The following is a 72,089-nucleotide window of genomic DNA, read 5'->3' on the forward strand; positions in this document are numbered from 1 at the left end:
TGCATGAATCATTCTATGTTTTTAATTCATACCAATTTTATACTTCATAAGGAATATTTAAAGATAGCTATTATTGGTTACGTCAGCTTGCATATGTATGCTATTTAATTGCATTTTTCTTTTCCACATTTTTGTTGTTGTTGTTGCCAGAAAAACAAAGCAAAAAAATCTGTGGACATGTTCACACATTTTCATTACCACAAAAGTACTGATGAAAACTGATCAAAGCTAGGAAATTCATTACAGTAGCTGCAACCCCATCTCAAGCCAGTCCCTTATTACCCAGGTATTGCCATAAATGTGATTCAGCAAATAAAGCCCCTGGCTGCCTGGCCCCCTCTGCAATCAGAAAGCAGCAAAGTGGATCCACAGTGGGGTTTTCACAATGACTCATAATTTTCCTACATTTGTTTGCATCACATCTGGGTTACTGGTGAAAACATACATATGTCTCTGTGTATACACATAGTACGTATATTTTTTATCTTGGTTAGCCATTGTATGTGCGAGGGATGTTTTAAAAACAGAGACTCCAGGTTCTCCTTTGTAAAGCATTAAGCTGTGACCCTCCCCTCCTCTCTTCCCTCCCCCTGTAGCCCTGGACTTCATGATGCCTTCTTGACTGCTAGCTGAACATGGAGATGTCTTTTTATTTTTTTTATAAACCCAGTCACAACACAGAAAGAGGAGGAGGAGGAGGAGGAGGAAGAGAGAGAGAGTGAGAGAGAAAGAAAGAGGGAGAGAGTGAAGTAAAAACCCTGAAGGATGGTTCTCAAAAATTCTAAAGGAACCACAGGGAATTCCTTTTAAGAGCAACAGAAAGCAAGCTAGCTGAGGTAAGGCAGATGTGGACAGCCTTTCTTGTCTTCTCTTTTCTTCCCTTTCCTCTCTCTGTATCTTTCTGTGTACATCTCTCCCCGTCTCCTTCCCTCCTCATATTCTCTCTCTCTCTTTCTTGTTCTTTACATTCAGATGTTCTCCCTCTCTCTCTCCCTCTTTCTCTCTCTCTCTTTCTCCCTCCCTCCCTTCCTCTCTCCCTCCCTGCGTGTCTGCCTCCCTCTTTTTCTCCCTCTCTCCCTCTCCTCTTCCTCTTCTCTAAGGCTGTTTCTCTTTGGTTCTGGGAGGGTATGTGGGTGGGGGAGCTACCTAACTTCTTTCCTGCTTAAGCAATCTGAGAATGGAACTCATGTGAATATGCAAATAGGACTGCCTGGGCCGCGTTGCTGACACGTGTATGTGTTGTATCCTTCTCCCCACCTCCCTGTCTTAGCGTCTGATCTTCAACAGATTGCTGTTGTTTCTTGTGATCACCAGCACAGCGTGCTGGAAAGAGAGATGGGTGGGGGGAGAGGTGGGGATTGGAGGGAGTGTTGTGGGGCTGGAAGGCAGGAAATCAGACATGATTGCTGTGACTTTTTTTATATTAATGTGTGGCTTTTTTTTCTAGCTCATTTGCATGTCAAAGTGGCGGAGGTGTGAGGGCAGAGATTAGTATGGAGATGACAGAATGATGCAATGAATTAAATGTGATCACTTCTCAAGGGGGGGGTGGGGGGGGTGGGGGAAGCAGCGCGGTGGGGAGGGGGGAGCCAGCAAGACAGACGGAGTGAGGGAACAAGAGGGGAGCGCTGCTTCTGATCTTCACCACACAGTTGATTGATGTCACCAGCGAACAGAATGCATCTTTTTATTGTGATGACGGTGATGACGGTGGTGGTGGTGATGCTGATTGCCATGATTACACTTATCGTTAGTGTGAAATTTGAATTTTAAGTGGTCAGTGTTGGAGCTCTAGTGCACGTGATTGTTTGGTCCCTCAGTGCAAACCCTTTGCTGTCAAAATTTAACACTGTCCCACATTTTGCTTTTATTTAAAAAAAAACGAGGATGCAACATACAGAAAAGAGAGAACTAATTTGTGATATTACACCATGGGCTGGGATATCAAGATTTTTCATGTAGCTTCAGTTTTATTTTGTGTATGTAAGAGAGAGAGAGAGAGAGAGAGAGAAGGGGGTAAGATTAAAAACATTTTTATTATTACAAAAAAACTCTTTCACTGGATCAGTGGTGTGGCAAGTGTTTCAACCCTTGACAATAAAGAAAACGCAATTTCATCTCTGGCATTCGGCGTTATCTCCCTTTAATAACAAAACCTAGCCAGACTGATTACTGAACAAAGCAAATTCTCAGGCGGCCAGTTGCAGGTCTGAATGCTGGAGTATAAAAACCGAACATTTCCCTTCCTCCTTTTGGTTGTTTTGTATGCAACACCTGCAAATGTGCATGGAATAGTTGTAAAAGATTTGTTGGGGGAGTCCAGGGGAGGTGTTTTTTTAAACTCTCCAATAATTAAAAGAAGAAAATGAATATAAACATAAAGTACAAAGGTTTAGACTTCATTGATTTATTTGTTTTAGAAGTCAAATTCATTCTGCCTGCCAGTAAGTTTTCCTCTGATTAGTCTCGTCTGCTGCTTCTTCGGGAGGACAGACTGCCTACAAGTATAGACAAATCAGTATAGAAATTTAGGACTAATTGTTATGTGTGCAATAACCCTGATGATATAAATGAGCACTTAAGAATCCACAGAACATCACTAACATTAATTTATTGAAAAAGAAAATCCAAAGCAACTCCATTAGTTTTTCCCTGTTATTGTTAAGGACTTTAAATGGATTTCCTAATTGGATAATTTTATTCGCAAGAATAATACACAAATGGAAAGCAAGCCCTAACTCTGGGGGTGGAGAGGGTTGGTCTGCCAGAGAGCAAAGTGCAGTCAACTTCTGAAAAACCTGCTTAGTGCACTAAAGAGAAAGGCAAAAGGCTCAGACAATAACACCCATGTGTGAGAACTAGCTGACCAGCCGCGGGGGGTGGGGGGTGCAGAAGGTGCTTTCAGCGTGTGGAAGCTCTACGGTGGGTGAATTCACTTGCCTCCTTTTTATGAGATTTAAAACAATGTCCATCATTGTTGCCTGTCTTTGATCATAGGCACTGCGAATTCGTTCTGTCCGAACTTTTCCTAAGATGGAACATCACATCTTCTCCCTGTTTCACTTGTTCTCACCCACGTCTCGGGCATTATCTGTCCACCAGGTTCATCTTCTTGGAGTGGCACTTGGCCTTGCATTGTTTCTCTTCCCCTTCCCGGATGAAGGTAGCCGCGCTTACTGTCAGCTGGGTCTCACTGAATGTTGTGCAATGCTACTATTAATAGAAAAGTGGCTTGTGTGCATTTCTGACACCCTTTGCCTGCCAAACACGCAGAATGAATCCAGACAGCCAGAGAAAAGTTCTTTGCGTGCTGGCCTTGAGTGGCTTTCCTTCCACACATCAACACCTGTATCCTTATTCTCCATCTGTCCCCAGGTAGCACTACGGCCTCCTCCACCTCCTGCTTTCTCCTTGCCTAGTCTTCTAGGCCAATAAAGAAGAAAGGCAGGGATGAGGATTGTTCCTATTGATCTGCCCAAGGGGATCATTAGGCATCCGTATCAATCTACAAATCAGTGGCCTGTGTTACTAGCTTGGGCAGTCATTGCCAATTTGTTCCTATTAGATGGCGGAGCCTGGAGGTGTTTGATGAGCAGATTGGGTCTTTATCTCAGCACTAGAGAGTATGCAGGCTTGGTACCAGACAGAAGAGGTTTACAGGATTTGTTCTTTGATAGGGGGACAGGGATCTTTATGGGTATTGTTTTTCGGCCTGAAATCTGCCTGCACTATAACCAGACCTCCAAGGAGGACCCCACCCACCCTGGCCGAATTGTCTCGTCACAATTAGCCCCCATGTTGCCTCCTCCAGTCCCGACATCTCAGAAAACTGCCCACAGAAATACCTTGGAGTGTTCTTTTGTAATGCTTTTCAGGACAGCCTCTGAACAGTTGAAATGTAAACACTTTTTCTTTCCTTCCTCCTCCTCCTTTGCTAGCAGGAGGAGCAGTGTATTTACTATTGAGCAGGTGACATTTTTAGCTGATATTTTCTCTGCCGTTCAATTAGATAAAGTAAAAGTTAAAGCTCCCGGTGATTTTGCTTGGGGAATCCTATTTACCTTTTCTCTTTGAATTGAAATCGCAAAGGATCTGCATTCTCTTTGCCATCCTTTTATTATTATTTTTTTCCCCCCTCCCAAAAATCTTCAAAATCATCCTTGTCTCTAGTCTTGGGTTTGAAAGAGCAACAACTGTGGCAAAAGCCAAGTTCTCTCCTGTGTATGTAGATCTGAAAAATAAAAATTATGTTTCCAGGGGGGAAGGGGAGGGGAAAAGGATAATGAGTGAATAAGCACAATTTATGCTGTTACCGCTGCTAGCATGACATTTCCTCTTCATTATTTTGTGAAAACCTCAATTTTGAACCTGGTTTTACTCATTCCTGACATGAGCATTATTCAGTATAAATATCTGTCCGTGACCAGACCATGGTGATGCTCTCAGTGACATTTCTGCTTTATGGCTTTTGGTGGGGGGAGGAAGTGAGGTGAGGGAAGGTGGGCTGATGCAGGATGGGGACGGAGGGAACCAGGCAGGGACCACTTCTTAGGAGCTCTGTGTCTATCCTGCCCTGGAGTTTGTTATTTGTGAATAATAAACTGTTATTCTGAGCTGGGGCCAGGGGAGGTGAGTCAAGTAGCCCAACCTGAGTTGTGTACTTAACACTCTGTCTTCTTTAGAAATTTGTTCATCATTCCAAAGAGGCCAAAAAAAAAAAATTTTTTTTTTTAAAGTCTTTCATATTTGAGTGTTGAAAGTCAGATGGAAGTCTGTTTATACTAGACACCAATTTCCAAGTAGTTTGATCTGTTTGTAGTTATCTAATCCAATTCAGGCAACTAATTAACTATGTTTTGCTTTAGAAAACTTTAAATTTAGTGATGATTACTGTTCCTTAGTTTGTACCTACGTTTTCTCACCTGTGAATTTTTTTTTCCTCTTTCTTGGCCCCGTTCCACTCTAAGAAGCACTCATTTCATTTCATTTGACAAGAGCCTGCTTTATTTGGTTGTTGAATAGATCACAGAACTTCACAGCAATACATCTGTGTGGGGTATATGGTTGCTAGGAGTTAAACCATCTTAATTTATCATAAACCAGACACGCAGTCAGCTTTCATCTCTACAGTGCATGTATAGAAATCGATTTGGGGTGGACTCAGAGGAATGTTTTAAGAGCTTGGTTTGCAAATATTTAGAAAGCTTTCTTCTTTGGAGCAGTCTATTCTAGAATGGTCATCATACTATTAAGAACAGAGCTTATTTTAAGGAAGATTCTGCCAAACGCTGTTGTTTGTTTTATCGGGAGGGTTGGGAGTTCAGATTTGTTTTGCCACTGACGTACTGTCCAGGCTAGATATATTTGTGAATAAGCTGGTTACTTTATTCATCCTCAGGATCTCCCCCTCCGCATTTATTGAACCCCCTCAAGAACTTCAAATGAGTGGAACAAACAAGCCAGGTGCTCACTTTGATTTTCTGCCTGAAGGACAGAGAGTGGACCTTTTTGCGTTTCTCTTTAGTAGAGAAAGGAAACCAGTCATTGTCTCATCACATAAGGGCTTATTACTTAAGGATGTTGACAGTATGTTGCAACTTTATAGAAACTTTTAATCAGTGAGAGTCTGGCTCTTCAGCCAGGACATTTATAGTTTCCAATTCACCTAGCCCATGCAACTAGGGACATTACTTTGATTTCTTTCTCTTGCAGTGATAAAAGAACATTTTCATTCTTTAACACACTGTTTATCCATATATCTCCCTGGTTTTTCTTGTTTTATTTAGTGTGGCTTCATATATGCCATTTCTCTGGGAAACAATTGATACATTCTTAGCACGCTGTTGCGAGTAGAAAAAACTCCTAGATTAATGGTCAGTGTCTCACACACGTACGTTTGTGTTGTGATACTTCGGAGGAGCTGCGAATTACTGACAAGATCTAGAATAATTCCTAATGCTGTCGGAGGCTTCAGTTTCTCCTCGGCATGATGGATGAGGCAGAAGGAATGCTTTCTAAGATCAGTATGTGCATCTTTCTGTTAAGTGTTATTAAAGTCCGTCTGTCTTAGGCAGCAGAAACAATATCTTCACTCTTATTTTGTTTGTGTTTTTAAAAACAGTAACTGCAGATCCCTTTCTTGCTAATGTGAGCTTTCTTGGGCGATCGTCTGATTACTAATTTGTGCCATAAAATTAATAATTGTATTTTTCTTTCTAGTTAAAATTTGATCATTATTAGTCTGTAACTGAATTCTGGTTTATTTCTGAATTAATTCACAATAAATGTTTTAGAAATGCATTTTATTAAAAAAAAAAGAAAAGAAAAGATGTGGAAAGTACCAGAATTTGGGGTGTGGGTTTTAGTCCACAACTTCAAAGAGATTGAATATCAGGGTCCCTTATTTTCCGGGCTCCAACTCTTTTAAGTATCATTGCTATTTGTGATTGTGTAAGAAACAGGATGAGTTTGAATTTTCAAGACTATTTCATGGAAGGAATATGTTCAGAGCTGACAATGCAAAGATATGTAAATGGGAATGAAACTTTCCTCTAACACTGGGTCAGGGAAAGTTTGTTTTTATAAACTGTGAATTCGGAGGGCAAATTTCCCTCAGCACACTGGGGACACTGGCAGGGTTTGGATGGTGGGGGTGGGGAATGACGGTCTGGGAGTGAAAGTAGCATGCATGCCCTGCTTAACAGGGCAGTGCAGGTAAATGACAGATGGCTCTTCTTATATCTCAGGCAATTTCACCCAAACAGAAAAATTTCCTATAAAGGTCTGTAAACTTCCTTTAAGTCACGGTTTGTTCTGCCCATAATAAAATACAATCTGCTTTACTCAGCATTTTCATTATTACCCAGTAGCCCTCCGCATCACCTTGTTGGTGGTGGTGCTTTTTAACAGTATGGTAGAACGTCCTTAGACCCCTGGCAGGCTTACCGAAAGAAAACGAAACAGACCCAAAGAAAGCAGATCGTCACACTTTCTCTTAAAACACGACTTCCCCTTTTTAGAGATTCAGTGAGATCTAGAAAGGCTCACTTTTATAGTTTTAATAGAATTATACAAGTTTGAGGCACAGCTGGGATAAACTCAGCCATCCACAGCACAGCGCAGTTTTGAACATTTAATTTTATATTTGAATAATTCTCCAGATCAGGCTATAATCATGAATGTCATATAAAAAGCATTTTTTTAAAAAAAAAAATTACATTATTTCACAGATGTGCAAATACCTCTGAGAAAAAAATTACATTGATCAGTTTTTAATACCCCCCTGTCTCACCCTTCAGTCAAAGGAAAAAATAGCTTTTTTTTCCCATCTTTGTCTTCAGAAAGGTGCTAGATTGTAAACATCTGAAGGAAATGAAAGGGGGTTGGCCAGTCCACCCCAAACTCTTTCCAGATTTTCAATCCTTTCAGCAGCAGCCTTCAGTTTTCAGAAAAGAGGGAGGGTCTAGGTGGGAGAAAAAAAAAGAAAGGAGATGTCTCTGTTTATTATTAAAATTTAAAGTGAAAAGCATTGCTGTAACTGGCTAATTTTGACTCTACTAATTTAGAGAGGTTGAACAACAAGAAGTGAAATTTAGACAATGTGTGTAATGGGAGGGTTGGGAGAAGATAAAGCATTGGCAGATAATTAAGATCTAATTCTGTGAAAAGGACAATAAGCAACAGATGGTTATTTCTTTTATGGTTTCAGAAACAATAGCACGTGGATATTTAATTCAAACATCGTTAGACAAACCATTATTTTTACTTAGGTAGAAAGATGATTGTTCTTTGTATAGGTTTCCGAATCATAGTCCATTTGTTCCTGTTTAAATATAGGCATTTCAGAATTTCTGTGTTTTGCAAGTATTGGAATATTTCTGGAAGCAACAAAATCATGAATCGTGGTCATTTTGGGAACAGTCCACCTGTGGTTGGAAACACACTGTTCACTCAGGGCTAAATGGACAAGTGTTTTTGAATCTGAAACAAACAAATAATGAGAAGTTCTGACTGTGTTTTTTTCCATGTTTCTTTTGTTAATGTCTCTGATGGAGTAATATGGCATGACCTCTGTACCCATATAATATTTGGATATTTGATATGTCATCATAAAGATATTCTGAAAGTGGAAAAAAATTGCATTAGCGTTTGCCCCGTGGATAATGATTTGGTTGAGCTGTAGCTTTTTAGGATTTCCTTACTGACCCCACGCACATTTTATTTTTAGCCAAAACATTCAGAATAATATACAAAAATAAAACAAGGTGTTGTATTCAGATCAGTAGGTATGAATCACAATTGCCTCTTTGTCTTTCAGAAACCATACATGCCAGATGCACTATGAGAAAAATAATCTAAAATCTTGGGTTTATTTTCAATATGCAAGTAGTATAAAAATATGCAAGCTCCGATCACAGGGTGCTGGAAACCACTCCACAAAAATGTGTAACGAAAGCTGTTACTATAAGTGTGGCTCAGGCGTCGGAGCAGCTGTGACAGCCCGAGACTGCTGAACACTTGTTCAATTATAAGGAGAAAAAATTCAGAGGGGAACTTCATTTAGATCAGAATTTTAAATAATCTTTGAAATTTTCAAAGGAACTTCCCCTTCTAGTCAAAATCATGCTTTTCCCCCTACTTCATCCTCTTCCCTTTCCCTATATTTAGAGCTCCCTAATAAAGACCTTGGAAGTAACAGCTGCCCTTGACTGGACCACCTTCCCCTTCTCAACTCTCTTCATTTTTTTCTCTTTCTTTCTTTCTTTCTTTCTTTCTTTCTTTCTTTCTTTCTTTCTTTCTTTCTTTCTTTCTTTCTTTCTTTCTGCCTGAACTACAGTGATTTGTAAATTATTTTGGGTACCTGCTTTTTTATAACGTAGGAAATTGCAAAGAAATCCTCTAGTAGCTGGCCACACTTTTCATTATATCCATTCCTCTTTTTCGTTTTCAAGTGATTTTATTGTGCTTTTATGACAGAGATATTTTAGTGCATATAAGGAAGGCTGATGCTGATGCTGATATTAAACCTTTTAGTTCTGGGAATTTGAATACATCACTACTTTTTGTTTGTCAAGCAAATACTTTACTGATGTAGGTGCAGTGTGTGATTTGTGTATATATCATACATATGTTTTATATATGTGTATATATGTAATGTATATATACATATGTGTGTCTAATGTGCTATAGACTTTTTGCTCTATCTAAACTCAACCCTGGAGTAACTGAATACATAAAGAACACATGTTCCCATGTATAACATTTCTTCTCTTTAGCTTAACTTTTTATTTTCTAAGCTGAGTTTTCTCTATGGTTTAGGTGCATAAATTTTAATTTGTTAATACTGTGTATTTTGAGAGTGATATATGTATTGACAGAATTGGCTGGATATCTTCAATAATCAACATCTTCATGTCATTTTAAAATTGCCATTAACCCCCCCCCCCACTAAACAAAACAGCCTGTAAGCGAACAGAAAGTATTTAGTATTTTTAATCTGAAAGACTATTCCTATCTTGACTAGAAACAATCATCTCAGGCATTTTCACAAAAACCTTCAAATCCCCAGTGTTCATAACTGAGGCCTGCTGGTTGGTGACAGCGAGAGGTGTGTAATCATACCGAGGGGACAAAGGGCCCTCAAAACTCCATCTACAGAGATGCCTGTTTCAGTTTCATAATGTCCAGTAACTTTTCCTCATTCAGGTCTTTGAGAGTGGACAAGAGAAACAAAATACTGAACTTTTCTGAGTGGTTTTTCCGTATACTTAGCATACAGAAAGCTTTCCAAAGGGTCTGTGCAGGAAGAGTCAGGCTGAAAAGGAGAGAAATGGTGAAAGCTATCTTTTTATAGTGGTGGGCACGGGCAATTTAAAGAGGGATCCTGGAATTTCCAGACCTGGACTCTATCTTCTAAGTCATTTCTGTACCTGGAATAAAATGTTGCTGTAGAAATTATTGACATAATAGTCCCCATGAGGACTCATAGCCATCAAAGTGAAATCTCACAATAAACTCAGAGGCCACCTGGAGAACCACCGTTAAAGAGCTTTTTTAGAGGAGAAAAAAAAAAAACTTTAAAAGCTTAATTCTTCTTAAATATAAGTTCACTGATCATGTTTCTGTACCACTTTCCTAGAGTTTAGTTCTTTACTTTTAGCTTTGTTAAATAATCCTTTAAAGCTTTTTTTTTTTTTTTTTTGCCGGCAAAAATGCTGTGTTTTGTATAGATGACATCACTTAGCCCAGCTCCAGCCACGTTGAAAGCCAAGGGTTACTAAGCAATAAACCCCGGTCAGGATTTCTGCGTGTCTCGGGGCATAAAAGCCTTAAAACGTGAGGTGGGTCTTAGTGATCGGCAGGACAAACATTCCTACTATAATACCAGAAGCATTATTGATCAGTTTGGATGGGGGGGCATTTTTTAAAAAGCTAATTAGTCTTTGCAGAGTCGAATAACTAATGCTGTTTTACACTTAGCACTTAGGCAGTGCTTTTCACCTTCAAAGTGCTTTGAAAACATTAACTAATTAATCATTAGCTAATTTAGCAACTGACGATAAAAGTTAAGAGACTAAAAGAGGCTAGATTTCCACTAGCGTTCAGTGCGGAGGAACCCCTGGACAGAGTCAAAGGAGTGTCTCTCTCTTGAGCGGAATCGTGGGCAGGCTGCCAGGTGTGGGCGACTTTAAGGGATGCCGCTCAGGTAATATCTATAGAGAACTTAAAGAAAATCCTTTAGATCCATCTTTCTGGGCAATCTTAACAGGTCATGATCAGCTTTTTAAAAATATATTTATTTTTATAACCATTATAAAGAAAGCCACCTTTGTAGCAGGAACCCTAGAAAATAGTCAGGATATATAAGGATGCTGAAATTTACAAGTGTGGTTATCAATGGGCAGAGTAGGAAGTGCATGCGTGAATGATCTTGACCAGTAAACCTTCCTGGGTCCAGGGCAAAGTAATCCGTGAATACTGCCCTGGAAATCTAGTTTAGTTTGGGAAACTCAATGCAGAAACATAAGAGAATTTTCTTGCATGTTGTGAAAAACGGAAGGCTTTCCAGGGGGCTTTCTCTGCTCGGCACTGTAGCACCATCCATTATGTGAATGAGATGTGAAAATAGTTCCTTGTTTCTCTGAGATATCTGCAGACCGCACAAGCTGAGTTTCTTTAAAAATACTGAGACAGTTCATCTATAGACTTACTCTGAATGAGTGAGTATGTGTGGTCCAGCCCATTTAAAGAAAGAAGCACTCCACAAAAGCCACCGGTATTATAGAATGTGGCACCATTGACTACAGTTTTGAAGAGTGAATATATTTGCTTTGCATTCAATCGCTTCTCAACCCCACATACCCTTTTCCTGCAATGAGGAAAAGCAAGATTTCAGTGTATTAAAAATGTCAGATGTTAAATATGTGTTCTCTTTGCTCTTGCTTATTATCACCAAAGGTTGGTAAACAAGGGGAGCAGAGACAGGTATTGTTTACATTTTTTCAGTGTGAGGACGATAGAAAGATTACTGTCTGATTGAAAACTTCCCACCAACCACACTTCAATATCCCTGGTAAAAGGCAAGGAAAATAGACAATGCACATTTAATATAGTCCATTGGTTACTGCAGAATTCTTCGGAGTTCTGGTGAAGAAATTTAAATGGAGACATTGCACGCATGTCCTCGGATAGTACTGAAAAGGTTTTATTTGTAGTTATAAGCATTTCAGGTTCAAGCAGATCTACACTGTCCTAATCCTGAACTTGGCTGCAATTTTATCTTCATTAGTTCTTTTGAATATAGATCTGTGTCTCCTCTTACTCTGCTTTCTCCTCTTACCTTTATTTCAAGCTTATCTTTTCTTACTGAAGGTATAGTTTTTTAAAAAAATCCACAATGAAATTTCAAATTCCTAATTTGGAAATTAAAGTTTTACACCTTCCCTGTTAAAATGGTCTATTTTTTTGGTGGAGTGGGGGGGAGGAAAGACTTCATATTCAAAGATGACCTATTTTTCAGTTTACTTTTTGCCTTTGGATGGTAAAGCCCTTTAATTTAAACAATTTGAATAAAACAACTCCCCATCATCCATCTAAACCCCTCCTGCTCACCCAAAGATCTTTTCATGATGGCATTTTTTTCCCTTGCTTTTGAGTCATATCCTTTTGACAGCTACTGTCCCTGAGCCAACTCTCCCCTTTGGCTCTCTCCCTAGAACTTTCCAGGGAGTCTTTTGGAAAGGTCAGGAGCCCTGATTAGCTCTGAGATTAAAGAAGTGATTGCATGGAGGTCGCTCCTCTCCCACTCACACCTATTCCACCACATTATTATAGCTTTTAAGAAAATATTATGTCATGCATCAACATGAGTCAACCAGATAGAGAATCATATGAGAACTAATTTATATAAAATTGAAGTTCATATGCTACAACAGTTGTTGTCGATATCAGTGGGGGCAGGGGGAGGATGATCTTGTTCCCCGGGGACATCTGTCAATGTTTGGAGACCTCGATTATCACAGCTGTGCGTGGAGGTGCCAGTGACATCTATGGAGTAGAGGCTGAGGATGCTTGTTCACCACCCTACACAGCACAGGGCAGCCACCCATAACAAAGAACCCCATCCCCCCAATGTGCATAGCACGGATGTCGAGAATCTCTGCTGTTTACTTACGCCTATACCTGTACTTGGAATATGTGGGCAGCAGATTTTAGCCAGGAGCTTCTTTTCTTTTTGATAGTGTTTGTAAAATAAATTCTTATTTACCTGCGGCCCTTTCTTCTGAATTGTGCTTTCCTCAACTTGAATAGTTTTGTGTAGGGAGTGGGAAATGGTAGCCCTGAACCTTTTCCGTTTCCCACTTAAAAAAAAATCATACAAGTCAGCCAAAAAAAAAAAAAAAAAAAGAAAGAAAGAAAAAAGTGTACAAATGAGTGAAGGATGCATTGGTGGAGATGTGAGACTGGCTTGCAAAACTTGGCAGAGTTTTATTTCTTAAAAGCTGCCTTAGCCTCTGCATCCCATCCAGCATGAGGAGATAGAAAAAGAGACTGTGCTTATGATGTCAGGGGCTCTCTCTGTGGCTTCACTCTTGTTCACCCCCTCCTGACCAGGACCCTTGCCTTTCCCATTGTGATTTTAGGGATTAAAAAAAAATCCTGTGCGGAGAGGATTCTAACACAAACTGCCTGTGAAAATCACAAGCTAGAGATCGCAGGAAAGGACCCCAAGGTCGCTCACTGCTGGTGATTATTTTTCTGGGTGTTGTTAACTTGTTACTCAAGAGTACTTGGAAGGAGCTGAAAAAGAGAGGCTTTAGCTAGAAATTAAGAAGCAAAATGCTGGGAGGAGATCTCAGAGGAAGAACATAATGATCTATAATAAGAACTGATGTTTCAATGACAATATATATATTTTTCTTCTCTTTTTGAACAGTGAAGGGTGTAGGACTGGCTGTCTCTGCAGTTACATCTATCTGCCTTTTAAACTAGCCTTTGCTGTTTCAAGTGAAGTTAACTTCACTTTCCCAGTAGATGGCATTGTAGTCTGTTCAGTAAGAAAAAAGAGCTGCCCTTAACCAGTAGGACTTTTAATTTTTTTCCCTGAGCTCCTTCCTTGATAATGTACCCCTCCCCCTTGCATTAAATACTAGCTTGAGGTTATAAATAAGAATCTTGTTTTCACTAGTTACCTATAACTCTCAAAAGATTTGATTTAGAAAGAGATACAGTAGATTATTTAATATCCTTATATCAAATGAAAAAAAATAGACTAGATCTGGGAGTGTGGCGTATGGAAAAAATATGCAAGCATGGAATATTTTCAGACTACACTGTTTAAAATAAGAGCTGTCTCTGGTCTTCCTAAGTCATTTTTTGGTATTAATCCCTTATACTTATAGAATTTTAGTATCAGTGTGAAAGGAGGCTTGAAAAAGTTGTTCTGTGTCAAAAATTTTTAGACATGATGTGTTGCTCTTCTTGTCTGAACCCCTAGCTAAATTTAGTTCCTCTTTATTTATTAATTATTTTAAAACTCTTTTTAAAAATACCATCTTGTCTAGCTTCCATGTGTACTACATGTGGGACAAACAATTGCATTTTTTGGTTAATTATAAATATTATTTTCATGGTGTTCTGTTTCTTTCTTTTAAATCATTAGACCTAAAAATAATAGCAGTAATTGATTGAGCTAGGGAAAGTTGTCATTGCTTGGTGTTAGAAAAAAGTGCCTGTAATATGTATTATTATTTTGTTTATAATCAGTAGAATAGTCAGTACATTAAACTGAATTTCAACCAAACAGAGAAATGATGATATGAAGAATAGATACATTTTTTTCTTTAAAAATTCATAATGAGGACTTATCTGGGTAAATACCTTATAAAATAGGGGTTTAATGAAATGACAATTACAATCAAATAGGTTTTCTTTTCATTTAATTTTGAGGATAAAAATATCATGTGTGTGTCTGTGTTTTAACAGAATCTGGGTTATCTCTTAAGAGGAGTTTTATTGTTGTTGTTGTTGTTTTTTTAATATAAGGCTACCATGTTTTCTTTTAAAAAATAGTTTGCTGAACTGTAAACCACTCCCCCACCCCTAACAAAATCCTCTTTCCACTGAATATAATCTATATTTCTCTGATAGTCATTAGGTAATAATATTTGACTTCCATTTATCAATACCATTTCTTTCCATTATTTTTAATCACAAGATTATGAGCTGTGTATTTAGTTATTATTTAAGCTAAATGGTGTCTTTGGCTGTTAGCTTGAAAAGATAATGTCCCAATATCAGGATTAAGTTTTCATCTGTATCAACTGGCTTAAAAATACCCAACTTGATTCCTTTTGAATTAACTGAGTCTTATTTTATTTTTTTTTTCAATATCACCTATCACCATAGTAACCACTAGCTGTCAGTTCAGCTTCTGACATTTTTCTCATTTGGTAAGATTTCAGAATTGCCATCCTCCCTGCCAACATGTCATGAACAAGAAAAAAAAATTGCATGAAAAATCTAATGGGTGTCTGGTCTGATTGTCCTCATTCGTGGCAGGAAAGACAAAAACTGATGAATTGTGAAATGTATTCAGAGGGATTCAAGGAAGCAAGTGCCTGGGACCCCCTCCCCCAGCCCCGTTTTCATTTTGTTATGCTTGATGCACCGTACATGCTTACCCTGACACTTGGGTTTGTAGAAATTTCAGATGAACAATTTTTACATTCAACCTGCTGATCTCTCTCCCTACCTTGTGTGTGTGTGTGTGTGTGTGTGTGTTTTGTAAAAAGTCATCATTAAAAATAAAGTTACCAGCGCCCATATTTAGCATGATTTCTCACTCGAATCATAGATTTTTAGTCAGTCCAAATTGGCTTCCAATGTTTAAGATGTTGTGCTTGCAAATTTACAGCTCTGTTTTGGCATCACATGTGGACCATGGGTGCACACAGTGGTTTTTATGTGTGTGTGCAGGTAGTTGAGAAATGATATTAGGCCCATTTGGAAAAAAAGAAACAGGGTTGATTCCGAACCTTTCCTAAGGGCTTGTTTTTCATGGCAAAGAAAAGTAAGAGAAACGCTGTATTTCTGAATTCTTTCCAGCATTCTGGTTTAACAAATGAGTGGAGGAAAAACATGCTAATAAATTTCTACCCCAAATACCAGGCTGGGTAATTGATGAAAGGAACTATTTCTATATTTATTTCCTTCCTTTTGCTTGCCAGACTTGTTATAGTAAGAGAAAAAAAAAGGAAGAGAAGTGATAATGTACTTCAGCTGATGTAAGCATGCAAATTACTGAATAAATGTTACTGATATGATACAAACATATCCCCGGTGTATGGATCTTATCACTGACACCCAGACAAGACATGCAATATGTGTATATGTTATGAATACCAGTAAACATATGAAATATATTGGCATGTGTTTGTATGCACACAGATGTTCATACTGTTAATATTTCCTTAAGCAATCTAGGTGTACATGGGTTTGATAAAACTTACGTGCCTTTTCCAGAGGTTTTGTTCTGAGCCAGATCAATCTTATAGGATATTTTTTTTTCATGACTGTCTACAAATTCAGACTCAGCAGCACGAACTCATTCCAGAAACATAAAGCTGATTTGATAAGCAGCTGCAGAATCCAATGCCTTTTTACTAACGGGTGGACAAGCCCAGAATCATGCATGTAGACGTCAGGATGTTTCCATTTCACATTTCACATGCTGTGGCGTTAGCTCCTTCTAAAAAATTCACACACCGGATGGCTTAGGGGTGTGTCGTAGAATTTATTGCAGATTTTTATTCGCAACTGTATTTTAACATTACCTATAGCTAAGAAAGAGAATGGAAAGGCCCAGTGAAAAAATATCTCCATTAAGGACCTAAGTCTTTAATTTAAAAAGCAGAATCACATTTGTATTTTTGATGCAATTTATATGAATATTAAAACATTTAATGTTCTGTGTAGGTGGATTGATAACACGATTTTGGCATTGATGATTAATGGTGTGTTGGAAATATACATGCATAAGTGTATACATATGTATATGGCTGTAATGTATGTGTGAAATAAGCAATTTGGTTCATCACGTTTTTGTTATTTGATTCTTTTTAAATTTAAACACTTTGGAGAAACCAAACGAATAATGCCTGGATGTTTGCTGCTATTATTATGAACAAATATAACCCTTGAGAAATAACTAGAAAATTGATATTGAATCTCAGTGTATATTTCAAACACATATTTGGAAGTGGAAAAATAGAAAGTATTTTTGAATACTGGCAAATAAATTTACTTCATAAAAGAAAAAATCCAGAAAAATATAAATCTTTTAATAAGAAATAATAATATTTTCATAAGCTGTATTTTAAAATAAATGGTGTCAACAGAATATACTTTAATGCCTTTATGCTTTATAAGATTTATAACAATAATCAGCAAAACCTTGTAACTGTGTTTGCACCTATGTGCCTTCAAGCCATTGGACCTTGCAGTTAATTGTATAAATTCCATACACTATGGGAAATCACGATGTATCATTTATATTCAGCATGTGTCATGTGTATAAATATTAAAATATATTAGCCCAAAATGGCTGATTATTCCTCAAACATTTTGTGATAAATCTTATCTTTTATGGGTTGGGTGGGGGAAACTAAATATTTTATGTTATTTGGAAATATTCTTTAAACAACCTAGATTTATTATTAACATTTTAAACATTTATAACTACATTAAAATATTCGGAGACTTAGCTCACTGAACAGCCATATAGCCAAGTCAAGTTATTTTTGCATGCAGCATATACAAGCAGCTCCGACTCCACTGTTTTTCCGTGTGGTGCCTGTATGACTGACTCCACTGGTGCCAAACTCATGTATATAAAACACACATTTGTGGATATGTTCAGAGTTACATGGGCTCACTGATATAGATCCAGAGAGGAATAATATATTGTCTTAGGTGCAGGGATGTTTGGAAATCTATGTAATTGCAATTCTCATCTTTTAAAAAAATCTTTTAATCTCTCCCAGACAGTCAGGCAGCATATAGGTGAATTTTTGTATGCGAACATTTTATTTTCAGTATGCATTTGAGGAGATATTTTCAAAATGTGGGTTGAATATATTCAAAGATAAACACGTAAGTCAAATGTATGAAGGTCTGATGTAATAGCAAATGTAAAAAATTAGAGTGGTACATATTTATTGAGACTGATAGAGATGCCTAATGAATAAACAAACACAGGGCTGAACTGTTTTACAAATGTATTTGGCAACTGCCCGTAGCAGTGAGTGTGTACATTTTGAGGGGAGGAAATGTCAGAACAGAGTCTTGTAAATACATGCAGCTGGAAAGAATAAAATAAAAAATGATGACTAGCGCTGACAGGCAGACTTGGGGTGTATGATATACTTTGTTCATTTGATTCTTAGAACTCAGTCGGGGGTTAAATTGGAATCCAGACATCAAAGAATTCTTTCACCAGACCCAAATTTTGCCCGTATAATTTTTTTTCTTACAGTTGTCATAATTTTAGCTAATTTCACAGTGCAATAAATTTTTACCGTTTGAAGTCTTTTTTTTTTCTTCTTAAATATGCACACAGTATGTATATAATATATCTCATGTGAACTACCCACACACTTGATGTTGGGTGCACACACACTTAAAAATGATAGACACACACATGTGTATATCACACACATGCCTGTACACGCACACGCACACACACAGATGGAGAAAGAAATAGCGCAGGCAGCCCCTGCATTCATCTGACCCTAATCTTGAAATATTAAAGAGAAAAAGCTGTTTTCAGTAGTAATGCGTTTGTTTCTTTTTTCTTTTATCCCCCTCCCCCCAACTGTTGTGTCTGAAAATGTTGGAAGCATGTGGTGCTGCATATTTGGAGGTTTTGCAGATTTCTGTACGATTTCTATCTGAAGGTCAGGGCTGAGGAAATACACCAGGTTGGGATGTTTGCCGTTTGCCATTTAGCCTTGCTCCTCTTATCAGATATTTTGTCATGTGGGCCACAAACAGGGAACTCCTCTACAGAGAGTAAAACTAAACATTATTTTATTCGTATGTATGCAATTTCTTTTTTTTTTCTTTTTAAAGGGTCTGAACACCATTTTCTATGTATACTTCACTTCCAGAATTCCTTAGCTTCATTGGTTTATGATTAAAATCCCACTTACCATTTGCATGTTTCAAATAAAAATGTTAAAGATAAATGTGTTTTTTTTTTTTCCTGAAAAAGTAACAACAGTGATAAATCATATTTGTAAGGTAATGTGTCATTTCTGAGTCACTGGTGTGGGTTCACTACACTTGGTTTTACCTGACTACGCCATTTATGATAAAGACACATATAAATTGAGTAAGAGGATTCTCCTAACTTGTACGTTTCATGGATCTAAGAATCTTGTTTTGTAGCTGATGAAGTTGTCTGTTTTCACATGAGCTAGGCTGATGCAGACCTGGATAATCTGGTCGCCGCTACCACCAGAGTAGGTCAGCAAACTGTGGTTCCCATTCCCTGAAACTGATGCTGTTTATGGAAACTCTTCAGGGAGAGTTTCATACCATGAACGCTGTGAATAAATTTATTCAAGGTAGTTGTCCAATCTTCATCACTTCATGTACTAGTCAAAGAGTGTGCTGAACCTAGGAAAATAGACTTCTGGTCTGCTGCTATTAAGAAAGGATCTCTTCCCATTTACAAGGAAGGTGATTAGACAGGAGGAATATTGGAGAATGAAAGTTATTATGAATAACTATCCGTCATGGCTTTGGGGAACCAGGTTAGGAAATGCTATTGACTTTTGGGATTAGCGGGTAACTAGTTATGGTTCTAATTCCAACCACTCATTCATCTACAATTAAACATTGAGAATATGGTTCTCGTCTACGGCCATACTACCCTGAACACGCCCGATCTCGTCTGATCTTGGAAGCTAAGCAGGGTCAGGCCTGGTTAGTACCTGGATGGGAGAATATGGTTCTCAAAGTTGGCTGTAAACTCTTGCAGTTGGACTTTTGGAGAATCCTAGACGACCATTATTATGGTAGACCTGCCATTTTTCATCAGTTCAATTACTCTTTGAAATAATTTCAAGGGAGTAGATCTCATTGGCAGTTCTTAGAGGAAGCCAAGTGTCATTTTCCTAAGCATCTAGATAACTCAGAAGCTGCTTGTTAATTTGCAAAGTGGTTATTTATTTTGTTAGCCAGGTTACGGTCTCACTATGAAACAACTATCGTCAGTAGCATCCAATAAGGTCTTGATTTTTTATTTTTATTTTTTGAGAAAGTTTGGTGAGAGTCTATCCTAAGCTTTGTTATGTTGTCCTTTGCAAAATATAAATATTTGCCTTCCATCTCTCGGTGTCATCTTTTCAGGTTATTATTTGGTCACTAATTTATCTCACCATTAGCAAATTATGGTAGATTATTGCCTGGATGCATTAAAAACACCAAGGAGCTGATGGTCCTGTGGCTATTTCGGGCAAAGTCATAAGCACACTCTTTTTTTTTTTTTTTTATTGTCCTCCCAGGGAGCAGAATTTGAACTTAATATTCCATGAAATAAGCCATTGTAATCACGTTGGGTTAATAGAAGAAGTAAAATTGCCTCTCCTCTCACAAGACATTAGAGCAGGGCTGCGTTATTAAAGTTTTCTTGCGGACAGGCAGTTTAAAATATACCCTCAGTGGCTGATGCAAGTCTTTTCAGAGTGGGTGACAGCTTTTCAGATCTTAATAGGCTGCTCATTCCTGGCCCATGAGTTTCCGGCAATTCTTCCTTTTTAAGCCAGGCTATGGCATGTGGCTAAAAGCTGACATAACAGTACCGTGGACTGTGCAAACCCTTACTCGTTCAGTGGCTTTATGTAAATCCGTGTCAATACGTAAACAATTAGAACTTATAAACACTGTTGATTTAGTTGAGACCACTTATTCTTACCTACGTGACCCACAAAAGTCTCGGTGGATGGCACCCTTGGAATCCATAACCCGCTGGTGCCTGTAGAACAGTAACGGGGGTCCAGCAAGGATGAGATTCTCTGTTCGATTGGCCCAGGAATTGCGGAATCAAGGGAGACATTATTCAAAGCTTTTTTTAAAAAAATAGCTCACCAGTGAGTGGTACTTTAGGTGGAGCTAAATTTAAGTAAAGGTTATAAGAAAGAAGCCTCTCCTCTGTTCACACCCATTGCTGCCCAGCACCTGCTGATGCGCATGGTCGGGTTCGGCTCCTATTGGGGGGGCAGATGCTGTCCCCCCCCCCCAGTCTGTGTAACAGACTCCATCCAGCTCTTCTAGGGGCCTGGCCTGACTTTGAACTTCATTTGAGTTGGGGACTGTATCTCAGAAAGTATTTTCCTCTTCGTGACTTTCTGAGCAAAGAAAAGGAAAAGGAGTTTGCTCTCAAATGCTTCATAAAGGCCACGTTCTAAGTCCCGTCTTCTCTGAGAAAATACAGAGAATAATGGGCACTCGTCTGGGTATTTCTCAGCTCCTGAGGAAAAAGACTTGTTTTGAGGGTTGGGGTGGACTCATTTCAAGATTGCTTTGGCTTCTTCCTCTTTCTGTCCTTGTTTAGGTTTTTCTTGCCTCACTCATCTCCACTTCATAGGCCTGAACAGATGAATGACCTGCTACACTAGTGGCGATGCTTTGTGGCTCCAAGGATTGGCTGGAGGCGATTCTTTGTTACTGGCATTGCCTTCAGCCTGCTAGTTAAGAGGGAATATACCTATCTCGCGCGGTGTGTCCAAGGCCCAGTATTTTGAGGAGATTCTCTCAAGGCTCCTGGCATTAAGTGAAATGTGAGTCACAAACCTCTATCAGATATGGAGTGATCATCAGGGAGCTATCCTTACCCTTGACTATGACATATCAATAGGTACAGTGAGGGAAACAAAAAAGATGAGATTTTGACCTTCCTACACATAGTTAGTATTTGGAAATAGCTCGAGAAGGAGTCAAATGGTTTGTTTTCCAGCAAATCATGAAGCTTTATGGAGCTACTTTATGCCCACTTGGATGCTGGAGAGAGGATATAGGAGAATTTGATGTGATTAAATCAGAATCTTTATTGAATGTCTGTTTTGTTTCAGGGATTGTCCTAGGCCCCTTACGTTCCAGATGTAAAGGCTGTAGTCCCTTGCTGCAAGAAGCTTGATGGTGCACAAGACGACCCCCTCCCTCTGAACAAACAGGAAACAGGGTTAGAAGTTCTGAGATGTCTTGGCTTCTTTCTAAGCCCCATAACGAACACAGCTACCTGCACAGACCCCTGCCTTATGTCAGGGTAGCGGGCTTCAATCCATCATGAGCCAGCATTTATAGATGGGAACATGTTAACAGCTGCCTGTTTTGTCTTTTTTTTTTTTTTTTGTCCCAGCCAATGTGTATGCGCCTATTTCTTCCCCATGATAATCCTTAAGTACAGTTATGCAAATACACAAATAAGTTATGTATGTATATCCCGCGTATTCTAAAGCATTTCTCCAGTTATCTGTTGCACGGGCGAGCCCTTTGTAGTAGAGCGTATTTTATCTGTGGTGCATAAACAGCTAGCCCTTTGCCTGTGTAACTTTTACTTGAAGACAGTTCTCTGCAGATGCTTAGCTTTATGTCGGTATTGACATAATTCATTCTCAGCTGATAAGTTTTAGCCCTTTCCCTTAGTCAAATGGCATCTAAAATTTAACTAAACATTCCCTCCGTGTTTACTCTTCAAGTTGATTTGGGTAGTTGGGGCTGTTTGCTTATTCATGAGTTATATTTAAAATGCTGTCTTTTCTAAAAACACCCTGTAGGTTGCTACACTATGAATTTGCAGCTCTGCTACCAACTGTGTTTCCAAAGTTGTACAATTTATGTGTGCCTTGACCATGATAAGATTAAAAAAAACACCCCAGCGTTGTAAACATTACTAGCTACTGGGGAGGTTAACGTGACATATTCTTAAAGAATAGTGACTTGGATGAATCCATCCAGGGCTTTCAGAGAGCACTGGGCACTTTCATCCTAATTTAAATTTAATAGGACAACATTCACCATTTTCAAAGGGGAGAACTTCCAAGGAAGGGAAATGGTATAAAGAAGATTATGAAATTGTGAGAAAGAATAAAACTGTTCTTTAAAAAGCAGATCAATAGCTGGCTTAAAGCCCTTAGATTATATAAACTGATAATGCAGAGTATTGAAATAAAAATATGGAGCCTGGGCATGTGATGGAAGAAGAGGAAAAAGCCAGCTCATTAAAAAAGAAAAAAAAAAAAAACATTTAAAGAAACCCTTCAGAGTGCACTGAGTAACATTTGCGCTGAGATATCCTCAGCATTCAAATGAAGGGGGAAGAAGGGCTTCAGTTAACGTGCTAATTGTTCAAGTGTCCGAGGAGTCCGCCGTACAGGTAAACTTTGCACTTACATCATGGAACGAGGACCCGCATACACTTTCCGGGGGGGGGAGGGAGAGGAACTTCTACAGATGCACCTGCACGACTGTTACATATGTATAAATTTCAACTTCACTGGGTGACCTGGGCATGACAGATTCCTCTAGCAGATGGTCTAATGTCTGTATCAGTTTTGATTCTTGGATACAAACACTGACATTTAAACTCTGGGCAAATTAAGCAAAAGGGGGACTTGTCAGGAGGAAAAGAGGAAGGGGAATAATAAGCACCTGCCAGAGAAATGGGGGACCAGGTATAGGGAGGCGTGGGAACAAGGGAGCTCAGGGGCGTGGACGTACGCCAAGCAGCGTGGCGCCTCAGTCGAGTGAGAACGGGCTGGCTGCAGGCCCGCTGTGGCTGCTTCCGTGAAGGACTCACCATCGTCTCTGTTCTTGTACCACTTGCTCAAGATGCAAAGTGCAACGAGAGGGTGTCGTCTTGGTCAAGCTCAGACCACAGGTCCATGCCTGGGAAGCCTCTAGCCTCTGGACTTACCTTCTCGGCAAGACTACTCTGCTGGAGGAGAGGCAGTCTGTCTACGGAAATCAGGTTGCTCTGGGGAAGGGGAATGGATACTGGGTGCCCAGAGGAAGATAGGTGTCCACTATACCTTTGTATTCAGTAGTGCTTATTGAATTGCCAGGTGTTAAGTACCATGCGACACTGGTTTTTAGGCACATCAAATGTTCAATGGCCAGACTAACCAAAAGTATAAAACTATGGGGGAGAAACTCTGCTTTGGCCTTGTATGAGGTTGTGAATGACTCCGAAGTGAAGGTCATAGCTACTGTTCTTATGATTTCCGTAATGCTAGGGAGCAGTGGCTTTGCCTGTGGTTCGCAGTCTGTCTCACTAAGCGGCCCGGTGTTAAAGCTCAGGATCTGGCTCTGCCCCCCCACACTCTCAGGCCAGGAGCTGCAGTTTCCCCATCTGTAAAACGGAGCTCACAGTCACCTTGCAGTGATGGTATGAGCATTACACAGGGTGACTCTCGTGAAGTATTTGGCATCAGGCTCCATGAGGTTGGCTCGTGGAGCAATCTCAGTGAATGGTAGTATAGTGGATACTGTCGGTGTCTCGCCTCGTATCTCCTTGGCCCACCTCTGTTTTCACCTGGAGTTGAGGTGGACAGTTCCAGGCTGCCAACAGCTTCCCCTCTCCAGAGTCTCTGTCTCTTAGTCAATGGGACAAAGTGCCAGGAATTTGGTGCATCTGGGGCAACTCCAAACCAGCAAGGGACACGAAGGGAGTGAGTGATGAGCACTGCACATCTCTAGCGCTTGGTGGGGCAGTGCCAAGGCCTTTCTGCACGGTTTCCTCAGAGACCCCAGCAGGACTGGTTGGTCACTTGGTGCCCATAGTATTCATCAGCTTGTGAGCACACCATTATCGTCCTTTCTCCTTCCCCAGCTCCTTCTCTCTTGCCCTTTCTGGAGTCACCTCCTAAGAGACTCCCTGCACCCAGTTCCTTGGAACCCAACCTGCTTTTGAAGGAAACCCAACTCAAACAGCTGTCATAGTCAGCTGAAAAATTGTAAAAGGAAGGATCAACACCATTTTTGACAAATATGTTTTCACCTTCTTATTAATATTATTTTTTAGTATCTGGAAAAAATAAAGAGAGAAATAGAGAATGACAAAACTCATCTGAGGCTAAGAATTCTTTGAAAAGTGTTGGACTTCCGTAGGTTTGGAGGGGAAGAGGGGGTGGAGAGGGCTTGTTATCACTTAAAGAAAGTTGAGTTCTGGGACTAAGAACAGAATGCTCGCAGTCATCCCTACGTTAGTAAGCATGTTCTTAGACACAACCAGATGCTTTTCAGAGTCATGGCTGGTTAGAATCCTTACAAATTTGGAGTTGGACATCGTGTCAATGGCCTAGAACGGAGGGGGCGGTGAGTGATAGGAAGGAAATTAACACTGTGGAAATCGATAATTATAAACAAAGCAGCTAGAACATCAGACTGTGGAGAGGCTGGGGTGGGAGTCCCAGGAAGTAGGATATGAAGAGCTTCTTAAATGAACACGAGGCATTCAGGTTTTACCCACATCCCCCTCGGCCACACACACACACACACACACACACACCACTGAGCTCTAGCTGTACCTGTCTTTCATTTTCTCAGATTTTCAGATTTTACTGCCTCAGGAGGCTTCCTCCTGAGATTTCCTTATCCTGGACTATCCTTACAGACTCTAGACCTTTCATTTAACCCCTTATTTTCTGATCCCGATGTGGGTGGAGTGCAGAGCACATTCCTAGCAGCTGTGGCTGATGCCATGCTGTGAGAATACTCCAGCTCCCAGAAGCCTCCTGGGCACACCCAGGAAGGAAGCTCGCCCGCTATAAGGAAGTGACTCAGCGCCAACCACGCAGCTCCCTGACCTTTTCAGCCATTGGCTTTGAGGAACACGCTGTAACACCCTATAGGCTGAACCTGTGTATATAAGCTAGCTTGCTTCCTGAATAAAGTGGATCTGCGTCACGAACCTGGTCCCCAGAGTCGGGTCTTTGGGTCTCCTCCGTCCTCACCCCCGGCAGGACTTGTCCACAACTGGCGCCCAGCGTTGTATGAGGTAGCATTTGTTGTATAACAAACCACCCCAAAACAACAATCGAATAGTTGCTCACAATTCTGTGGGTCGGCAATTTTAGCTGGGTTCACCCAGGATGGCTTGCTTGATGCGAGCCATTTTGCAATCTTAGGCAAAGAAGGCGTGTTTCCTTTTAGTGTCCGACTTCATACTCTTCAGCCCAATCCCTTCTCGGCCTGCCTCCACCTGGGTCTGCCCTCTGGGCTCACTGTTCACGATTCTCCACTTTCTGCTTACTGCTTACAGATAAAATTTAACTTTCAATATCCCATTCTTCTAGCAGCTGCTTCTGCTATTTATTAATGTGTTCCAGTTATGCCAGCCAGGGATCTTCTGGAGATAGCAACTTACTCTGAAGCTGTGTAGTTTCCGGGAATTATATCAGGCTGTGGGGGACAAGTTTTGGTGTAGATAGGTTTATTTTTTTAAATTATTATTATTTTTTTTTTTTGCATTTTTCTATCCCTCTCTTATCTTGCTAGTGAGGAGGGGAGTCCAAAACTTCAGGGGATAACAGAGATGCAATTAACACGTACAGGTCTTTGACTCTATGTCAAGCACCAAACCAAGGACGTCTACATATGTATTTTTTGAGGTTCTTAGTTGCAAACAACCAAATTCACTCTAGGTGGTTAAAATCACAGGAGATTTTAAGTGATATAAACAGTTCATTGACTCTGTTCAAAGACCTAAGATTCAGACCCAACTCTTAGCTTCCAGGAAAGACTCCTGGAAACATACCATGGAACAGACCAGCTTTTACTGTGGTTAGAAAGGTGGAACCACAACTACAGGTTTGGAACCACGTGGTGCCTAGTGACGTTTGCCCAGAGAATGTGCCTCCAGCGCTTGGCCTCTTTTCCTGCATAATTCAGGTGGGTGCTTCCCAGGTAAGGACTCTAAATGACAGAAGGGGGAGGCAGGAAATGTGCCTTGGAGGTTGTTCTTTGGGAAGGTGAGATGTGAACTATCAAAATGGAGAGAGGAGCTCCTGAAGATCTTGGGAAGTGACAATTGAAACTGTTTTCTTCACAGTTAACAAATCACAAGTTTTGAATGTTTCACTTCAATATGAATGACTTCCCTCTCACCTTTATTAGTACCTTCTCTTTTTAAGGTTAGGGGAAAAGGTACAGAGAACCAAATAACTTGAACACACTTAGGAATAGAATTGCGGTGAGAATTTAGAGTAGTCGGACTACACGGCCCTCTGGCTTCATCAGCGCCGTTTCTGGTTGCATTGAAGGGCGTGTTTTTCTTCCCCGGCCTCTGGGGTCGTGTCAACAAGCAGCGATCACATAGAAACTCAGTGGTAAAGCCAGTGATTTTGATACTAAGAGCAGAAGTACTTTCGAGATATTTTCAAAACTATGTAGCAGCAGCATTATTTTCATCAGCAAGTCTAGAAAAAGGAAACTAAGAAAACACGACCTCCCTTCCTCCATAAAAGAACCTGTGGGAACGTGCATAGTGGAGAAAGCATGGGGCCCGGGGGTGGGGTGTTGGTCCCTGACACTAGCTGTTCAGGCTTTTCTGGTGAAGCTGTGCGAATGTCTTTAATCGCTTCCAAAGAAATGACAAGCAGAGTTGTGCACCGAAAAGGACTGAGCTTTTATCCAGTGCTAGTGTCTTTAGGAGACAGCATGGGAGAAATATAAAACAGGCCTGAGGAAGGTGCAGAGTCTGCTTTGTTTCATTTTTTTTTTCCCACCAAGATATAAGTGAGATCTTTCTCTAAAGACCAAAATGGCTCCACGAGAATTGCCATATTAGACAAGCGGTCGTTTTACTTTTTACGCGATGCATTTGTATTGAAAACACATGTTGGAGGCCAAAGTAATTTTCTTTACAGACAATGAATCTTACAACTGGTTTGAACAATTTTTTTTAAAACTCGCATGTTTTACCACTCCTTGTGATTGGTAGGGCTGGAAAAAAAAAATGCGAGGGAGAGAAAGAAGACAAGAAAAGCCAGAACAGACTCAAACTGTTTGAAAAGTCGCAAGTTATTAGAAATTAAGGCGTAGAGAGAACCTTCAAAAGGCAGCGATTCCATTGCTTAGGAAATTTTTGGTTATGCTCGTTCACAAGATACTTTTGGGAAAATTGTATTTATCATTTTTGGAAATGTTCATATATAATTTGATAATTTATCATTTTTCTTTTAACCAGAAAAGAAAGAAAGCTATTAGAAAAACAAGCAAACCAAAAACAAAAGAACAAAAATCCCACCTTAAGGTGACCTTTCTTCAGGCTGGACTAATATACTAGGCCCCTGTTTGCTATTGTGTTTTGTCCGGCAATGATCAAGACAGTATCTTTAAACAGCAGTGAAAAGTTGTTGTGACCTTCACTGTCGGATTCAATGTGAACCAGGCCATAGGACGTTACATTTTATTTTTTAAATTAGCCATTCCTGTCTCTTGATGTTTGTCTATAGGCCACTCCTGCTGCCTGAAAAAGACACACAGTACGACGCTTTTATTTTCCTTCACATTCCCACGTAAATAGCACCGACCTACCTTTTAAAAATGCTCTGAGCCGAAGTACGACCTGCTGACGTGGCGCAAGCCTTCCATCCGGCTTTCTTAACACGTGAAGCCGTTTCACTCTGGGTCTTAGTCCTCTTGGTCAACTGCTCTCTACTTTTTCTTCTCTCCTAATTAGAAAAGTTGAACATTTCTCTCTCTTTTTTTTGGGCTTTAATGTTTTGTTATTGTTGCCTTTCTCTTCAACTCTTAGGTATCATTTTGTTAATAGCCATTGCAATGGTCACTCCTGAGTTCAAGGGCAAGGCTGGACCCGGAGCTGTGCTCCTCTGTCCTTCCAGAGCTGAAGGGACCTGTATGCTAGAGCAGTGGACTGACTTCCGCGAGGTTGCGCATCTAGTTAATGGTCTGCGGGACTCCGTGTGACTCTCCTCCCCTCTGCCAGAAGGCCGGTAGGCAGGCAGAGCTCATTAGGTAGGGGAGGGCTGCTTCTTCCCCTCACTGCGCACATCGGATGTATAGAATTGTCACACAGGCTTTAATTTACAAAGTGAAATTAATTTTGACTCCTCATCTTTGGCAATGTGACAACAATCAGATTTAAATTTGGCAATGCTCTTTTACCATTTTGACTAGCAATATTTATCTCACTTGATGGGACATTCCAGAAACTTATTTTAGACAACAGGGGACTTCAGTCCTCACTGGGACCTTGCTAATGGTCCTTAGGGAAGCTTTGAACATAGTTTCTCGTCTTGGGGGTAAAATTTGGGAATATTTCCTCATATTTATCTGTACAGTTGCTCTGGGGGAAAAGACAGGGATTTGCACTCTCCTGGTCTTCCCTTAGGTATTGTTTTGCCTTGTTTTTCAATAGATAAACAAGAGTTTACTTGTATAAAGTAAGGACAGATGGAAGAGCTGAGAGGGAGGGGTGGATGACGGTGAATTGTCAGTTCAGCTGGGGAAAAGCTGGGTCAGAAGCAGGTCTCATCCTCCTTTCCTTTGTATCTTACATGCCCCATAATTTACTAAAAGTTGTCGATCATTATGGAGCTAAGAATCCCGTCATCATGATACAATCCACCCGAAAACCCTGTATTCAAACCAGACCAGGCTGTGATCACCTCCCACTTGCTGAAGTTCCCTGGACATCTTTTGTGATAACTTCGTGTTTTTGTGTATCAAAAAGTTGAAGGCAGAATTATACCTCCTGAATCCAAATGCTAGGTTTACCTGTAGGTCCTCTATTTACAAGACACTATGCTCCTGGTTTTCTTTTATAGTGAATGAGACTATGTATATGGTATTTCATGAGGGTATAATAACTCTATGCAGGATCTTAAAATAGAGTGTGATGCAGTGCAATTCACGTAAACATAATCATTTCCTTTCAAAATGGCAAATGTGGTTTCAGTGCTAAAGAACCCACCTCCGGCCATTGTTATGGATGGAAATCGCCCGTTGTCATCAGAGCATCTAAAACTCCATCAAGATCAGGGGCCATTCTCCCCAGAATGGTGCATCTTTCAATAATCAGCCTTCGCAGGGGTTCTTTGACATGGTTTGAGCCTCTTTCTATTTTATTTATCATTCTCTGCCTTGTAAACAGCACTGTTGACTGGATTTGTACCCACTGAGCTTTTCTTGTATAGGATGCTCAAACCCTCATATGCACAGGGGAGCCAGGCATTGCAGGACAAACCTTGTGTTAGGTTTAATCAGGGACATATAGATTTTCCATTTCTGCAAAATGTCAAAATTGAGTATCAAGCTTCTGCTGCAGGCCCCGAGACCTTGTTCTTGACAACCCATGGAAGGAGAATCTTCTCGGACTCTTGTCTTATTTAAGAAGGTATGGAACAAGACCCCCTGGTGCCGCGTGTTAAAACTTACACCGCATCAGGCAGTTCTGGTTAGGGTTCCTGTGTCCTCATCTTTTACTTTGAACTGTGTCGCCAAGTTCTTCATGGGGCTTCCCTGTAGAATATATCAGGGAAGATACATTCCCTCCCCCTTAAAAAAGTGCCAAATGGTTAGAAGTCTCAGAACAAAGGGAAAACTTGAGCAAGGAAGTGGAACCAGTGCGTTTATTTTGTACTAAAGAAAGGGGACATGTGTCTTCTACCAGAGGGCTCAGCATCTTCACAAACAATCACTTTTTCGACTGGAAAATATATTTAGGGAGAAGTGCATTTAGATGCCATTTTTACTCATTTATTCTTCAAACTGTAATACAGCACATTTTGGGTTTCAGTATATTGCATTTTAAAACTAATGATGCATTCATTCTAGAGCAAACCTTATTTCTAAGCCCTAATTTAATAGAATTAAACTCTAAGATGAATTGGTTTTATGAGATAATACTCTGAAGTTGATAACTGCATTTAGGAATAGTTCAGGTATTGAGTTTCTAATTTGCTTCCTGAGCATGGAAATCCCTCAGATAATCAATATTGACTACCTTTAATTGGTAGGAAAGGCTCTTGCTGAGTTTTCTATCTTCCGCTAAAGGAATTGCCTCTGCACTTCCGTTGTCTGTGTCACTCTGATTGGTCACAATTAAACAGCCCTGGGCTTGAGTCCATTTGAAGTTGGTATTTCTTCCTGACCGGTTGACCACAGCTACATTCACCTTTGGTTCAAACAACAATTAGGACATGAAAATCATTTTTCCTTTTTGCCTTATGGAATTTCTGGGTGTATTTTAGTTTTCCTTTGAGGCTGTAAATTTAGTCTTTATTGCAGGCATTATTGTCTTCCTCTTGTGGGGACACAAGGCAAGCTGGTCAAGATAAGAACAGGAGCTTTCCAAAGGGAGAGGACCCTTCTGATGACGGCATGACACTTCCTTAATCAGTCCTAATACCTTCTGAAAATGAAAATCCTGCTAATTGTTAAATGGACTAGTCACAGATGCTACAGGCATTTGGAAAAGGATTTCTCCAAATCCCTTAAAAAAATCAGATGCTGGCTTATTTTAGTATAGGAAATATATTTTAAATGTAAATTTAAAACACAGGCAAATGGGTATTTTTCTTTTGGAGCAGAGGGCACCTATTTACCTCATCTTTGATCCAAATCCTCCAAGAAAGACTTTTATTGTCTTTGCCAATCGGGCGGGGTGGGGGGGGAGATGTTAGTATGTTAGTTAAAGGAGTTACATATGAGTGTTCTAGACCTGCTACTGCATCCAAGCTGATTTTTCATAAATAAGGCAATTTAAAATTTTTATTGTTTCTTTAGAAAACATTAATTAATCAATAAATTAATTAGTTAATTAGTTAAAAAGCAGGAGAGAGAGAGAGACAGGAACATTAATCTGTTCCTGTGTGTGCCCTGACCGGGGATTGAACCGGCCACCTCTGAGCTCCGGGACAGTGCTCCAGAGCTCGCTAGCCAGGGCTTAACTTTTATTGATTTTTAGAGAGACAAAGAGAGGAAGGGAGGAGAAGGGAGAGGAAGGGGAGGGGGAAGGGAAGCATTTATTGTTTCACTCAGTCGTACATTTTTTGGCTGCTTCCTGTGTGTGCCCTGACCAGGGATCAAACCCGCAACCTTATTGTTGTTTCGGGATGATGCTCTTAACTGACTGATCTAACCGGCCAGGGCCACTTTTTAAAACATTAAAAACAAAACAAAACAAAAAATTATGGAAGGCCCTGGCTGAGCGGCTCATTGGATAAAGTGTTGTCCTGGTGTACCAAGGATGCAGGTTCGATCCTCGGTTGGGGCACGCATGAGAAGCAGTCAGTGAGTGCACAACTGAATGGAACAAGTGGATGCTTCTTTCTCTCTCTCTCTCTTTCTCCTCCTTTCCCCCTCTCCTTTCCCCCTCCCTTTCCCCTTCTTCCTCCCTCCTTTCCTTCTGCTCCCTTCCCCCTCTTCCCCTCCCTTTCTTCCTCTCTCTAATCAATGGGAAAAAAAATAAACTATGGGAGAGCACATACTATAAAATAAGAAAATCAAATCCTACCACCTACATGTAATTGTTCCCACCCCCATGCACGTATACGGTTTTATAGTTTATGAAATCAGGATAGAAATGTACATACTTCTTTAAAACTGCTTTTTAAATTTAGGTTTATAGTTGGAGCATTTATTCATATTATTAAATACACTTTTACAACCTGATTTTTAATGGTTCCACAGGATGGATACACCATAATCTATTTAACTGATTTTCAGTTATTGGGTATTTATTTTCTTCCAAATTTCTTAGCATTATAAGTAATGTCACGATAGATAACAGTGAATATATATTTTATAAAGCAGTTTTTAACACCATACTATTTTACAGGTATGGAAAATCTTACCCCAAATACCTACACTTTGCGATGTTTTTGCTGTATGTTCTCTGACTTCTTTTTTTCCTCTCTTTTTTTATTTCAAAATTACTCCATCATGCTGACGAAATGTTTTATACATTTAGGTTATTTGTGAAGTTTAGCTCTTGAAGTTCTACACTCTAGTAAATACTTTGAATTCATTATATTTTCCAGAGATGACTAAATTTGTGAATTTTATTCCCATCTATAAATTTGCATTCATTTTAAGGTATGGGCAGGAAAGATGAAGTCATTCTCAACTCAGGAGAGCTTTGGCGTTTGTTTGAAGTTTGTAGCAGTGTTCTCCCGCCTCACTGGAAAAGCGCCGGGGTTTTCAGTGCCTTTGCCAGCTGCGCCCTGCCTGCCCACCTGCCACGCCCTGCCTGTTTGGGGCCCATGGAAGTTGGCTAGCTCTCTCCTCATTCAGTCAGGCCACTGAATGAGAAATCCAGGGAAAATAAATCGTAGCTCTGGCACATTTCAATGCCAGTAAATTACATTTTGTCAGCTTCATTGCCTTGAATTTCACGCACAAATGTGCGACATTGAGCGACTGGCATTTGACAATAAAATGTAAAAAAAAAAAAAAAAAAAAAAAAAAAAAAAAAGAGGCTAATGCCTTATTAATGCAAACAATCTCTGATTCAAATGGCTGCAGGCAAGGAGTTGTTGCTATTTCAATGGGCACATTTGTTCAGTTTTCTTCACTGTTCATATTCATTTCTCAGAAATATTTAAGGTAGCTTTTGTTTTTCATTTTGCTCTAGACTGGATTGAAAACATCAACCCTCTTTGGAAAAAGATTGGCTTCTGGAGGTTCATAGGAACTAGGCGATTTGGGGTCCTCATTCACGCTAGAGGGCCCATGGGTTCCGACTTACGTAACAGGCTGTCTTCCTGAGCCTGCACCTGGCGCGCCTCCTTGCCCCGCAGACCCTTGTGCGCCTCCTTGCCCCGCACACCCTCGTGCGCCTCCTTGCCCCGCACACCCTTGCCCCGCACACCCTCGTGCGCCTCCTTGCCCCGCACACCCTCGTGCGCCTCCTTGCCCCGCACACCCTTGCCCCGCAGACCCTCGTGCGCCTCCTTGCCCCGCAGACCCTTGTGGCCTCTTCTGTGCGGACCTCTTTCGGAAGCGCTCACTGAAAAACCCAGGTGCCTGAGAGCAGACTGCTGGGAGTTTTACGTCCTCAAGTAACAACCTTCTTAGGTTGCCTTCTAGAAATATAAAACTTGGCTCTTTTTGTTTGTTGTTGATCGGAAGGTGGGATAAATTTCTTTTTGTCATCAACTCCGGCAAACTTGGTATTTTGCCTTTTGTTTTTTCCTTGGATCAGAGAAAGTACTCAATTTCACAGAAGCAAAAAACCTCCTAGTTCAATTTTGTACATTCTTTCTTATTATTATCCATCCAAAATAGAAACAAATGTGTACTTTGTATAATGTTCTTTAACTTTTTATACCAGAGAGAATCTGAGACACTCAGAATTCTGGCAAGTTTGGGAGTAGTTTGACCTGACACCATCTTGGTTTTGTGGTTTGTCAATGGAGAAACAGGAAAATATCTATTTCTTATCTCCTCAAATATCTACTTTGCCCCTACTAAAAAATGTATACACAGAACATAAGCATAAGCAAAGGAAATTGTGTTTTATGTGTGTGGTTGTATGTGCTTTCTTTTTGTTCAGCTGGGAGGTCCTGTAGGGGAGTAACCTTCAGGATCAAAGACAGGGGCTCTTTTATTTTGGTGTTGACTGAGGTGTAGAATGGAGACAAATGACCAAGTCTGACGCCGTGACCATAGGGGATCCTCACAGACTGGGCTAACACTTTCAGTCTTATCAACAGACTTCATCATGTGCAGGACCTAGTCGCGGCTACATGATCACATGGAGGTGAAGCTTTGACCTCGGCTTTTGAGCATCCTGCCAAGCTTTCAGGCCCGGGTGAGAAAGCCGGGCCTTTCTAGGAGAAAAGTCTTGATGGAGGAGTCAGGGCTGAAACACCTGCTCTTGTACTACAGTGGTGTTGGCGACCAGTTTCATTGCCTGGGGCAAAGCGGGCACACCGTGGGTTCACATTCCTATTAGACCCAACACTCCCCTTTCAGTAACTAATGTTTTGTAACATCCTCTTTAATAATCTGACTAGAAACACATAGACATTATAACCTACCCATTCACCTGATTTAAAAAAAAATCATTAAAATATTCAATAGTAATATAAAACAAAATCAAAGGAAAAATTTATAATAAAATACACATTTGAGGCTCTGGCCAGTTGACTCAGTGTATAGAGAGTCAGCCCAGCATATGGATGTCCGAGGTTCAATTCCCAGTCAGGGCACATCAGAGAAGAGACCATCTGCTTCTCTCTCCCTCTCTCTCCCCGTTTCTTTCACTTTACTTCTCACTGCCAGTGGCTCGATTGGGTCAAGCATTGCCCCTGCCACTGAGCTCTGTCAGAGGGTGTCAGCATCAGGCATTAAAAATAGCTCAGTTGATTCGATCATCAGTCTTAGATAGGGGTTGTTGGGTGGATCTCAATTGGGGCACACGCAGAAATCTGTCTCACTATCTCCCCTCCTCTCACTTAAAAAAAACCACATTTGAATATGAAAATGATCAGGACAACCACACTAGAAAACAATGAAGAAGTCAATACCTGTACCTTTGTGTAAGTTTACCATGGGTCAGTGACAAATACAGACTGATAGAAATGTGTTATATTGGTGATTTGGTTTTCATTAAGTGGCTTTGTCATGACTTTCTTACATAGGGAGCAATTGTTGATAGAGTTGCAAAAACAATGTACAGTGTTCCCTGACTTACTTAAAAATTGCATTCCTGGAAAATTCACTTATAGTTACACTGAATGGTAAATTCATATATATATATATATAAATGTGTGTAATCATATATATATATGATTATATATATATATACACACACACACACACACACACACACACACATACACATATGGTCTACCAGAAAGTTTTGTCCGTTTTTGGAATAAAACAAAATACAAATTTTCTTACCATCAATAAACTTTATTAAATAATATAATTGCCATTATTATTAATGATTTCTTGCCAGCGTGAGGGTAATTTGTATATCCCATTTTTGAAAAATGTTTTATCTTTTGATGTGAAAAATTGAACCAGTGCTTGTTTGATATCTTCTTCATTTTTGAATTTTTTGCCCTTCAAAAAATTTTGTAAGGACAAAAACAAGTGATAGTCAGAGGGTGCTAAGTCCGGGGAATATGGTGGATGCGACAGACATGCTTCTGTAGCATTTCTTCCTTGTTGAAATTCGTAAAAATTACAGTGGCGTAAATGAACTTTACGAGTAGCCATGGGTACACTATCGCTTTACACATAAGACTAATGTGAATCAACTTTGTTTTAGTTAATTTGGTACGTCAGTATGTATACATTAAGTGATAAAAATAGAGAGGCACACATGCGCCAAATAAACATGTGCTTATGTGTCGAAACTTGTGATAAAAATGGACAGAACTTTCCGGTAGACCTTATATATAATATGTGTGTGTGTGTGTGTGTGTGTGTGTGTGTATATACATATGTGTATATATATATATGAACATATTTAAGTTCTAGAGTCAGATAATATGAACAAGTTTCACCTTGTCAATATCCTGTGAGATATTGGAAAGTCATACAGGAGTTAAGCGGGACAATTCTTCATAGGGAAAGATTGTTCTGGGTCCTGCTGGATTTTTAACATCCTTGGATGTACCCACTATATGTCAGTTATGTCCCCCAACATCCTTGTCACAATCGGAACTTCTCCCATGAAGTTCCAAACTGTGGAACCACTACAGAAGATGGTGATGTGATGGGAAACCTGGGAGACACAAGTAGATAGATGCTAATGCCTCAATATTAAAAAAATGAAGTCCCTGCAATATCAAATTCAAGCACGAAATATGTCACGTAGGCTGTATATTGATACATTTAGACATACAATGATAAAGGTTCATCGTCATAAGATTTCGGTAGGAGTTCTTAAACTTTAAGCTTCTTAGTCCCCTATGAAGGGGGTTTTTGAAGGAATTTAAAGAATACAGTAGTCTCCCCTCATCCTCGGGGAATATGTCCCAAGGCCCCCAGTGGATGCCTGAAACTGTGGATAGTACCGAACCCTATGTATTTTTTCCTATACATACATACCTATGGTAAAGTTTAATTTGTAAATTAGACATGGTAAGAGATGAACAACAATAACTAATAATAAAATAGAACAGTATCACATGATGCGTTAATAAAAGTGACATGAATGTGGCTCTCTGTCTTTCTGATAGCCCATCTGGTAGCCCATCTGATAACCTAGCTGGCTACGAAGGGACTGACGGGAGGGCAGCATATACAGCATGGAGATGCTGGACACAGGCATGAGTCACATCCTGGGCCAGATGGAGTGGGACATTGTGAGACTTCATCATGCTACTCAGAACGGCTTCCAATAGAAGACTTACAAATTACACCTGCAAAATCCCATTTAATATTTTCAGATTGTGGTGGACCACAGGTGACAGAAACCGTGGAGAGGAAAACTGCTACTAAGGGGGATTACAGTATATGCTACATTTGAAAGCTTAACATGTACTTAGTAGCTCTGTGTTAAGTAGTATTTATATATCATTTTATTTAAACCCCACCTGGAACTTTTGAAGATGTTAGAGAAAACAAAGGCTTTAAGAGGTTAGAACCTAAACAAATCTTCCTCTAGCTCATAGATGTCAGAGTTAAGATTTGAACTTATATGTTTGTCCAGGGAAGTAATATAACAACCACTTCAACAAAGATAGCTTCTGAAGGGCCGAGTTGCTGGGTTTTTCCTCCTATAAACTGCCCTGAACTAGGCTCTAGGAGTGTCTAAAAATGTGGTCGTACTGTTGTAGAACGTGCGGGCTCTTGACTCTCTTACATGCTGTGCCCGTTAAAAGCTTCATTATGTGCCATGTACCAGTTGTTAATTTCCTCCTCTCTGAATGAGTTCTATATTTTAATCTATGTTCAAGCTCTTTGTAGAAAAAAAATAGTTTGTAACCATGTTTTGACAGCAGTAAGACAGACTGTAACTTGGAAGTGGAGATATTATGGTCTTTTGTAATTGTGCTTAATCACAATATATTTCAACAAAAGGAGAGTTTAGGAGGAGGAAAAAATGAGTAAAGAATGAGATAACAGCAGTGACATAAAGCTGCGTGTTTTGCCCCATCGGTCATTCTGGTTGGTGTGTCCCAAGTTTGGATGGAGTGATTGGCATGTCTTTATGGTAGATACGAGCGGTGATGGGCCACACAGATCCTCGGGGACCCCTTTTGCCAGTTGTGTCAAGTTCTCTAGAAGAGTGGCCTTGTTCAAGTAGATCTGCTTTGCCAGGAAGTTCTGGGAACTGCATCTTTCAACCCACAGCCCTGGGAGTCCTATAGTCAATAACTGACCTTGGTCAGGGTGACAAAAACCTGTTCCCTTTCTTTGGGGCAAGATGGAGTCTGGCAGGCAAATTATGGCCCCCTCCCCCGCCCCCAGCTCCTCCTGGAATTAGAATGAAGCTACACTTTACCTGAAACCACATTCTTGCTTCCTCCTTCCCCTGTCCCAAGCTGCTACCCTCACTGCCCTTCTCCTGAGAGCCCTCACTGAATAGCTCATGTGTATGATAACTCATGTGCTCGTCCCAAGACTGTTTCTGGTATACAACTCACCCCAATAACTCAATAAAGAGAAGAAAAGAAAGACTTCCGGTGTACCGGACCCGACACAAAGCCAGTTTTCAAAATCTTTTATAGTTGAGAAAACTGGGCTTAGAAATGTTGACGAACTTGCCTGGTAGTGTGCAGGTTAGTAATCGAAAGTGATGGGATTTGACTTCAGAATCCATGGTCTGAGCCATATTATTCTGCCTCTCTAGTTGCTAATCACTGAAATGGTGAGCTCTTGGCAAAGGAAGCCATGAATTCTAAGAGTCATCATGGTTTACTTAAAATAAGTCTTGCCAAGTTAATGATACTGGTGGATTAAGGGAACATCTTGGAATTCAGCAAGCTGTTAATAAAGTTTCCTGTATATCTTTGAGGACAGGTGTAAATAGTAAGACTGGAGATACAGAATGGCCAAGTGACTCTGACCGAGTCTGCCTTCTCCCGACCGTCTTTGGTCTCGCATTAGACACTATCCTGTCCATATTCCCTCAATTCTGAGATTAGGACCTGTTCCAGCTGGTGTTTAGGGAAATGCTGTCCTCACTGAAATAATCCCGTGCCCAGACTAGATAGGGTAAAAAGTATATAGAAACAAAATTTGTTTACTATTTCTTTGGGTCTTACTAATGCTACTAGTGCATATTATTTTTCAAATATTGTATGCTAGATGCAGAACTAGGTACTTCATATACATGATATAATTTAATATTTATAACCACCCTGAAATGTAGCTTTTATTAGCCTCATGAGACAGATTAGTAAACTGAAGACGCAGGAGGCTAACTAACTTGCTGAAGGTCACTCAGTTACCAAAGGGTAGATCCAGGATTTCACTCTGTCTGTCTCCATTCATACTCTGAACAGACTTAACGCCTCAACTCATCACACTGGATGCAACCAACTCCCTCTTTGGTGCAGGTTTTGAAGTGTGATGTTAACATTCCTAGATCAGGAAGTAGTGTTATCTTTAAGGGCTATTAAGGCCCTAGAATCTTTGGGAACCAAAGGGATGGGTGTGACCTACAATGGAAAATAGAGAAAGAGAGAAAGGAAAGCATGGAGGGAGGGAGGGCAGAGGAATGGGGAGACAGAAAGAGAGAAGCTTTTAGAAAACATTTGAATAATAAAAAAAAATCACCTGGCTGGAAAGTTTCAACCAAGAAGTCAGTTTACTATTTATGGAGGTCTAAAAACTCGTGATAGCCTACCCTGCATGGCTGATTTCGATTTTTGTTTTTCATTAAAAAGTGTGTTTTTGAGGCCCTGGCCGGTTGGCTCAGTGGTAGAGCGTCGGCCTGGCGTGCAGAAGTCCCGGGTTCGATTCCCGGCCAGGGCACACAGGAGAAGCGCCCATCTGCTTCTCCATCCCTCCCCCTCTCCTTCCTCTCTGTCTCTCTCTTCCCCTCCCGCAGCCGAGGCTCCATTGGAGCAAAAGATGGCCCGGGCGCTGGGGATGGCTCCTTGGTCTCTGCCCCAGGCGCTAGAGTGGCTCTGGTCGCAACAGAGCGACACCCCGGAGGGGCAGAGCATCGCCCCCTGGTGGGCGTGCCGGGTGGATCCCCGTCGGGCGCATGCGGGAGTCTGTCTGACTGTTTCTCCCCGTTTCCAGCTTCAGAAAAATACAAAAAAAAAAAAATGTGTGTTTTTGAAAGAGTCCTATCCTGGAAAACTATACTGGAAGGTTAGTTTTCTCTCCGGGTTGGAAGCTTCGCTTCCGTGGAGGAGAAGCCCCTGCTTCCCCTGCAGGAGTGTCGCATGGCTTCTCATGCACAAGTAGGTAGCGAGAGGGCGCCCAGACATTTGGCTGACTGCTGAGGAATCTGTGCTTATTCATGCATATTTACAAGGTAATTAGTTGTCCATTCATTCATTAGCGTGTTTATAGGGCCACTGGCAAAGCCACTCAATTGCGGCTTGGAGAAGAGAGACAGCCAAGGCAGGCCTCTGGGGAACACTGGGGTTAAACAGAGTCACAGCTGGATTTAGTGGAATCCACCAGTACCGAAACCAGAAGTAGTTTAGTAACTCAAATGTGACTCGTCAGTCACCCTGAAACGAGTACTGAATTGGCTCATGCTGGTTTCCTCTCCGAAAATCAAGCAGACACTTGGAAGATAGAACTTTCCTTCTTTAAATCCTTCCACATCCAGGCAGAATATTCAATATTTTCTTTTTTTTTTAAGTTACTCTTATTCAAATTGAGATGTAATTTGCATATACTCAAATTTACTTTTTGATGTACAGGTTTATGAATATTAATAAGCACACCTTGTCATGTAACTAATACCACAATCAAGATACAGAACAATTTCCTTGTGTTTTAAAAGTAAAGATTTTTTGCATTTAATCTTTTTTTAAAAACACTTAACTAAATCTGAAGCAGACATACCTTACTTCGTGGAGCAGGTAGAGAGACACTGTTTTCAGAGAGGAAGTTCTGTTGGGGGAACACAGGTGGTTGCCGGGGACATTTCAGAGAGGTCCTGATTGAGGCAGCCTGCCTCAATGGAGTTATGCACCGTCAGAGGGAGTAAGCAGAGCTGGTGACCCCGAATTGATTTAGGGCAAGTTGCCTTATTTTCCAAAGCTTTTCTTTCTTTCTTTCTTTCTTTCTTTTTTCTTTCTTTTTTTTTGGTCTGTAAAACAAAGACAACGTTTCCTATAGGTGTGGGTTAATATCATTTCTGTAACCACCGAAATGGCTGGTGTAGGCCTCTCTGTAGTCAAAACAAGCCCCCTAACCACTTGAGTCTGGACCCAGCATGGAGGAGGGTGCACCTTGCATAAACTACTTTGCATTCCCTACAAGCCCCTCCTGGGTATCAAAGGGAGGCAGTTTGTAGAACCCGTGGTTTTGAAAATCTGTCCCTACATTAGATCTGAGAGAAAAGCGTCGAGCTCTTCAGATCCTCTCCACACTTTCAAATCCCCTCTGAATCTTTGTTTTCCCCAGATCCAGGTCCTCCACGAACATGCTTCCTGTGGTCGCGTGCATGTTTAAATATTTAGTTCCTTCGGTCATTTTAAAATGACTTTCAATTCACCTTCTTCAGGAAACCTTCACCCAAACTCTTGGAAGAATAGAGCCTACAGTATGTGGCTGCTTGTAAAAGAAAAAAAAAAAAAAGAAAGAAAGAAAAAAGAAAAAGGTTGCTACTGGCACCCATTTCTGCAGTTCCTGTTGTGTGTTCCAGCTGCCTTTTACTTTCCCTGTTGCCCACACAGAGGCAGCCTAGTGTGGGGCTACGTGCTCCATTTTCAGAGTTGGACTGCTATCTATCTATCAATCATTTTTCCATCTGTCTGTTCATCTGTCCGACCATCCGTCTGTCCGTCCCTTGGGCACGTTATTGATTCTCTCAGAGTCTTAATTTCTTCATCTGTAAAATGGGATAATAATGCCTTACAGGGCTGTTATGAGGATGAAGTGATAAAATGTGTATATAGCATTTAGAATAGAGTCATTCCTATCATCTAGGAAGGCTTTATAGCATTTCCTTCTCTGTCTTCACTGTTTTCATGACCTTCTTTCTCCTTCCGTCTCCCATGTTCCATTCACAAAAGCAGGGCCATGCTTTCTCATTTGGGACTTTCCCCCACGCTTACCTTCAGGCAAGTCCAAGTGTCGGTAGTAAAACTGCTGCTCTGATCAACCCTCCTCCTCACACTCACCTCATCAGGAGGACTGATGTGAATACGTTGCACCACATTTTGTAGCTCTCTTTTCTATTTGGGGTTTGTTCACCCCCCCCTTCTTTAAAGCTAGATTTCATGCGGCCACCCTTCAGTGTCTGCGTTCTCATAGATGTTCATTTTCCTTTTTGTATGTGTGGGTTTTCCTTTGTACTGTATATTTTGAGGTAACACTGATTAACAAAATTATACACAATTTCAGGTGCACAATTCTACAAGACATCACTCATACACTGTATTGTCTTTTTACCACCCCAAGTCTCCAGCCATAATAAATTGAATATTAAGAGATGGTGATGTTCGTTCTTTTTTGAACACATGTTCAGAAGTATGATTCTGAGCAGGCAGTAGTATTAGGTCGTACTTTTGAAGGGTTTGTGGGTTATGGAGCCAGGCTGGACACTGCAGCAGCTGCCTAGTGTGTGGTATTTCCGCAAAGAATGGTTTCTATATTTTTAAATGGTTGAGAGAAAAGAAAAGAAAAATATTTTATAACACATGAAGATTACGTCAAGTTCAAATTTCAGCCTCCATAAAGCTTTACTGGAACACAGCCACGCCCATTTGTTTATGGATCGTCTATGGCTGCTGTCACGCTACGGTGGCAGGGTTCAATAATTGCAATGGAGACAGAATGGCCCGAAAGCCTAAAATATTTATTGTCTGGCTCTTTACAGAAAATGTTTGCTGACCGCTGACTTGGGGTCTTGTTCTAAGTAACCTCACTAATGAAAAAAAGAGTATTCTGATGTGAGAAGTAGGGATTTAGAAGCTGGGTATCTTAAGGAGAGTTGTCTTTGAGTCACTGTTGTCTCTCAGTTTCAGTGTTTCCTCCTTGTTGGCTGATGCATTTAATATATCCGATAGGGTGTGTGTTAAGTCAGTTCGCACAAAACTTCCGTCTCGAGTCACTCTCCGGATTCTCTGCCCGGCGGTACAACCAGACTCTGTCATCCTTGAGTACCGGGTTTCACGGGGCACAATCCCTTTCCTCAGTGCTGAAGGCTTTGTTTCCTTGTGAAGTAGCGTAGCTCTTCGTGAATTTCTTTTATTGATATTAAAAACCAGACCGTTTGTGCTGAATATCCTCACACGTTTTAAAACAGTGCAACGTCAGGCTTTTCAGCCGTGCACGAAGAAGGAGCGCATGCATTGTCTTTCTTTTGGGGTGATTGACTTGTTCTTTACATAAAACTGCAGCCTTTGTTCTCAGTTCCCCACTAACTGCCATATTCAAATTGTTTGTTCTTGTCTGAAATAACTTCAGTGTGCGCCAGTTATTCTTCAGTCTTGCAAACAATTAAGAACAATGTTTACAGTATAAATTGACACGTATTCTGAAAAAATTCTGCAAAACAAAGAAAGAAATCCAAATAACGAAACGGGGAAGAAAGAAATCAGTCAGGCCTTTATTTTTGTACATAATATGTTCCCGCAAACTTGTCCAAGAGTTGAACAATTGATTCCTGTGTTGTAAAGTGGGGGTTCCATTTGCAGAAAATTAAAAAAAAAAGTCACAAAAAGGCCTTATTCTGATTTGGGCAGACTCTGCCTTCCTTGCTTCAGGGGAGCTGAGGCATGAGAGGGGGCGGTGCGTAGGGAGGGAAAGCTGAGGCTGAATGTTAGGGCATCGCGGCAGGCGTCTACCTGGACGGTGGCTGCTGGGTAGGCAGCCCCCTAACCTGGGACTTCTACATGTGAGTGTGTTAGATCTCTGAAATCAAAGTAGGGGCAAAGATGGGTTTCCCCCCCTTAATTCCCCTACCATATTATTAGTATCATTAGTATCATGGAGCCTTGTCTATCCCTCCCCTGTACACACACACACACACACACACACACACACGCACACACACACACGCACACACACACATGCACACGTGCGTTCGCACACCTGTCACCTGACTGCTTCCCAAAGGGAGAACCATGGTAAGGTAGGAGGGGACAGGTGTGGAAATGGCTATGAGACACAGGCTGGATACTGCACCTTTAGCAAAATAACTGACTCCAAGCGTACAGCTTCTGGCTTCGTGTGGTCCACCTGCTTGAGTCAGCCCATTGCAACAGCAGTTCTTGGAGCCTAAGACTGAAGGGGTGATGGTCCCTTCCTGCCCGGGTCCTGTGTAAGCGCTGGTAGCTCTCTGAAGACCCGCCCTCCCTCAGTCACCTTTTCCTTTGGTGGCACAGGCGTTAGGCAGTGCCATTTGGGGATGACAGTGGAGAGATTCATGTCATGGTGAGGGGTAGACTGTGGCTCATGCATGCAGGTCCCTGTACAGCCCACTGAACTCTCTTGTGGCCAGAGCTAAGGCCTGAATCTGCCTGGTTGTGAGGTTCTGGACTGCTGCTGAAGTCGGCAGCTCTGAACTCATGGTGTCTTCTGTCTCCACATGGTCACGCCAGGAATCTTCCCAGCGGACTCAGTCCCTCCTTAGCCCTGACCTGGAGTATCCCCATAATGCCTGGGCTGGGACAGTGCCCCTGTCGTCCTTGGCTCTCAGGATCACTCAGTCCCTACTGTGAGCATCCATCCCTCATCAGTTTGTCAGCTATCTTTGGGGTTCACCCAGAAACCAACGGACACTTGCCCTGTAACATAGGCCCTCAGGGGTAGACGCTGGAGAGCTTTTCTGATTCCCCTCTTGCCAAGCGCTCGGTCTGACTCTGCTGTGGACACCCTAAGTTGGTAAGGGGCAGGGGTGTCAACCTCGGACATAGTGCCTAGTGGGATGGAAGCTCTTTCTCTGCCTTATTTTTTTTTCCCTTCAACGTATTTCACATGCCTGCCCCCACCCAGGACTCCAGCCAGGAGAACGGAGTCAGTTTTAAAGCCTCCTTTCATGTTCTTTGACTTGGTGTCCCACCCATTCCCCTGGGCCGGAGAGAACAAGCTTCTGTTTCCTCTTCCTGTTTGATGGAGTATTTTCCTTCAGCCAACCTCCTCCTCCTCCCCACGTTGACACTCTCTCCCCACCCTATCCCCACTCCCTGGCACTAGAAGAGTGAAACGGCTATCAAGGGACATGCTTTATGGGAAGGGGGAATGTAAGTCACATTGACTTAGATGGACTGTTGTCTACAGACTATTTCAAAATATTTTCTTGGTTTTACCTGAATCGATGGTATGCGTGGCAGTTTAGAGGGACGTTATATACTGTGGACAGCTCAGGTATGTTAGGATTTACATGGAGTAGTCGAGAACTGCACTGCTCTGAACCCTGTAGGCTCATGAGGTGCCGAGGACACAGAACGTGCCTGTCCTTGAGTGTGCTGTTGAGCCCCGAACACTCTGGAACCCAGGGGACATTGAATTCTCCATTGTCAGATGATGGTACTGGAAGGTTCCTACAGCAAAAGAAATTTTTGTTGTTAGAAAAAGAAAAGCTTGCCAATCCTGGGGATCGGGCTGGGAAAATTACATTGTGCATCCAAGTGAAAATGGGTTGGATTAATACCCGCGTCATCCTTAAAGGTAAATAGTCACATGACTTTCAGCTGAGGAGCGTATGTGGGCTGGCTGAGGGGCAGCCCCTCTGCCTTTCTTTCATGTGTTGGTGGCAAGGGCCTTAGGGACTGGGGGAAGGGTGACTTTTAGCAGCAAGAGGACATGAGTAGACTCTTGTTTCCTCCCCCATTTTCTCCTCTTCGCTGGTTCCCTTCTGCGAGCCGTTTCCATTCCTGCCCCTCAGACCCCTACCAGCAGCCTTGTATAGCATTAGGGTTATGCATACCCTCATTCACTCAGCATATACGGGGTGCGTGCTGGGTGCCAGACATTGGGCTGGGTGGTGGAGAGAACAGGATGAAGTCCCCATCCTACTCAGATGCTTGCTTGAGCGAGAGAAGCTGACTTGTGCGAGATGTGATATGAGGTAGTTGTTGCGCATGGAAGGAAGTTGTCTTTGGGAATGGAGAGGGGATGGGAAGTCTACGTAAATGGGGAAGAGAAGGGATGGGAGAGGTTGTTAGCAAGACTAGCAGTAAGTGCCTACTGTCCCAAGTGTCTTCTCAGAGGTTGGAGAGGTTGGTTTGGACCATAGTTTCCAAGGTTAAGGTTAGGGTGATGGGGATGACTGAAATTATGAACCCACTTATGTATTAGAGGGCAGGCAGCATGCTTCCTTGAGGCTAGCCCACCGCGAGGGGGTAGTGAAGTGCCTGGGTACTGGTGGGCCACTCCAGTGTCGTGGGTGCATGCTTTTTCTTTTCCTTGATTCAGAGACATGACAAGAGCTTTGATCCTGTGAATTTATTATGATGGGCTCAAGACAACTTCACAAGGATGGGCATTAAAAATGCCCTTGAACATTTTATTCTATTCAGCTGTACACATGCATTCCACTCAAGATGGTTTCTTTCATTCACACACAGTGATTTCTTAGGGAGAGGCATGCAAGGATTGCCTTCCAACCAGTCAGCTTCTCACGTACTTGTGTCTTCTGAAGGACTTTGAAGATGTGCCCCAGATACTCCAAAGTATATTTTCGATTCATTATCCATGCAGACCTAACTTCTTATGCTTTTTGTAAAGCAAACCAAACATACCCTTTGCAAAACTCTTTCAGACTCATGTCTCTTAGCTATCTGGAAGATACATAAGGATTCACTGGGGTTGTCTGAGCTGTGGACCTTAACCAAGCCTCATGTAGCTGGTTTTCACTTGGTGTAAATTAAATTGGCAACATGTGTTTTTGTTTTGTTTTCTTGAGGTGGCAGCAGAGGCTATTTTTTCTACTATTTGGCCATGTACCCAATTTTTTCAGAATCCTTTAAAATGACAAATGATATGCTTATATAAAAAAATATTTTATCTGCCTTTTTTTTTTCCAAGAGAAAAGACAAAACTGTACAACAAAGTAAAGGCTAAAGGTCTGGCCAGATCAACCCAAAACAGGAAAAGGAAGGTTTAAGTCCTAATGGAAGAAAGATTTTCTGGGCCAATTTGGATATTCTAGATACATTAGTTATTTGCAAAATTTAGTTGAAATCTGAGAACACTCAAACATTTCTAGTATAACAAACACTCAATGTCAAGTGGTCAAGTTGAAATGGAGGCCTGGAAACGCTAAATAGCTGAGCGGTTCATATTCAAGTGCACGTGGCCGTGACATTGGGCTTGATAGACAGTCTTCTATCTTTACACCATTGATGAAAGAGAATCAAATTTCTCTTTCAGGGAGAGATTTGAGAAATAGAAAGATAATTCAGCTGATATGTGCATGTTTCTAAGAATTCTTGTGCACACAGTGACTCTAGAGCACGGGCGTGAAGAACTGTTTGAGGAAGGTTTGTGAAAATTTGAAAAGAAGGACACCATTAAAGTGTATGAAGTACTTTGTGTATTTGCCACAACCCTTCTGTTTTCCAGCAATTCCAGGGTTTCCCCTAAGTATATGAATGGGTTTGGGCATGGAAGATCGCAACCTATTAGCCAAAAGGCAGTCATTATGTTTGATGAAACTCAGAGTTGAAATTGAATAGAAGACAGGTTAATGGTGGATATCATATCAAACGTTGGGCTACATTAAACGTTAAATCCAAAGATATAAGCACAAGTTTAGTTCTAGCTCATGCTTGCTCACTCTCTTAGCTTGGTCTGCTACAACAAAAATAACATAGACAAGGTGAGAACAGGAATTTATTTTCTCACAGCTCTGGAGGGTGCAAGTCCATGGTCAAGGTGCCAGCACGGTTGGGTTCTGCTGAGGTCCCTTATCTTGGTTTGCGGACAGTGATCTTTTCACTGGATCTTCACATGGCAAAGAGATGATTTCTCTTGTGTCTTACCTTCAAAGGGCATTCATTTCATTCATGAGGGTTCTAACCGCATGACTTAATGACCTCCTAAAGGCCCCACCTCTAAAGACTGTCCCATTGGAGAGTAGGATTTCAACATACGGACATAACGTTCAATCCATAGCGCTCATGCAGTCTATCACATGTGAGCAATGAGCTTTCCTTCTGTTTGTGGTTGCCATCCCTACATGTGATCTTTCAGAAGCTCCAGCTTGGCAGGGACTTCAACGACCCCTGAGGCAGGAAAGAGAGTGATTGAGTTGAACCGTGAATGCTTAGAGTTTACGTTTCAATGTGACCAGTCAATGCCGGTCACATTTAAGAGCAAGTGTCATGACCACAGTAGTGTTCAAGTAGATGGAGAAATGTGATCCTAGCGCACTGCCTGAAATGTATACTGTGTGTTTGTCAACAGTGCCAGTGACTACCACAGTTATACTTGACAATTATTTATTTTTTCTCCCTTGCCTTAAGAAAAGATTATCTTCTCAAATCCTAAATCTATCCCATTTAAAGTATCTTTCCTCATCCCTCCCCTTCTACCCTGAAATGAACATGTTAGGCACCCAATTTCTATTGTATATTTGGGACTCTCACTTTCAGTGGACTGGACCTACAAATATCTGTTTAGTTCTTTCTGAGGTAAGCATTATATTCAGTGCTATTGCCCAGTTGCTTACTGTCTCACGGGCGGACGGACACTACAGACACAGCCTTGCTGTGTAATAAGATGACTCCTCCTCTGCAGATGGGCTGATGTGGACTGAGAGTAGTGGAGATGGTGCTTCCAAGTCTGCTTGGGGACACTCAAGACAGTGGGAGGTTCCTCGTGCTGCACTATTGTTCAGGCCTGAAAATTATCCTCTTTGAGTGCAAGCTTTCATGTCCTTGAAATAAATACTGTTCTACTTCCCTCCATTTTTTGGTCTGTGCAGAGTGAATGTGGTTCTTTTCACTTTGGTGGATCAGTTTTCTTTTCCTTTGTGGCCCTTTTGAATCCTACCTTGCTCCCAACCCAGGTGTGGGAAGAGTGATGAGAGCACAAGAAATCAGGGGGATTTGGTCAAAGACTAGGCCAACTAAGCACCCTTGACTACTTCAAAGGAAAATGGGACCTTAAGCATACTTTTCTTGACAACCTGGGGTGAATCATCCGTCACAGAGCTTGGAACTGCAGGTACTTGGGAGCTAGAGAGGAACCCTCTTTTTTAAAAAACGTTTTTTATTTATTCATTTTAGAGAGGAGATAGAGAGAGAGAGAGAGAGAGAGAGAGAGAAAGCAGGGAGAAGCAGAGAGAGAGAAAGCAGGAAACATCAGCTCCCATATGTGCCTTGACCAGGCAAGTGCAGGGTTTTGAACCGGCGACCTCAGCATTCCAGGCCGACGCTTTATCCACTGCGCCACCACAAGCCAGGCAAGAGAGGATCCCTCCTGATCTTTCTGTTTCCATTCTAGATCCCTCATGCAACTCAGGCAAAGAGTTTCACTTCATGTCCCCATCTCACTGGCATCTGGGGAGTGTTTTATCTTATGGCTTCTCCAATATCACAGAAGCGGCTTTCACTATTGATTTTGTTTATTTTGCTTTATTTTTGGTAGCAGTTGAGTCTAACATCAAGTTGTACCTTTTGCTATCAGGACACCTTTTCTAGTTCATTTCTGAGGGCAAGCTTCTCTATTCTATATCTTTCCTCATGCTAAAACTGTTGTGACCCTATTGGGGAAAATGCTTCTTTCCCATGCCTCATACTTCTTTCCGTGAAAAGAGGTGTGGCTAGTGTACTGCTGGTCTCACTGTGTCCCACTAGACATGGATTTAACTGATTGGTAAATCTGGGAAGAAAGAATGAGACATGTGCTCTGTTCTATGCTTCTTCCAGTGGGGACCCAACTTCCCTCTCAGAGCACTTGGTACGCTCTGACTCAGTGGGGAAAAGTCCACCTAATTGTGGGGTTCACTTACCACACTCTTGGCTTTTAATTAATAAAAGTGGTAACTGGAACTTTGTTACTCTCACTATTTCTCTATTTGTTCAGAAGCTGAGTGAGAAGGGTGGGTGTTATTTATTGAGCCCCATCACACGAGGAGACTAAGAAGTGCATTTCCTGGCGGCGGCCGGATAGTGCCCTGAGCGACGAGCGGACTAGCCCAGGTGTTCCAGACTCAGCCAGGTTCTCTTTATCCTCGAGAGGCTCACCTTGGCCAGTGCTTCCAGAAAAACTTCTCTAGTGAGGCTGACTCTCCCCTGATCTCCCCTTCCCCCTCCTTTCTAGAACATCAGATTATAGGGCACCTTATGACCTCATTGGCTTAATTTTTCTGAGTCTCAGTTTCTTCATTTTAGAACATTAAACCTTCTTCATAGTTTATTTTTGGGGGAGGGTAATTGAGATTCTGTGTATACAGGGTGGGGCAAAAGTAGGTTTACAGTTGTGAGTATGCAAAACATGGAGTTTATTCTTGTATTATTATTTATTAATTATTGCATTATTTTCTGTATGGACAACTGTAAACCTGCTTTTGCCCTACTGTGTACATATTTTATATATATATGCACACACATATACATACACATACATATCCATATATGCATACACACATATAATCACTCACACATAGAAAGGTACCTGAGGTACAGTAGGTGCCTAATACATAGTCACTATTCTTATTGTCTTTGTATTTTTTTTTTCATAGTTTTATGTCTTCTATGATTAAGGTTCTGAGCTCCTTGAGGACAAGAACTATGCTTTATATTTCTTTTCCCATCTTTCAAGGAACAGGTAACCAATTCTACATAAATTATTGAAAGAATTTCTAGAAGCCTATATAAAACTGATCTATACCTGTTTTTGAAAACTTCTGTAAGTCTAGTTTCGGCAGGAAGTATTTCTGTTCCACTATGTTTTCCACGTGTAAATCCACATTAGACAGTCATTTAGATGATAAATACTAAATTAGACTGTCAAAGAGGTTACATTCTTATTTCAAAACCCTCCCACCTTCAGCCCATTGAAAATGACCTTGCTTAAAATAATTCCATTTATTAGAAGTTGGATATCAAAATATGCTTCTTGAATATATTGTTTTTTTTTTCTTATGTTCATTTTCATCTTCTTCTTTCCCTAGTCTTAAAGACTGGACAACTGTGGGCTCTTAACGCCACTTCTTAGGCTCTCGGGTTACAAAAGTAATCATAGGGCTCTGTGTAAACAGAGCCGAGTATGCCGGACTCCGTAAGAACTGTGTGTAGCCTTAGCACACAGCAGAGATCCAGCGGGTTGGTGCCATCTGGAATGAAAACACTTGGCTTCAAGAGTGCTGTGAGACAGATGAAGCTGCTGTCAGGGAGGGTCAGTGCTGGGCCGATGGGGAAAATGGATGTCCAACTGCTTGTCCCTGCCCCTGAAGGAAGGTCTACAGTTAGCAGACTTTCTCCCTGCCTCCCCGCTGCCCAACCTATTTCCCCTCGGCCTCCTCCTCTTCCTTCCTCCCCCTCACCCCATCTCCCGGGGATGTAAGGAACAGTGAGTTGAAAATATTCAATAAGAGTTCTTGGTGGGAGAGTTTTACAAGAGAAAGTTGTGGGCTTGCCAATCATTTTATAATTAGGTGTTAAGCTAAGTGTCTGTGTGGAGGAGAGCAAGTCAAGGAGCGAGTTTTCAAGGAGCTACGGCATCGGTAGAGAGCGCTGGGGAAGCCGTTCCCGTTCCGGTTAATGGGCAGCATGGCGAGGAGCCTCGGAGTGCCGCACGCGCTCATCTGCCGAAACCTCCCTCTTCCAGCTGTCATTTTGCCCATTCCCATCTGTTTCTTACGCTCTAATAAACGATAGCATTAATTTATTTATCACCTCACATCGGAAACCCCAAGGCTGCTCCAACCCTGCGGGGACTCTCTGCCAACATGTGATGACCTCCGAGTGGACACGCGGCCCGCTGCTCCTGGACGGCAGTGCAGACTCCGCAGCAGGACTGTGCCTTCAGGGATGCTCGCCGTCCGTGCTGTGATTCTTCCATTGCCCTTTTCAAATCCCTTTAGCCTCGAGAATGGAAAAATTGGCCCGTTTCTCCAGGGCTGTGAATAAATACCCTGAGAGCTCCTTGCCTAGAGAAGGTCTAGAATGTTTGTAGATATTTACGGTTGCTTTTGAAAACGTTTATTGGCCTTATGTTGGGTCTCTTGGAGGTGACTGAAAGAAAACAGAAATACGTAATACATACATTCTGGAGGGTAGTGCCAGTCTTTGAGCCGGTTACCGCTCTGCGGGATGCGTGGACCTGTTTGCTCAGCGCCTAGAGGTGGTGGATCTGAGAGCAGTGAGTGCAGTTGGCTGCCTTGCCCATGACAAATTTCTTACAGACTTTGAGCCTTGCAGGTTAGATAGTCCTTTCGCAGATTGAATGGTGGTGGTGGTGGTGTGTGTGTGTGTGTGTGTGGGGGGGGGGGGTTGGAGACAGAAGGGTATCTTTTGCAATATTTAAAGGAATTTTGGCTTATAGGATTTGGATTGCGGTGAGACAGTCAATTCCAGAAGTAAAAAACATTCATTTATTTCTTGTAAACAGATGCTTTGAGTTAGAAAATTTTCAGCCAAGTGCAATTTGTTGATGTTGACAATTTGTGTATGAGAGAAGAAGAGAGGCCAATGCCTGAAGCTTTCAAAGTGAATCGGGAACCCTGACGTGGCATTTTAAGAAAGGAATCAGGAGCAGAATTCCCAGAGTGTTTTACGCAGGAGGAATTGGAAAGGTTGAGGGGGTGGGGTGTTATTTCCTAGGCAGCCTCCGGTTTCTAGCTTGCCACAGCTGACTAACCCTTCCCTCTTTTGACAGTTTTGAAGTTATTTTGAAAGGCAATACCTTTCTAATACTTTTTTGGGGGGAATTAAGAAAAGAGGATTTGCTTTATTGTTCAAAATTTGCATCAAGCAACTCTGGCCGACAAGATGTTGTTGGAAAAGAAGGAGTCTGTGACCCAAGAAATTTGAGACATGCAGCATAAATTTTTCTTTCTCCTGGAGATTTACAAAGCGTATAGTGTATTAAAGGCTCTAAGAATTCCTGCAATAAATAAGCTGGTTCAACTTTTTTATCCAGTTCTTTACAAACTTATTCGATCATAATATTTTTGATGATTTTTTTTCCGGATCCCATCTTTGTATGGTTTTTTTCTTCTTCAGAGAACAGACTTTGGGAAATGCCAGTGTACAGTCAGTTTTTCTGGAATATAACTATTTTGTGGAGCAAAATATGCCGAAACACACTGGCCCTTGTCTTGTTTGGTTTCTGAGGCACCGTTCAAAATACCTATGATGTGCCCTTTTCTCCTTGTGATTCTCATAGTCACTCGGAACATCCACTGAAAGACACACCCAAGCTCCCCTCTTCCTGGTGCCAGACACAGGAGGTGCTGGCACACTTTGCCTCTTATTTTATGATTTAAAAAACCTGCTCATCTGTTTAGACCAGGGCACAAAACACTTTATGTAGAAAGGGCTAGATAGAGAATATTTTCAGTTTTGCGGACCCAGCGGTCTCTGCAGAGACAAGCCAGTTCTGCCAGGGTAGTGTGAAAGGAGCCACAGACATTGTGTACATGAGTGGGTGTGGCTGTGTCCTCGTACAACTTTACTTACAAAAACTGGCCGTGGAAGAATCTGGTCAGCCCCTATTTTAGGCTCTGTTCACGGGTGACTCTCTTTTTGAAGACTTTCTTGAGGTCCCAGCCACTGTGTCCACATTAGTTTGAACCTTCGTTCAGCACTTACTTTATTCTGTCTGGCATAGGATCTGTCATCGCTCATGATGTTATCCTGAGGGACAGAGGGACCCAGGGATGGCATTGTGTTCTGTCTCCTCTACATTATCTGCTTTCCCTGCCTCCCTACACAACGGCCTCCCTGGCCATCCGCTGGTTCCTCAAACACACTATGCTTCCCCCCCTACTGTGAGCACACTGTCCCCCTTATGTCTCCCTGGTTGATTAGCTCCTGCTTTGGTGTAAGATCTTAGCCTACTCAAGCTTCTCCTGAACTCATGGATTTGATTAAAAAAACTCTCCTATTACAAGGATTCAGACCTTCCTGTACTTCACAGACCTTGGTTCAAATGCAATATCCTATTAACTTTTGTGATGAGGTAACTAACATCTGTCTCTTTCACTAGGCTCCAAGCACCACTTTGCAGGAACCAGGCTTGTTTTTGCTCACTGTTACATCCCTAGCTCCTAGCTCGGTCTCTGGAATATAGTAAATGCTCAATAAAATTTTGCTGGAAAAAATGAATGCAGTAACTAATGCCCGAATGATTGAATTCATATTTACCACTGGCTCAGTGTTTTATCTATGAGCTTGCACATATATGCTTAATAACTATTTTAAGGAATAAAAATTAATGACAACTGTTACTGGCAACATCTAAACGTGACTTGTGGCTTTGACTCGGTCTGGCATCAGTTAGAAATTTGTAAGTTATGCCTCACTTTCATCCAAATATTTGATTTCAAATTGAACTCAGTTACAACTGCTAAGCACAAACTTCACAATAAATGGCAGAGAATGAATCCTTTCTACTTGGGGAACCTTCAATATCTATGCGGAGCAGAACTCAACTGGACATTCATACCAATAATAAGGCATTGCAGTGTCCTTTAGTATTTTTTTAATTAAAAAAGAAAGATAGTAAAAGGTACCTTTTCAATGATAGCCAACCTGAGAAAAACCACCGAGTGGAAAATTCCGAGTTAAGGTGCAATTGTGTTATTAATTGTGTTTTAGGGTCTTTTACAAAAGTCATAACATGGTGAATTTGGGATGAATAGTTGCTTTTCCTTTGAAACTCGGGCTTCGTAGCTGGCAGAAACCTAATGGGATGGAACTGCGGTGCGCTTTCGGGGCCTCTGGAGAAGAAAGCCCCCGGCCTGGGGGGGGGTGCCGTGAATGGAGGTCAGAGCCCCGATTCTGGGTTCTCACTCCCAGCCCCTCCCCTGATGTGAGCAGGCTTCAAAGAGAAAGAGAAAACAGATGCTTGAGGGGCACAGACAGGAAAGAGAAATCTCTCTCCGGCTGGCTGGCGTTGGATTCTGTTAGAAAATTTTGGTTATATGTGAGTGCGCTGGTCAACAATGATGCCAACAGAGGTGCCTTTCTATGTGACTCAAGACTGCATGAAGGGCCAGGTGTGGAAGTCCCTTAGAAGGCCGTGCCACAGCTGTGCTCAAAGGGAAGTGTGGAGGTGAGACCCCTTTCAAGTGGGCCTCCAAGCATCAGGAATCCACTGGCATGAGACCTTTGGGCTCCATCCACTGTAATGCGCCCAGCCTAGGATGTGTGGGCATCTCAGAGGTGTGTGAGCGCTGCATTTGCAAAGGTCAGCTCGTGTACGTGCATTTCATACTAGGGTATTTTTGACTTCCCACCGATTCCATCACCCCAACGACTGTCTTCTCTCAGTTATATGTCAGCTGTAGGTAGCAGGAGAGATATATGAGCACAATGTGGCCCTAAATATCCAGGCATTAATTTAGACATAGGCTAAATGTAGCCTTTGCAGTCTGGCCTCATCCCCTCAGACTGCACATGCCAGACCTACGTCCTAGGGAGGCGCTTCACTTCTGAATGCCCTTTATGTGCCAGCAGTATGCTGGCACTTTAGTATATTGTCTCCAATTGTCATAACAGCTCTGATGGGTAGGGCTAATTCTAGTTTTACAGCTGAGGACTCTGAGACCCAGAGGATATATGATTTGCCTATGGCCACTCAACAGGAAATAGGCACAACTAAGCTACAAAGATGTTGGAAAAGTTTAGGATTAAGTTTTTGAAAGATTATATGGGGTTTTCCTGGTCCCAGTGCCCTGTTAGAATGGCTCCCAAAGATGGCACCTGATCTAGTACCTATTGGGCATACTGCTGGCTCCATCTCAAAGCACAAGGGGCAGTTATGCCAGTCCGTGGGGAAGAATGATGACTGAGTGTGTTACTTGGAATCTGTGATCAGAGGATGGAGTTCTCGCATAGAATTCCTTGACGAACGTGTGACAGTCTTTCCCGCGCCCCCACCCAACCTCAGCTACGGTTGCCAGTGAGAGAACGTTCTCCTAGCCACACTGTTCCGAGGGAATCCCGGTCGTTGTTCTGCCACTGGTAATTCACTGAGGTAATGAGCTTCAGTGCAGGGATGTTCAGAACACGTATATCAGTTCATGATGATTTCAGAGTCCATTCCTGCATAGATCACCGGCATTACTCACTGTCAGGAGTTCAAGTCAGGTTTTCTTTGTCACTGTGCTTGTGTTTGTCATCGTTTATCTCAATGAAACTCTGAAGCTTCTTGAAAATTCTCTGAATTGTCAATATCTAGCTTGGTACTGCCCAGACTGTGAGCAATTCAGAGTCTGAATACAGACATCAAGTGCGGTTGGAGGAAGCGCTGCAGCCATAGGCGCTCTCCGGTGAGACGTGCATATCCATCTCCCCCTCTCCTTGTATGCATTTGCTGTTAATTGTTTTTCGTTGTACCAGCGGGGAGCCAAAGAGGCTCTTTAGAACCTGTGGTTGAATTGAGCACACGTGTCATTTCTTTAATGCTTTGACACAAAGTTTAGCAGAGTTGCGGGATGTCTGAAACCCCCACCGAATCTTGGTCGAAAGAGCAGGGCGTCTGAGACTGGCTGGAGCTTTGGCTGCTATCGGACAATGATGCTGTGTTGGGAACAGGACCTCTTATACGTGCCATTTGTACATAAAACCGCTTAGCACAAAATCCATCTGTCTCCGTGGTCTTGGGGTGAGGGCCTAGTTAATGTCAGCTCACCTGCTGAAAACCACCTTGCCCTGAACTCTCTCCTAAGCTGAAGCCCCATTACCATTTTCCCTCTTCCTCCTTGCAACCAGGGGTGTTAATTGGCTACATTGCCTCTAAGTATTTGTTTTTTTTGCCCCCTGCATGCAGTGAGATCTCTGTTTTTCCATAAACAGTTGCAAATGATAAAATAAATCAATATTTGTTAATGTTATGATGCAGCAGCATCCCCCAGATCTGCAAAGAATGATTTATAGACTACAGCATTTCAAGCCTGACCCGTTCGGGTCTCAGAAAGCACTTAAAAAATAAATTTACCCTGGCCTCTCTCACCCCATTTCAAAAAGGGTGACAAAGATGAAGTAATTTATAAGTCACACTTTTATTAATGCTTTTAACTTTCATACACTTGGCTTTGTTGGCCTTCGAGTGGCATTAGTGCAGGCCCTGGTTGAATGGTAACCTTCGGCACTTTGAGGGGGGCTCAGTACAAATGATCAACTCATAAATAGGTGCTGGGCTCCACATTATCCTGCCATAAATTCACCAGGCCCTTCACGTACATCAAGTCAGAGCGAGCCGAAGGAGGCGTTTCGCTCTGAGTTTACAGACTAATGCAGTACTAATGAGGATCTGGACGCAGGGTTTCCAGCACGCTGTCCGGCCCTTTGCAATGGGAGACGCTGCTTGTCACCAGGGAGGGGAGAGCCCGGCAACGTGGGAGCCGTGGGGAGCAGGGCTGTCTGTTTGCAAGGGAACCAAATGGATGCTCCTGAACCGTTGCTACTCCTTTTTTTTTTTTTTGCAGCCAGGGCAGGGAAATGAGGAATTGACTCGAACTTCACAATCAGCTTGTCAAAACTGTGCTTTTTTGAGACTTAGCAATAGGTAGGGGGAATTCCCAGAAAGATGATGATAGCCACCTATTTGCTTGAAGTCTTTAAAAAGGGGTCTGTGGTGGTTTGCAGGATTAGTGATGACAGGGTATTGACCTGTCAGAGCAACTTGGAGAAGCAGCAGACCGCTGCTTTTCTCCTTTTCTAGAATACGGTGAATGAGTCAATGGATTACATTGATTAGAACGGGGTGGGGGGAAGAAAAAATATCACTGAAATGATTGACCCCATACATTAGAACTGCAGTGGACTTGATTCACAGCATGGAACCCTCAGGAACATCTTTGTCAGCTCAGAAAACCACAAGCGCCGGTCAACGTGGCTGCGTACGAAGTGCTCAGCCGTGCGGGCTCCTGCCTGGACAGCCGCGGAGTAGCCTTGATTTCTGCGCTCTCGTCCCCAAACCCAGTGGTCACTGAGTCATGCTCACTCTTCCCTTCCGTGTCCCTTCCTCATGCCTCTAAGTCCAGGCCCACAGCATCGGGGTTGTTCCGGGCCCACAGCATCGGGGTTGTTCCGGGCCCACAGCATCGGGGTTGTTCCGGGCCCACAGCATCGGGGTTGTTCCGGGCCCACAGCATCGGGGTTGTTCCGGGCCCGCAGCATCGGGGTTGTTCCGGGCCCGCAGCATCGGGGTTGTTCCGGGCCCGCAGCATCGGGGTTGTTCCGGGCCCACAGCATCGGGGCTGTTCCGGGCCCGCAGCATCGGGGTTGTTCCGGGCCCACAGCATCGGGGTTGTTCCGGGCCCACAGCATCGGGGTTGTTCCGGGCCCACAGCATCGGGGTTGTTCCGGGCCCACAGCATCGGGGTTGTTCCGGGCCCACAGCATCGGGGTTGTTCCGGGCCCACAGCATCGGGGCTGTTCCGGGCCCACAGCATCGGGGCTGTTCCGGGCTCACAGCATCAGGGTTGTTCCGAGCCCTCAGCACCAGGGTTGTTCCGAGCCCACAGCATGAGGGTTGTTCCGGGCCCACAGCATGAGGGTTGTTCCGGGCCCACAGCATGAGGGTTGTTCCGGGCCCACAGCATCAGGGTTGTTCCGGGCCCACAGCATGAGGGTTGTTCCGGGCCCACAGCATCAGGGCTGTTCCGGGCCCTCAGCATCGGGGTTGTTCCGGGCCCACAGCATCGGGGGTGTTCCGGGCCCACAGCATCGGGGTTGTTCCGGGCCCACAGCATGAGGGTTGTTCCGGGCCCACAGCATCGGGGTTGTTCCGGGCCCACAGCATCGGGGTTGTTCCGGGCCCTCAGCATCGGGGTTGTTCCGGGCCCACAGCGTCGGGGTTGTTCCGGGCCCACAGCATGAGGGTTGTTCCGGGCCTGCAGCATCGGGGTTGTTCCGGGCCCACAGCATGAGGGTTGTTCCGGGCCCACAGCATGGGGGTTGTTCCGGGCCCACAGCATGGGGGTTGTTCCGGGCCCACAGCATCGGGGTTGTTCCGGGCCCACAGCATCGGGGTTGTTCCGGGCCCACAGCATCGGGGTTGTTCCGGGCCCACAGCATCGGGGTTGTTCCGGGCCCACAGCATCGGGGTTGTTCCGGGCCCACAGCATCGGGGTTGTTCCGGGCCCACAGCATCGGGGTTGTTCCCGGCCCACAGCATGGGGGTTGTTCCGGGCCCACAGCATCGGGGTTGTTCCGGGCCCACAGCATCGGGGTTGTTCCGGGCCCACAGCATCAGGGTTGTTCCGGGCCCACAGCATCGGGGTTGTTCCGGGCCCACAGCATCGGGGTTGTTCCGGGCCCACAGCATCGGGGTTGTTCCGGGCCCACAGCATGGGGGTTGTTCCGGGCCCACAGCATCGGGGCTGTTCCGGGCCCACAGCACCAGGGGTGTTCCGGGCCCGCAGCATCGGGGTTGTTCCGGGCCCACAGCATGAGGGTTGTTCCGGGCCCACAGCATCGGGGTTGTTCCGGGCCCACAGCATCGGGGTTGTTCCGGGCCCACAGCATCGGGGTTGTTCCGGGCCCACAGCATCGGGGTTGTTCCGGGCCCTCAGCATCGGGGTTGTTCCGGGCCCACAGCATCGGGGTTGTTCCGGCCCTCAGCATCGGGGTTGTTCCGGGCCCACAGCGTCGGGGTTGTTCCGGGCCCACAGCATGAGGGTTGTTCCGGGCCCACAGCATCGGGGTTGTTCCGGGCCCACAGCATCGGGGTTGTTCCGGGCCCTCAGCATCGGGGTTGTTCCGGGCCCACAGCGTCGGGGTTGTTCCGGGCCCACAGCATGAGGGTTGTTCCGGGCCTGCAGCATCGGGGTTGTTCCGGGCCCACAGCATCGGGGTTGTTCCGGGCCCACAGCATCGGGGTTGTTCCGGGCCCACAGCATCAGGGGTGTTCCAGGCCCTCAGCATCGGGGTTGTTCCGGGCCCACAGCATCAGGGCTGTTCCGGGCCCTCAGCATCGGGGTTGTTCCGGGCCCACAGCATCGGGGTTGTTCCGGGCCCACAGCATCGGGGTTGTTCCGGGCCCACAGCATCGGGGTTGTTCCGGGCCCACAGCATCGGGGTTGTTCCGGGCCCACAGCATCAGCGTTTTTCCAGGCCCTCAGCATCAGGGCTGTTCCGGGCCTTCAGCATCTCCTGTCTGGAATCTCAGTGCGTCCAAAAACTCACTGATAGGGTTTCTCGAAATCTCCACTTTTATTTTATCAATTGTCTGCTCAGAAACTCTCTGTACCAGCCGACTGTCTGCAGAGTCTGGTCCAGTCTTCTTGGTCCACATGTCCATTTTGTCTGGCTCATGCAACCTCAACCCAATTCATCTTCCGTCATCTCCCTCGCTAGCCGCCGTGCGGGTCCTGCCATGCCCAGTCCCATCTGCACTCGAGCACTCAGTTCCTTCTCTGTCCTGGGAGAGCCCTCTGACCATGTGTCCTTATCCCTCCCTCAAGCCTCAGCGCTCCCCCCCCACCCCGCTTGCGCTCTCTCTCTCTCTCGCATGCTCTCTTAATTCTGTTTGTGAAGCCTTTTTTTTTTTATCAGAAGTCAGCAAACTTTTTCATCACAAGGCTGTACATATTTTCAGCTTTGTGGGCCACACAATCTCTGTTGGAACTTCTCAACTCTGACACTGTTCCGCGAAAGCAGCACACACGGTACGAAATGTGTGACTGTGCTCTGAGGAAACGTTATTTACAATGGTAGGTGATGAGGTGGACTCTGCTCGCAGGTCTAGAGCGAAACATCTGCCCCTGACGTAGGTCCGTGGCGAAATCGCTTTCTGATGAGCTCACACGGCCAATTTAACCCTTTCTTATAGACTTCCTTCGGACAGTTTATACAGGGAGATTGTTAGATGTTTTTAATGTTTTATGACATTGTCCTCTCCTTAATTAGATTTTAAATATCTCTGTACAAGTGTCAGCCAGATAGATGGTTTAATGGAGAATAATGAACCTGAAAGAGATCTAGTCCCACCTCGTCTCTCTCTCTGTATCTCCATCTATGTCCATACCCACACTCGTATCATCTGTACCTACCTCTCCATGTGTGTATGTGTTTTTGTTTTGGGGTTGTTGTTATCCTTTTCATTTGTTTTTTAGGGGGCTAACTGGTCTTGAGATCCAGGTTCTGGGTCTCTCTCTCCTGTCCTACCCATTCTCTACCATTTTATTTCTCTGTAGAAGACGTAGATTTTGATCCCATGAAATGTTAGGATCATACACTTGAGTTACTTGAAACATAGTAACTTTTCCTAAATTTCCTGATACATGTACATCTCATCATAGTGCCTTGGAAGGAACACCACAGTCTTTCTGAGGTTGTTTATATTAAGGATTAGAAGATGGATGAACAGATTAGATGTGGGTCCTTAGAGGTCCTTCTAGATGGATTCTGCACAATTGACACAAAGTAGGGTGTTCTGGTGACAGAAAGAAACTAGGTGAAAGATTTCCTATGTAGTTTGCATGTTTGAGGACCCCTTTCAGGGGTTTTCTAGAGGCCACATCCTGCATGGAGTTTCTGATGCTAAATTAAGGTTTACAGTAATGGGTGGATTTGGCTACGGGAGTCACAAACCCTGGTGAAAATCATTCTGGTATACTTAAATCAGAAGGAACACCTACTCCACTCGGAAGAATGAGCTTTGGAAAAACATATCGTGGTGGCATGTGTCACCACAAAGATAAGGAAGTCAAACTCAATGGGATATTATATATAATAATAATTGATTCTATTACAGTGGTCCCCAACCTTTTTTGGGCCACTGGACCGGTTTAATGTCAGAAAATATTTTCACGGACCAGCCTTTAGGGTGGGACAGATAAATGTATCACGTGACCAAGACAAGCGTCAAGAGTGAGTCTTAGACGGATGTAACAGAGGGAATCTGGTCATTTTTAAAAAATAAAACATCGTTCAGACTTAAATATAAATAAAATGAAAATAATGTAAGTTATTTATTCTTTCTCTGTGACCAGTACCAAATGGCCCACGAACCTTTACCGGTCACGGCCCGGGGGTTGGGGACCACTGTTTATACTTAGTATTGTTCTCATTATTCTAATATTTGTTGCGTGCTTGCTATAGGCCAGGCATTGGGCTGGGTGCGTTGCATGTGCTTCCATTCACATATCTGCCATTCTCTCATTATCCTCAAGAAATGTTTCCTAAAATTGGTGACTATCAATCTACTTTTAAATGTGGTGATTTTTTATTTCCTCAGAGATTTTGAATATGCTGAATTGATTGCAACATAATACTTACTAGTTTTCAGTATACGTGGGATGAGATTTGTATTTTTAAGAAGTTATGAACTGTTTAAAGTCAAAGGAAATGTTAGGCATCTTTTGAAAAACACACTTATTATATATTATAAAATATGTATAGAAAGGCATCTTTGCAAAAAGTCTACCTGCTCAGCAACTCTCCATTAACTCTTGAAGGTCCCAAGATTACTCTTTATAGAAATCTGAAATGATCACAACCATCCAAATGATGTATAGCCAAACTAGAGGGTTTTTTTTTGTTGTTATTTTAATTTGACTGTCTTAGAGTTTGGTTTTGTAAGGTAGAGGGCCTGTCTGGAAACAGATTGTCTCTCCATCTGCCAGATGACATTGGTGAGTGGAAGAAGTAACTCCTTGTCATCATTTACCCGATTCCACTTAAATATAGAAGCAAATGAAAAACCTTGAGGATACAGATCTCATTCAACTTTCTCATCACCTTGACCTGACTGCAATTATATATGTATTTACTTATATATGTTTTCCTAATATATTTATATTTTCATAATATAGATTAGATAATAAATGTATCTATAAATATTCATAATTTTATATATATACATGCATTTAATATATAAATACATATTTAATTGCAGATGTTACTTGCAAGGAGGAATAACTGGGCCAACAGACTGCAACATGATGATTAGAGTGAGGCAAAATCACTTACAACTTGAGTGATACCCAATAATAAGAGATGGAAAGAAATGAATTGCTACAATGAGTTAAATTAAATTCAGCACAACTAAGAGTAGATTAGCAAACATTACAAATGAAAACCAAAGCCCCAGACAAACAAGGGAACAAATCTTGTTGGAGCTGAGCTGCCGAGGGACCCAGCTGGTAGCCATGACATGTGCTTTAGCTCCGGGAAGGAGGACTTGCTGGGTTAGGCACAGGAGAAGGGAGGGGGTTGTGCTGATGACCGCTGGCACAGCTAACATGGCCGACTTCTGGTACAGTTCAAGAACCATGGCGAGCTACTGACCATCCCAGGATGGGCTTGTGAGGAGAGTCTATCGCAAGGGGCTTGTGGTTGGTAAAAGTCCTAGACTGAATGGAAAAGGGGCTCTGATTTTAACAAAGAAATCAGGTATAATTCCCACTGTTTTTTAAACTGCATGACTTGCCTTTTTTTTTTTTTTTTTTTTTTTTTACAGAGACAGATTGAGAGTCAGAGAGAGGGTTAGACAGGGACAGACAGACAGGAAGGGAGAGAGATAAAAAGCATCAATTTTTCATTGTGGCACTTTTTTAGTTGTTCATTGATCGCTTTCTCATATGTGCCTTGACTGGGGGGCTACAACAGACCGAGTGACCCCTTGCTCAAGCCAGAGACCCTGGGCTCAAGCTGGTGAGCCTTGCTCAAACCAGATGAGCCTGTGCTCAAGCTGGCGACCTCGGGGTTTTGAACCTGGGTCCTCCACATTCCAGTCCGACGTTCTATCCACTGTGCCACCACCTGATCAGGCGCCTTTTTTAATTTTAAAAATTTTATTGAAATATGCATAAAAGTGTACAAATATATACAGACCATTGATTTTTTTCACCTGCACAACCAACTCCCGGATGAAGAAAGAAAACATTAATAGAATCAAGGGTGTCCCCACTACTCCGAGTTACTAACTGCCTTGCTCATCTGCTATTGCCAGCCATCCAGTTGAGAGTCTTGGCTCACCTGCCACCCAAACATTAACTTGAAGTGAGAGATAGAGATGGCACAGAGAGAGTGAGAAGGAGAGGGACAGAGAGAGAGGGAGGGAGAGAGAAAGGTTGGTTTGCTCTGAGAAAGGTCTCATGTATTCCTGGTTTGGAAGCTGAATGTTTGCAGAGCCAGAAGGGAAAACTGGATCAATCTTGGTGTTTAGCTTGCTGGCTCTATTTAAAGTGGATTCGTGGAGGCCCAAACCTGAGCATTCACAGTAGGACTAATATATACTGCTTACTGCTGATAATGCCTTACACACATTAACTAATTATTTCACGTGGCACACTAGCAAGAAGTCAGTAAGTATAATTATATCTGCTTTATAAATTGAGTTAACAGGCATAAAGAGATTAAGGCTGCTCCCATTTTGGGAGTTTGCCCATTGAGTTCTTGTCTTATCTGCCACCTTTGGGCTCAGTAGATCTTTAGGCTGCCTGGCAGTCTTCATGTGTTCATCTGTTCATCACTTATTCATTCATCAAACATCTATTGAGTTGTTTTTCTGGTACTGTGCTAGGCTGCATGGAGAATACTAAAATGAGCAAGGCATAATCAATACTCAAAAAGAAATAATTCTTACAGGGGTTAACCCTTAAATCCCATCAGAGACAGGCAGGTAAAGTAGATGGGTAAGCTGAGAGGAAGAGACAGTAGTAGGGCAGGAGGAAGACCGTGGCAAACTGGAGGCTTCTGCCCCGTCTACAGGATTGGGCAGAAGTAGGTTTACAGTTGTTTGTATGGAAAATAATGCTTGGTGTAATAGAAGCATTAACAGTGCAAATGGGAGCACAGAGAAGACAGCTATTCTCTTTGTCAGGAAGACAGAGGAATGGTGTCAGGAGCCATAAGAGTACACGGGGGATTTCAGATGGCTTCAAAGACAGATTTAGAACCATAGATCTTAGAGTGCGAAGCCAAGTGGAGGCCCAGCTTTGGCTTGAATGCCTCTGGTGATAGCAAATTCTGTACTACCAGAACTGGCTCTATTGGCGGTCTCTCCAGTGCCTGGTGAGTGGGTAAATGGGCAGCAGGGCGGTGGTGAAGACCACCACAGGTTTGGAACCAAGCTATCTGGGTGTGAATCTCAGACTTCACCACGTATTTGCCGTATGACCGTGAGGGAGGCCTCTCCGTGCCTCAGTTTCCTCATCTGTAAATGGTGATAATAATAGAATGGTTGCAAGGATGGACTGCAGATGAAACATGAGCAGTCTTGACGTGTAGGAGCACTGAGCTAAGGTTGTTCCAAGACAACTAGAGTCGAGTGAGGCTTGGGGGTTGAACAGCATGCCCGTAATGGCGGTAAGCCACTGAACCTCCCAAAGCAACTCTGAGTGAGCGAAGTCATTCTGGAATAGGCGAGTCTCCTGCCTATCAGAAAGGGAGGGGACCAAAGATCAACTTTGATGCAGTCATGGGTGTTAGCCCTTATATGTTCTGATGTGCCCTGGGAAATTTAGGCTGTACATGTCACTTTCAGATCACACGGAGAGAAGAGTGTGAGCCTTGCACCAGGTAGACTTTGATGTCTCAAAGTAAGGGCTCCAATTCATGAGAAAGGCAAGATTTAGATGTGGTCTCTAAAAGAATGAAAGCTAAAAGCACATTCTGGTTAGGTTTTTAACATATTGAAGGGAAGAAGATAATCAGTAAATGTTCTTAGTGGGTGGGAGTTCTGATACTTTCACACTGTAATAGGCATATTAGGTGGCTATGCTCTGAGCTATCACTAATTTTTTTTTTTAATTTGGTATATTTGTATTTGCAAAGTTTCTGTGTATGACACCTTGATTGTTTTTAATCTCAGTTCTCCTGGGTGATTCGTTTTATTCCCTTAAATTTGGATGGAGGTAAAAGGGCCATATTAGGAATATTTAGGGGGATAGGATTATACAGTTTTAGGGCCTTGGAAGACCATGGAGATCATCAAGTTGACTCCTTTTACAAACTGACAATGAAGTTCAGAATAACAGGTGATTTACTTAAGACCATGTCACCACTTAGCAACAGTTTGCACTTGAATCCAGTCCTAAAATTTTTCTAATGTTTTGTAATCAGACTCTTCCCATTTTTAGGTGAATGACCTTGGCTAAACCTTTTAACCTCTTTGGGCTTCCATTTCTTCTTTTGTGAACAGGGGCAATAATAAATACCGTAATTCATAGGGATGCATAAAGGGTCAAATAGGGTAATGAATGTGAAAGCATTTTGTAAACACTTTATAAAACGCTGTAAAAACTTTAGGTATTATTATCTGAAGTAATTCAGCAAAATAGTGGGATTTTGACAAATATGGCTCATATGAGAGAATCACTGGATTTTAGGATTGGAAAGGACCACTAGAGGTTATCTAGGTTAATAACCAAGTAGTTGAAGATGGTGTTACATGTCTAGTTATTGAATCAAAGAATCTTTTAAAATGTGCGTTTGTAAACCGACTTTTGATGTGAACAGAAAAATCTTGATCATCTCTGAGAGAAGACTTCCATTAGGGGTCCAGATACTTTTAAGACTGATTCAGTTTATTATAAGTGGCAGGAGACAGTTTTGTTGAGCTGTCCAGCTTCATTCTTGAAGGGCTGGGTGCAAATTATCCATTCTTTTCAGGGGTAGCAGGCTGAGTGGGAGAGAGGCTGTGGCAACCTTAGAACCTGGAGGCTTAGAAGCTGGAGAATAAATACAATACTATGAACTAGGACTCCGATTTAGCGTCCAACAGCCAGGATTCTTTATGGCCAAGGTGCATGTAACCAACTTCTTTCTGTATTTGCTTTGACTTGGTTGCCAGAGAGGAGGAGGCAGACATCGCAGTAGGTGGATTACAAGGAAATGATTTTATCCCCTTGCTCTGCTACCAAGCAAAGTAACATAAAGTCCGGACAGGTGAGGGGTGGGGAGCTGGTAACAGCAGGGAACTCTGGGCAGGACTGCCATTTTCTCCAGACTAAGTAGGATTTTGATGGTCTAATGATTTCTGAAAACTACTGGCAAATTCAGGTTAGCTAATGGAGATAATTTTATTTAATGACCAGAGGCGCAAGAGAAACTCACTTGAAAATCACCTCCATCGCTCCTGTGCATGTTTAGCCCACAGAGCAGAGGCTGCGAAGGGCGATTCATATCAGTGAAGTGAAACGCCATTCCTACACTTCCGTCCTCTTTTAAGATCCCGTGTTCTACCAGCTCCCCCCAGTAAATGCATTTCCACTGTTAATAATTTAAATGAAGTCAGTTCGGTGAGAAGCAGCACCGTGAAACCGACAGAGCTGCGGAGAGCAGAGTTCATAAATCCGTGACAACTCAAGGCTCGGTTTCGGAACAAGTGCGTGGATGATGGGCCGACAGGTGAGGGGACAGGACCGCAGGCCAGGCTGCCTCTAGCCCACCGAGGCGGGGGCGGGCTTCCACGTGGTAGTGCCTCCCGGGGTCAGGTGCATTTTCATTGCCATGTCAGGGAGACTGCTCGGCACCGCACACTGTCTGCCCCGTGCAGCTGACCTGCATTACAGCTTTGATGATGCTTGTCACTGAAAAGAGGCTTCAGCCTCAGGAATAGCCTTAAAGAGGCCTTTTAATTCCTCCTCGGAGCTCTACCTGCACCCTGGGATTGTGGCAGGGTCACCCCTCTCCTGACAGCTGAGGAGAGCAAGAATCTGCCACTTGGTTCCTCCTCCATCTTTTCGTCAACCCCCCTGCTCTTCAGGAAATGAATCACAAAGACATTTCAAAAACATGAACAAACAACAAGCACAAAGAACACATCAAATCCAAGTAAAAATACTTACATGATAGAACAAAATCTATCAAGCACTCTGTCATGAAGCAAGAGCTACACATTCTGTTTCTCAAAATGGTGGTTTGCCTTCTAACTCATCGGATGATGTCCTCAGGCCCAGCTTTATTTTTCAGCAGGTTTCTTCTTCTCTTTTAAAAAATTATTTGATAGCCTCAACCCACTTTGTCCACCTTGCATCACCTGCCTCTGGCAACGGCCAATCTGTTCTCTTTAAGAATGCCCTTGTGAGTGAGATCCTATGGTGTTTGTCTTTCTCTGACTGACTTGTTTCACTTAGCATCATGCCACGTCACAAATGGCTAGATTTTATTCTTTTTTTATAGCTGAATAGTATTCCATTGTGCATATATACCACATATTCTTTATTCATTTATCCACCGACGGACACTTAGGTTGTTTCTATATCTTGGCTTTTGTGGATAATGCTGCAGTGAACAGAAGTGTGCAGATATCTCTAGGAGATTCTCATTTCATTTCCTTTCAATACATACCCAACAGTGGAATTGCAGGATCATCTGGTAGTTCAATTTTTAATTTTTTGAGGAATCTCCACGCCGTTTTTTATAGTGGCTGCACCAACTCACATTTCCACCAACAGTGCATGAGGGTTCCCTTTTCTCCACATTCTCGCCAACTTGCTTGTCTTTTTGACAATAGCCATTCTATGTGGTGTGAGGCGATACATCCCTGTGGTTCTGATTTGCATTTCCAGGATGATTACTAGTAATGTTAACACTCTTTTCCTGCACTTAAATGGCCATTTGTATATCATTTTTTGGAGAACCCTTTCTAGCACGTTCTTCTCTAGGGCTTCTAAGAATGCTGGCTGATTGTCCTTGTCGGTTGTATACTCTGATTAAATACTTTATGTTCCTGTCTAGCTCTTAATTCTTCTTTCCCCTCTAAGCTGTTTCTCTGACTTTCTGGAGATTCAAGCCAGTGCATTCTTTTACTCCTCTCTAAAATAATGTGTTCAAATGGTTGCATGTCACATAACCAAGGGCATCTGTTTCAAGCTCTACTTAAATCCTATCCATGCTACCTTCGTCCAGGTACACTACCTTCAAGTTGATTCAGTTCAATCCCATTTAACTGACATTTATTGAATACCCATAAATTGTAAAGCCCTGAAGCATAAGATATAAGTCCTCAGTTATAAAAGCTTGTAGATTGATTTCTTAGCATGTCCAACTTCTCTCTGGTATTTATAACTATTCAATAACAATAATAATAGCAATAAAGCACAAATCTCAACCATCTACTATTATTTTCTCTACCAAAATGAGATGAATTGAATTAAACAGGTTTCCATGCAGTGTTCATTTCTTGATTATTCTCCCAAAAGAGAAGTACTTTCATGCTGAGAATGAAAATGCACGCATAATCCAAGAACATGGTTTTAACCACCCCCCCCCCCACCCTTCTTTTTCCAAAATCTCTACCATGGAGTGTTTTCAAGAAGGAAACTGGACTATTTCCAATGGGCATGTCCCTTCCTGCCCCTTTGCTGCTCCTAATAGAAAGTTACTATTGAGAGGTAGGGTGACTGATTGTGAGCTCCTAACAATGGGCATTACACCCTGGCTTTGAACCCTGGATCTTCCATTACTCGGTATTTGATATGGAGCAGTTAGGGTCCTTGAATGTAAAACGATGATAATAATAGTACCAAGTTCATAGAGATTGTTGGGACAATTAAGTTAAATGAAATAAAACGTGTAATCTAGCATGGTGTCTGGCATAATGCCTACTGGAACGCTATATTGGAAAGGAAATGAGATGCTAGAATCCTGAGTGGGTGGATGAAGTATTCTTCTTTAGAAAATGGATAATTTTTAGCAACATTTAACACATTATATTGGTGCAATTAGCTTGATGAGTATAGATATTTCCAAAACAAATATCTGGGCTTTTCCTAAACTTGGATACCAATAAATCTGTATTCTGTTGAGTTAAATAAAGGAAGAAAGGAAAGGAGGGAGGAAGGGAATATCAGTCAAAGGGTGTCAGTGGTTCAATGGGCTTGTGTCGTGTTTGGCAGGACAGGTTTGTGTAGAAATGGAAGGTTTTATATGCATATACTCAGCTTTCGAGGCAACTTCTATGACAATATAGGACCCACATCTCAAATGCCAGCCGTCCCTGTGGCCCCACATGCAGGTGCCAAGTAGATGTGATCACTTTCTTTTCTGAATCCAGTGTTTGTTTATTACTCACTAAAGACATTTTTCACACCCTGCTTTCTATGATAGTTATTTTGCTCATGTTGGGTTCCCTCCTAGGGTAGAAGCTCAGCGCTCCTTCATCCTTGTGCCCCGTCACATGGTGGGTGGAATTGGATGGGGCACTGCCATTCACGCAGGTGACACATTGGCTGACAGGATGATGGATTCCTTTAGTCCAGAGCCAAAGGACTCTAACAAAGGATCAGGGCAATGCCAGAGCTGGGGGTGGGAAGGGAGGCAGATTGGAAGCAGTTGCTTTCCTTGGTCTGCTTTCCCAAAATTGGCATCTTTCACCAATTTTTAGAAGGAGTAATGTTTTACATGGTAATGACAAAAAGGGGTAAGCAATAAGGGAGCAAGGGTCAGGAAGCAGAGTGTGAAAGAGTGGCTTTGGGACCTTAATAGCAGGATGTCACAGTGTGGACCTTTTATGTACCCGCTCCCCGCCTCACCACCACGGTTATAGACTGAGCCCTACCTGTCCCTAAGCGTGCCTTTCTTGTGAGAACCTGGCCATGTACCTACACAAGGACCGACCTGCTTTTCTCCATTTGCCCCCCAAACCTGCACTGTACACAGCCGAACTAAAGCCATGGCCATAGGACCCATTAGGCCTGCCCTTGCCTCTAACCCTGGCCACTGTGCTGTGGTCACATGGGCTTCCTTACTCTTCCTCAGACAATGCTGCATGTTCTTGTCTCTGCCTTTGCATTTGCTGTTCCCTCTGCCTGATGTATTCTGTTCCAGATGCATACATTGTTGATGCACTCCCTTGTTTCATTCAAGTCATTCATCAAATGTCACCTTCTCAGGGCTTCTCTGACCACCCCAGCTAAAGAAGTTCCCCTGTCACACTCTACTTCTTACTCTGCTGTACTTTTCTGCACATACCACCATATATTTTGCATGCGTTGTATTGTTGTCTGCCAACCCCCCCAGAATGTAAAATCAATGAGGGCAGAGACTTTTTTACTCTTTTGTGCATTGCTATATTCCACCACTAAAGAGTGTCTAGCACATCATGGTGCTCAATAACTTTGTTGGGCAAGTGAATGAATAATGAGTGATGTTCACCTATTCGTTCAATTCTCTGATTGTCTGCAATGGCAATGAGGAAGACATTCTAGTCCTTGCCTTCTTGCAGTCTTGACGGAAAGATGGATACATGAACAGATACCAGACATATGAATATCTTAATTGTATATTTATATTTATTAAAAAATTTTCAGGTACCGGGATGAGCTAAGGACACAATATTTTCTCAAACGCCATGTCAGAGAAGCATCAGAATATATGCTGTTATTAAATATACTCACTTGCCTAAAAGTCAGAGCCACAAATAAGAGTGTGTGTGTGTGTGTGTGTGTGTGTGTGCATACTTGCATGTGTGTAATGGTTTGGCCATAGTGGATTTCATAGAGTTTTGAGAAGGACTCAGAATGGCTTTGCAGTGATGTTCTGGTGTGTCGGAAAAGTAAAGAATTCACTATCTTTCCTCCTAAATGAAACAGAAGCAGCTGTATTTCTCCCAGGTGGGCCTAGGCATTGTATGAGACCCACATTTTTTTTCAATAAGGGACTCACATTTACTGTGATACTAGAAACTTGTAATGAGCCTCTGAGGGCTGTAAATGATATCAAATAATTTTCCAGATACTAAGCTGTTGTTTCCTTAAAAGATGGCGATGGGAGGGCTGAGGATAGAGCTTGCTTTGGGCCCCGGAATTGTACCTTGGTTAAGCCACATTCAAGAACTTCTTTTGCATGTTGAATGTGTAAGCAACAAACACCTACTCTGTGTCACCTGTGTGAGAGGTGCCATGCTGGATGATAGAGCCATCCTTGGTTGGCTTGACATTTGAAGATCCTTAATGGAAAAGCTGCTAGAACTTGCTGTAGCTTTATTGCTATTGTTTTATTACACCCTCATTGTAGCAAGCCAGATAATACAGAGTTGTAGAAATATGTGTAAAGAAAAAGTAACTAATATGCCACTTTTCTTCCACATTCCTATTACCCCTTTTAATTAATCTTTCAGTAATTTGATGGACATGTTTCTATACTATTATTTTTGTACACACACAACGTTCCTTTTAAAAAAATGTTATACCACATGCTACTTTAAAATGTACATCTTAAAACTTACTAATGTATAATAAAGATCTTTCTATGTCTCTTTTTTAGACATAATTTAGAAATTATGAACTTACAGACAGAGACAGAGAGAGGGACAGATAGGGACAGACAGACAGGAAGGGAGAGAGATGAGAAGCATCAGTTCTTCGTTGTGGCAACTTATTTGTTCAT

The sequence above is a fragment of the Saccopteryx leptura genome, chromosome 9 (genome assembly GCF_036850995.1).
Source record: "Saccopteryx leptura isolate mSacLep1 chromosome 9, mSacLep1_pri_phased_curated, whole genome shotgun sequence".
Taxonomy (NCBI): Eukaryota; Metazoa; Chordata; class Mammalia; order Chiroptera; family Emballonuridae; genus Saccopteryx; species Saccopteryx leptura.